At 37.6% G+C, this 72,089-nt stretch overlaps 3 protein-coding genes, 1 long non-coding RNA gene and 1 pseudogene across 6 annotated transcripts in view; 3 read left to right on the top strand and 2 right to left on the bottom strand.

Moving 5' to 3' along the window:
• The first annotated feature begins 8,649 nt into the window (after nt 1-8,649).
• On the top strand, nt 8,650-12,281 carry LOC104596186 (UDP-galactose/UDP-glucose transporter 2-like). Of its 2 annotated transcripts, XM_010257248.3 has the most exons (8): nt 8,686-8,885; nt 8,982-9,244; nt 9,638-9,666; nt 9,797-9,998; nt 10,223-10,465; nt 10,560-10,661; nt 11,374-11,481; nt 11,845-12,281. In XM_010257248.3, the coding sequence occupies exons 2-8, from the start codon at nt 9,119-9,121 to the stop codon at nt 12,127-12,129; spliced, it is 1,095 nt and encodes a 364-aa protein (XP_010255550.1). In that variant the 5' UTR covers nt 8,686-8,885; nt 8,982-9,118; the 3' UTR covers nt 12,130-12,281. The 2 variants fall into 2 exon arrangements, with proteins under 2 accessions (XP_010255549.1, XP_010255550.1); XM_010257247.3 differs by having other exon boundaries at nt 8,650-9,244.
• A 3,462-nt stretch (nt 12,282-15,743) lies between these two features.
• On the bottom strand, nt 15,744-29,883 carry LOC104596188 (uncharacterized). The gene is made up of 5 exons (XM_010257249.3): nt 28,456-29,883; nt 17,920-18,181; nt 17,580-17,776; nt 16,998-17,185; nt 15,744-16,224 (listed from the first exon to the last, which is right to left on the bottom strand). Exons 1-5 carry the CDS (start codon nt 28,548-28,550, stop codon nt 15,938-15,940), a joined length of 1,029 nt encoding a protein of 342 aa, XP_010255551.1. The 5' UTR covers nt 28,551-29,883; the 3' UTR covers nt 15,744-15,937.
• A 4,404-nt stretch (nt 29,884-34,287) lies between these two features.
• LOC104596189 (uncharacterized) lies at nt 34,288-38,786 on the bottom strand. The gene is made up of 3 exons (XR_016080808.1): nt 37,774-38,786; nt 36,933-37,001; nt 34,288-34,555 (listed from the first exon to the last, which is right to left on the bottom strand). It is a non-coding gene; the product is annotated as an uncharacterized LOC104596189 (long non-coding RNA).
• An 8,956-nt stretch (nt 38,787-47,742) lies between these two features.
• Nucleotides 47,743-48,559, top strand: LOC104596291 (pentatricopeptide repeat-containing protein At2g41080 pseudogene; annotated as a pseudogene).
• A 10,114-nt stretch (nt 48,560-58,673) lies between these two features.
• Nucleotides 58,674-72,089, top strand: part of ABCB28 (non-intrinsic ABC protein 8) — a 14,151-nt gene continuing 735 nt past the window's right edge. For both annotated transcript variants that reach the window (XR_016080809.1, XM_088895661.1), the window contains exons 1-16: nt 58,674-59,206; nt 59,430-59,617; nt 62,842-62,865; nt 67,061-67,162; nt 67,463-67,553; nt 68,320-68,420; nt 68,611-68,661; nt 68,740-68,868; nt 69,099-69,161; nt 69,234-69,513; nt 71,051-71,199; nt 71,294-71,383; nt 71,564-71,698; nt 71,784-71,840; nt 71,930-71,986; nt 72,060-72,089. The exon at nt 72,060-72,089 is cut by the window's right edge. Coding sequence is in view for 1 of the 2 variants with exons in the window: in XM_088895661.1 (XP_088751787.1) it covers nt 58,807-59,206; nt 59,430-59,617; nt 62,842-62,865; nt 67,061-67,162; nt 67,463-67,553; nt 68,320-68,420; nt 68,611-68,661; nt 68,740-68,868; nt 69,099-69,161; nt 69,234-69,513; nt 71,051-71,199; nt 71,294-71,383; nt 71,564-71,698; nt 71,784-71,840; nt 71,930-71,986; nt 72,060-72,089 (1,947 nt within the window). In the remaining variant the exon portion in view is untranslated. The remainder of the gene's footprint in view (nt 59,207-59,429; nt 59,618-62,841; nt 62,866-67,060; nt 67,163-67,462; nt 67,554-68,319; nt 68,421-68,610; nt 68,662-68,739; nt 68,869-69,098; nt 69,162-69,233; nt 69,514-71,050; nt 71,200-71,293; nt 71,384-71,563; nt 71,699-71,783; nt 71,841-71,929; nt 71,987-72,059) is intronic.

A 72,089-nucleotide genomic window follows, 5' to 3' on the forward strand; every position in this document is an offset into this window, starting at 1 on the left:
TAAGCCGGTCATCCCCTCTGTCCCCCGAGCTCCTAGCGGACCCAATGCCGAAAGACTTCAAGATCCCACCTCTAGATAAGTATGATGGGTCATTTGATCCCAACGATCACATGGATTCCTTTCAATCTCAAATGCACCTAGCTGGGGTTGACGAAACCTGCATGTGTGTGGCCTTCTCCACCACATTCAGGGGAGTAGTTTGGACCTGGTATAGAAACCTCGCACCAGGCTCCATCAAGAGCTGGGCGCAGTTTGCCGACCTGTTCACTGCGCACTTCATCACCAGTAAGAACTGCCCGAAGTCACAGGAGAGCCTTCTGAATGTGGTCCAAAAGGAGGGAGAATCAATCAGAATCTACATCAGGCGCTTCAACGACACATGTCTGTAGATACCGGACCTCGATCCAGCTGTATGTCTCACTGTAGCAAAGAAGGGAATCACCCATGGAGAGTTCAAGTGGCATGTGGTAGCCAACAAACCAAAAAATATCACCGAGTTCCTTTAATTGGCCGACCAGTTCATTGGTACCGAGGAGGAGATTAACCAAAAGATTGATAATCCACCGACTAAAAAGAGGAAGAGAGAGGAAGAAGGGACGAGCAACAGTGGGCAAAAAAGAAAGAAAACTAAGTCCCCGAGTAGGAGAAGAAGCAAGTCAAGAAGCAGGTACCCCTCGCGCAGCCACAAGCCAGGTCGGCATTCCAAGAACTCACTAGTAGAGAGAACGAACTATACCCCTCTGAATGCTAAGCGAGGAGAGATCTTAATGGCCATAAAGGACTCGTCCTTTGTCAAATGGCTACCCAGGCTAAGGGGAGACCCGACAAGGGGATCATCAGGGGGACCAAAAGAGGAATGCCCTCGAGACTAGAAAGTAGAACGAGCAGCCACCTCGGAAACTACTAGAGGAGAGGCCAGTTCGCGGATGATCATTATGATCACCGGTGGGTCCATCATTGTAGGATGTACATCTGCCCTCGAGACTAGCAGGCATAACGAGTAGCCACCTCGGCAACTACCATAGGAGAGGCCAATTCGTGGAGTGATCAATATGATCACCGGCGGGTCCATCATAACAGGATGTACATCAGCAACCGGGAGAACCTCAATCCGTGAGTTGAAACACGAGGAAGAGAATCTACTAAAGCGACCTCGGTTCGAAGAACCTATCTACTTCACCGAAGAAGATGCATGCGGGATCCATTACCCGCATGATGATGCTTTATTAGTGAAGCTAAGGATCAACGACTTCGAGGTGAGACGGATCTAAGTGGACTCAGGCAGCTCAGCAGACATACTCTTCAATGAGTTCTTCAACAAATTGCAATTGCAGCAGAGCGACCTGAAGCCAGCAGATACACCCTTGGTAGGGTTCAGCGGTGAAGAGGTCAGGCCTCTTGGTCGAGTCAAAGCAATTGAAATTTCTATGGATGATATATCATATCCACAAAGCAATTGAAATTTCTTATTTAATAACTATTTTTTGAATATATTATATAATGTTTATTTATTTTTTATAATTTTTGGTAATAAATAATAAATAATTATTAATTATATTTTCACTTAGAAGTTGTGCCAATGCATGTTTTATGGTTGGATAGGAGATTTGGGTTTTTCCCATCCCATAAAACATTAAAACTTAAGAATTATAATTTATAAATTATAGTTAAGCATAGGATTTTTAATGAAATTATAATTAACTACAATATATTTTTTCATAAAACCATTAAAATATATTAATTTAATGTATATACACCTAATTGAGGTCTTATATATAGTGTCATTGATGTATTTTTATGATTTATTAAAGTATTTATAGTGTTTCCAAGCGTATCTATGTGTATCTTAGTTTTTTTCTGATACGCATGCTTACCCAAGGCGTATCCCGATACATCTCTTAAAATTGCCTTTCCAGTACACTTGGTGTTTCCGATACTTTGAACCTTGGATGGGACCCAAGCTGTGCAAGCATATCCTATGGCTGTTTGTCTAGAAGGGCATTGAGAAATCTTATGAGGTATTCATCCCAATACCTCCTATAAGGTGGGTAAAGTCTAACATCTATACTTCTGGTTGGATGAATGGTGAGATTAGAGGCCTTTGAAATCCATCTCCCAAATTTATCTGCAACTGCTGTTGACAAGGACTGCTCTGTGGTGTGAGGCTATGAAACTGTGTATCATAGTTGTATGGTACCCTCAGTTCCAAAGGAATTTGTATCATTGGTAGGTTGTGGAAGTTGTGGCACTACTGGACTTTAGGGTTGTCAATGGACTCCAAAAATCTGAAATCCACTCTGACCATCTTGGATTCGAATGATCCATTTACATAATCAGATTGGATGCAGATTTAAAAAAAGCAGTGGGGCTAGTCTATGCATGGATATTAGGTTTTAGTTTGTTTGAAAATATACATTTTAGTGTAAATTACTGACAATCACCTTGTACTTGGGGGGAATAAGGCTATACTGACTAAGGTTGCCTTCTTCACTTGGACATTGTTGAAAGCCAAAGTTGGAGTTGACAGTGATTTGCATCAACTGGGAATTCCTTTAGCATCAAGGTGCACCTGTTGTAGAGACCCGAAGATTGAGACTGCAGATCGTCTCTTTGTTCAAAGTCGTTTGGCCCAGAAAGTTTGGTTACTTCAGCACATTATTGGGGATAGACTTTCTCCAGCATGAACCCATTCAGGTCTTGTTGCATAGGTGGCTGACAATGGGCTCTAATATACAAAGCCATTTATCCCGTGGGAGATCTGAAAGGAGCGATGTAGGAAAAAGATGGAGGGTGACTTTAAATGCTCACAGCAAATTATCTTCAAGTTAGAAAAGTGGATGCAGGAGATTAATCCTCTACTCAAGATTTCATCACATTCGGAAGCTTGGCAACTTCAAGCTATCCTTCGTATGGGAATTCAGATTATCCCCCCAGTGGAGAAGCTTAAGATAGTCCATGTTCAGTCGGTTCCAGCTGGGTTTTTTAAATTGAATGTGGATGGATTCGCTAGGGGTAACCTGGGTCCAAGTGGTGGTGGGGGAGTTATAAGAGATGGAAGAAATAATATTGTCTCGACTTTTCATAGAGCTTGTGGTTCTACTACAAACCTGATGGCCGAAGCAAATGCTCTGTTGGATGGCTTAGAACTGGCTAGGTCTATGAGCATTATGAAACTAGTAGTGGAGATAGACTCTCAGATTTTGTTCGAGATCCTCCAAGGTAATTATGCTCTCTCCTGGAAACTTTGGTACTGGAAAGCAAACTTGGACAATTTTTTTATGACTATGGAGATCGTGCTTGTACATATTTATAGGGAGGCTGATCAAGTGGCTGATTGGTTCTCCAAACAGGCAAGCGAATTGCTTTCACATGTTATATATAATTCTTATGAGGAATTACCGTTGGAGGTGCATCATTTACTTAGAGATGATGGATCAGGCATAGCTTTCTTATGAGTTACCTAGTTTATTTTCAAGATCCACCTTTTTTTATTTTATTTTCTATATGTAGTTACTATCTAGTTCGAGTGCATCTTGGTGAATTTCGCTTTTCTAGAGGGGTGGTCCAAGAAAAGAGGCAAGCGATACCAATCAGTTTGGGGCTCCTCGTCCCCAACAGCGGTGTCGGTAGGCTGATTGGTCTCCATGTGGTCGACGGCAGCATCGGCAGCATCACCTCCCTCTTCCCCTTCCGCAGTCTCTTTGCCGAGGAGGTCGTCGCTCTCCTCCTCGGAGTCGAGGTCATTGGCTGCCTCGATGGCCATCTCCTCGGTGATCCTTGATGTCGTGATAGCGCTAAGGTCGAGGTGAGGAAACTCATGCTGGGTCAACCACTTGCTGAGCTTGAAGCCTTTGCGGTAGCCCGCAGTCCCAGTCTCAAAAAGCAGTTCGTGTTGTTCCACCAAAGACTTGTACTCGTCGACGGCCTTGATCTTTGCCTCCTCCATCAAACGAAGAAGGATGTCAGTCTGCTCCTTCACTAGCTCCTCAAGGCTCTGGACTTCTCTCTCAAGGGTCATCTCGCGCTGCATCAGTTCCTTCTTCTCCACCATAAGAACAGTCAACAATTCATTGTGAGCTCGCACATCCTTCAATAGTTTGTTGTTTTCGTTGTGAGCCAAGTTCAATTCGGCGTGAGCTCTAGGGGAAGACTCCTCGGCCTCAAGAGCTCTCTTCAAGTTTGTCTCAGACTGGTAGACCAGGGCATGGAACGAAGAGTTCACTTGACAAAAGAAGAAATGAAACATAAGTATTGGGGAAAAATCTAAGTATAAAGTGATCGAAGATTGAGTACATACCACCATGCAATGCGTCGCTGCTCTTCCCTCGAGCTGAGCGACCGGTAGTTTGGCCCACCGAGTAAACTCTTCGGCAAAGACCATATCTTTTCTCTTGAGGAGAGCAAGCTTCAGACTCAAGACGCTTCGAGCTGGGATGTCGTCGCCCGATAGGGTAGCCACCTGAGCTCACTAGGCCTCAGAAGATGTAGTTTCCTTAGGCAAATCAAGTGGAGAAGCCCTATCCTAGTCCTCCTCGACTAGGTCGATTACTAGTGTCTGTTCGGCGTTGGCTAGGGGCTTGGAGGTGGTGGCATTGACGTTCGAGGTGGGAACCTCGTAATGAATGCAGGCCTTCTTGGAGGCCCTCTTCTTCTTATTTCCCTTCTGCATGCCTTTAAAGAGCTCGTCGGCGGAGAAGTCAGCCATGGTAACTGGCAACGGATTGAGTCAAATGCAACATCAAAGTAAAATAAAATAAGGAAAAAGTAAGATGGATGGTGACCTACCAAGAGGGCTTAGGCCAGCTTGCATGAGATTCTCCTCGGTCACGAAGTCCTCAAATTTCAGGCCAAGCCTGGACTTCCTCCCGCACTTGTTTATCCAGCCTAACGTCGGGGTCCTGGATGGCAGGCCTCCAGTGAGTTGGAAAAGGCCACCCCTCCACGTTACATACCACGAAGTAACATCTCTTCCAAGCTGGGACTTTGTTGGGGAGCTCATGTAACAACTTGTACCCGGGGCGAGGAGACATGTAATAGTTTCGTCTGTGCTCGAGTAGAACACAGGCCGAATTCTTTTTGATAGAAAGGATCGAGGAAAAAATGGCAAGGTCAAGAGGTCGGTTATAGTTATGGAAGAGGGAGATGGTACCTACAATGTTGCGGATGGAGTTTGGGTGGAGCTAGTCTATGGCGATGCCAAAGAATTTGATGATCTCGACTATAAAGGGATGAAGTGGGAAGCATAGCCCGGCTATGAGCTGCTCCTCGAAGACCACGATCTCGTTAAGACCGTGCTCCCAAGGAAAGTTGCCTAAGGTGATACTATACACTAGGATGTCGAGTAACCTGTACCGAGCTATCAACGACAAGAGCCTATCTGGTATCATCAAGGACGGGCCAAAGCTATCTGGTTGACGACCTCGGCATGGAGTGGATGCTAACCTACCAGAAACCACGCGCTCTTGTCGAGGTGACTCTGGCTCGGATGGGTTGGAGTCCACCTCCTACCCCAAGGTACCCACCTCGGCTGGATGAAACTCCATGGCCCGAGCCGAGGTGCCCACTTCAGCCCCAGCTGACTCACCACCCCCGTCCAAAAGGCTATCTAAACTAAGGCTAGATATAATGAATTAAAAGGGAACAAAAAACATGAAGTAAAAAAAGGGGGCAGGACAAGGCGAACTCACCGAAAAACGAAAGAGGAAGCGAACTACCCTGGATACAAGACGCGAGCTGAAGAACGGATGTGCGACCTCATCTCTCGAATGCACTTTGAAGGACGAAGGAAAGGGGACCTGGGTCCCCCCTATTTATAGCCACTATACCCGGGGACTGACAGTTCAAATCGACGCGATCCTATGGCTTTCGTGAAAACAGGCTACACTCCCCTCGAGGAAGATTTTGGTTGAGTGTGATTTTTGGCATTCACGGAGTTAATAACCTGCATCGAGTTCGCGCAACCCGACATGCGATCTAGTTTTTTCGATTGAGCCACATGGGTTACATTGGTCCGACCATAAAATCGGGAGGTGAACCAAGAAGAAATCGGGCCAACTTGCTTGCACTGACCGTGAACTCCCTGCACCGGGATTACGACCCCTGGCACGGGGAGTGGGGGGCGATTGATGAGGGGTGATTTGGCCCAACCTAGCGACCGAGGTACATGTGGCTGCGATTAGCCAAAAGGATGACAACTCAACAAGGGAAGCCTTGTTAGGAGCTCGGGAGCTCGGGAACTTGAGCACCTCGGCATAGTCATCTCGGCATAAAGGCACCTTGGCACCCAATTTAGTTCAGGGCCAAAGAACCGAAGTGCCACATAATCAACTCTAGAAGCTTCCCCAACGGACTTTGAATCTCTTGGGATCACGACGTCTAATAACAAAGCTCATCTTCACTCCACCCGAATAGGAGGGAAGTGATAAACCTTATCAACTGGCGCATTGCTCTCCTTCGGAAACAGAACGGATCTTATCTATGCAGCCCAGAGATCCTGGAGCCTTTTTCGTAGGATTCACAGCTACCCAAATATATAAGGGCATTGATTCTCAAGGCGAAGGTACGCGCGATTACTTGCACTCAAGCTCTCTAGCATTCATACTTAGCTCGCAAATACAACAGAGTACTGACTTAAGCATTGAAGCGACTTCATTGGGTCTTCCACCCCAGTCTCTCTGAGCCCTTTGCAGATTGATCCAGCTCGCCACATGAGTATGTCCAGGCACTTCTCCAGCTAAGAGCTTCCAGATCGCACACCATCAGTAATTATTTCTACTAATCTACTAATCTATTGATATGCTAATTTACTAATCTACTAATCTACTAATTAGTCATTCTTTCCACTAATCTACTTGCACCATGTATGACACGGTAAACAACTAGGTTGCAAACGGGTCGATGTCGACCAATTATCTAAACTAGGTCGAAGTCGACCCGCTATACAATTTTCAAAAACGAATTGATTTTCATCGTCTTCCTCACCCGACTGTAAAGAACGGGTTTCTAAAAGATTTTCTTCCCTTTCTTTTGGATTTTTTGCCTAATTTTTTCTTTCTAAATACACATATAGTCTTCGCACTATACAATGAACTTAAAAAGATGGAGAAAAAGTACCTATATCCAAGAGTAAAAGCTACTATTCACGCCTAAAAAACATATTTTTCTCCACTAAAATAATGTGTTTCTGCTCCTAGTTTTAGGGAAAAAGGGAAATATATTTAACATTAATTGGTAATAGAGAAAGAACAACGGAGATGGGAAAGAGGACTTGACCTCTTTGGGCGATGAAACAGAGAGTTCTGCCCCTATTACTTTCTTACAATGTAGTTCCACCTCCTCTTGGTCCAAAATGCCTCTGTTTTTCATGAAAGATATGTGAAATCTGCCACCTCTCCTTTTAGAGGGTGTTTGGTTCCGTTTATGTTAATTCAGTAAATGTTTATTGATGGTGCCACATAGGCACTACTTCAGCATTTTCTCTCTCTTGATCTTTTATATTTATTAAAAATGAAAAAAGTTAACTTTGATTTTTGTGCATGTCAGCCATTTGTAGAAGTTATTTTTTAAAGCTTCCATAAACAATCAAGCGTTTTTTCACTGTTACGCTAATGTGGAGTCCGATGGCACCTAGTAGCGCCTAATTGTCATAAACGATTGTAATTATTGCACTTCTCGATTTTACCAGCAAATAAAATACAAACATTTATTCAATAAACATAAATGGAACCAAATACATAGTTGGTCCAAAATGCTGCCAAGAATATTTGAGTTGCGAAGATGGTGAGAAACTGAGTATATGGCAATTTTACATCTTCTGGTTTACTCCAAAAGCAATAAAGAATGGTGGAAGTTCTAGTTGCACACGATTTAGGAGGTTTGACGTGATGAAGATCTTCAAATCGTAATCAAACATGAGTCTAAGAAAGCGATGGGACGTGACCAAAACAAATTAAGTCGAGGAAGGTGATTCATTGGAATCAAAATAGCGTGGAGAGAGAGCGATAAATAGATATATATAGATACATAGATACATAAATAGATAAATAAATAGAATTTTCATAAATTATTTGTATACAATAGCAAATTCATTTTAAATCCGATGGATAAGATTTAACTCGTATATTAATGAATTAAATTTGGATTTGGATTTAGATATGTCCGATCCGTGTGCAGCCTAGTTAGAATTTAGAAGGTACTGGGTTCAAATTCAACAATAGGGAATAGGGATGGGATGGGAAATATAAAGCCTGGTTGGGTTCGGGCAACCCGGCCCATGTAACACCAGCATCCGTTAAATAAATGGTCTGCCCCACTTACACGTCAGAGTAATCAGAAAGCTGCGACCTCGCCAGTCGCCATGCAAAGTGCGGCGAGGACACATGGCTCTAAAACGAACCAACTCACGATCGTGGCCTATGATTCAATTATAATCACAAGAGATATCTCGTAAAGAGTGCGTTGAATTGCGATTGGAAGAATTCGTACATGGTCTCTACACACAAATGATGGGACCTACATCTTCAACAGTGCCAGATGAAGACAGAAGACTCTGGTGGGGTACGACGTACAAACAGGATGATGTGTCAAAAAACAAGGAGGGAATATCTGGTGGGAAAGGCAATAAAATCGTGACCCTCCTTCCCAAAGCTCTAAGTTCTAACCGCTGAGGCTGAAACATGCCCCCGAGAGCCGAGAACCGACATCTCTTTCCTTAATTCCTGTTTCTTTCGAATTTCACTTCTTTAATCTTTCCTTTTCTCGACCCCAGCAAAGGAAACAGAACTAGAATCTGCGCCCTCTCTCTCTCTCTCTAGTGTCTAGTCTCTGTATAAATATCTGTCTCAGTCTAATCCAAGCTAACCGAAGCAATTCACTAGTCTGTAAAGGTGAAGTTTTCTTTTTCATTGTTCTGTGTGGGATACTTTCCTTGCGCCTGCCTCCTGGAACCAAACGGTCCCTTTTGTTGTTTGATCAACATGCAGCAGCAGCAGAAGCCATGCACCTTCAATCTTCATTTCAATGTTTGTAACATCTGAATCTTCTATATCGTTGATCAAAGTTCCGCTTCTTCGGTGTCTGGCTTAACCGGACGCTCTGTGGCGACGAGTGTGGAGAAGAGATGAAGAACGAAGAACAAGCTCGCTCTCTGTTTGGGATTTCCCTATCCGACCGACCCAAGTGGCAACAACTTCTAATTTGCTCTTCTGGTTTCTTTTTCGGTTACCTCGTCAATGGCATCTGCGAGGTCCTCATTTTCTTCCTTGCAAAATTTTCGGAATCGCAATCCTGAGATTTTTTTTTGTTCCGACTTTTTTTACTCTGTTTTCATTTAAAGCTATGCAGGAAAATAGTTTTTTCTCGTGTTTCTTGTTCATGCGGATTCACATTTTTATTCCTCGCTGTCCTATTTGGAGTAATCACTCTTCATACTTTTTAAATAAACTAGTCGAAAGAATTTTGGGATAGGGATCATTGATTTTTTTTCCTATTCTTTTTTACTGCTCTGTTTTCTTCATCCATAAGACCAGTTTTTTCTTTTTTATGAAGCCACATTCATAAGATCACTTATGCTTTCTGAATGATGCTCTTACATCAGGGGCTGCCATTTTGTTTTTACTGATTTCTTGTCTTGTTTCAGGAGTATGTGTACAATCGCCTCCACTTCAGGTCTTTTCATATTCTTCTCTATCTAAATATTGAATTCTATGTTGTTTCTCCTTTTTTTTAATTAAACCATGTTTGTTTGCTTTAAATTCCAAATTAGGATAAGTGATATTGAACTTTGTTGTTCTTCCAGCTATGGTTGGTACTTCACCTTTGTTCAAGGGTTTGTATATTTGGCGCTCATATATTTCCAAGGCTTCACCACTAAGCAGACGGTGAACCCATGGAAGACCTACGTCAAGCTCTCTGCAGTTCTGATGGGATCTCATGGACTAACCAAAGGGTCTTTAGCTTTTCTTAACTACCCTGCTCAACTCATGTTCAAATCCACTAAGGTATTTCCTGCATTTTGTTTATTTATTTTGATCACACGCTTAGCTTTATTGTTGGTAAAGCTTTACTCCTAGAGCAGAAAACGGGTAGTGTTTATTGCTTAATGTCATCTCCATTGAAGTTAACTGAAGTTTTAAGAACTGCCCAATTAAAATTTGAGAAGTTTAGGTAAGAAAATCTCTCTATCTACTTTTGATTCTTATGTTTTAATGATTCTGGAGTTCAGGTACTGCCGGTGATGGTAATGGGTGCCTTCATTCCAGGCCTGAGACGGAAATATCCAGTCCATGAATACGTTTCAGCTTTGCTTCTCGTAGTGGGTCTCATCCTTTTTACCTTGGCGGATTCTCAGACATCTCCCAATTTCAGCGTTATCGGCGTCGTGATGGTAACAGGTGCTCTTGTCATGGACTCCTTCCTGGGTAATCTGCAAGAGGCAATCTTCACCATGAATCCCGAGACCACGCAGGTATGATCATCTCCATTTCATGATTTCATCTCGTCTCAGGTTTATTGTTAAACACTTGTTGTCTGGTTTTGATCTAGTAATCCTTTTGACGCAGATGGAGATGCTGTTTTGCTCAACAGTAGTCGGGCTGCCATTCTTGATCCCGCCCATGCTCTTAACGGGGGAGCTGTTCAAGGCTTGGAATTCATGCTCTCAGGTGTCCATTTGGTCTCTGCAACAGAATTTTCTAAATTTAGTGAACAAATTCTTGGGAGATTTTTATGCCATATTAAGTGGAGAAATAATCAAATAAATTAGATGTGAGTAAATATAACGTTGGGCTAAATGGGTGAAAGAAAGAAATCCGATTCGAGATCTGTATATTCTGTCATATCACTATATGTGATTTTACTGTGGAGGGGACACCACAAAAGTAATCAATTAATTAATCAATGATAAATGTGTTGTAGCCTGTAGCCTGTAGCCTGTAGCCTGTGCTTAGTATATATATAAGACCCAAGTCACCAGGTAGGTAGAGAAATAAAATATAATATAAGGTGGGCCCTAAGTCACAAGGCCTGAAGGAGACCGGATCTGCTCTTTCCACCCGGCGCCTCACACGCACATCCTATCGAATCTCCCGTAGTTATTTATTATTATTCACGGGAGATGTTCCCAATGCACGATGATAGATGTGCATGTGAGGCGACCAATGGTGAGGACGTCACAGCCCGAAGGAGCTAGCTAGCGAGCTGGTTTGCTGGCGAAGTCTTCTCCTTAACATGAGGACCCACAACCCCAACCCGTTTACGGTCTCAACGACGTCAGTTTCACTGATAACTGGTTGCTCTGCTCTGTATTTGTTAGTACATGAGACTATGTTGGGATTTGGTTGATATATGTTAAATTGGGTTTTGATTTGAGTGCAGCATCTTTACGTCTACGGCGTCTTAGTGTTCGAAGCAATGGCCACTTTTGTAGGACAAGTCTCCGTTCTGTCTCTCATCGCCATTTTTGGGGCTGCTACCACGGCCATGGTATGTAGATCTAATGTTGAATATGGACATCTCTCCACTCTCTCTCTCTCTGGCTCTCTTTCATAGTTTTGTACAGACCCGGTGGCCGAATCGGTCAGGGGTCCAGTTATCGGGTCGAATGGTTCGATCGTTCAAACCGAATGCTTGGTTCGTTCTGACAAAAAATAAAAAATGGTCAAAATCGTTCCAACAGTTAATTACCCGGTTCAGAAGTTCATTGACCAAAATCAACAGTTTTGAGGGAAATCTGGTTTTTAGGGAAAACGAAACCAATCATCTGACCGGTTCTCAAATTTTTTTGGTCCGATCGTCCAGTCCGGTCTGATTTTGAAAACTTTGTTGACGAATAATGAATGCATGCAGGTGACAACAGCTAGAAAGGCAGTGACATTACTGCTGTCTTACTTGATATTCACGAAGCCCTTAACGGAACAGCATGGGACAGGACTCTTGCTCATAGCCATGGGCATCATACTGAAGCTTTTGCCCGAAAGCAACCCCACCAGGGCCACTACCTCCTCTGCCGTTGCCAGGAATGCCAAAGCAAAATCCTCTTTTAAACATGACAAGACTCCCACTACTACTACGACTACTCTTCATCAATCAGAAAATGCCCAAGATGACGAAGAAAAGAGGAATTTGATATGAATGCAAATTAAATAATCTAATAGAAGAAGATAGAAGAAGAAGAAGAAGAAGAAGAAGCGTGTTGTTATTGTAATTTCCTGTTACCACTCCACTTGCTAATAATAGTTTGATTATGCAAGAAAAATAAGAAAAGAGACGGAATGTTTCATGTTTGGGTAGTTGAGCAATATGTCACGATCGAGTCCTGCAACATTGCACCAGACTGAAAGAAATTCAGGGCTGTGGGTGGGACTTGGGAGTCGGACCACATTTTGGAGAAAAAGAGCGACCGATGTTGGAAAGTCAAAGTTGTGATGATAATACAAGTTTCTCCGAGAATGTACCGGCCGGGAAATACACTTCACTACCATCTCATAGTATGTTAATGTTTTACCATTACCAGTAGCAGAGAAAAGAAAAACCATGGAAATGTCTGTCCACTTGGTGAATTAGGATTCTCAATTCGACCTTGGAAACCGAACTTGTTTTTCTGGGATAAAAATAAAAACTGCTTTTAATGTAACAAAACAATAACCAGCAAGTGTAAAGGCGATAGGTCATGGCATGTGCATTAAGAGGCATACAGTCCGTAGTTTTAGGGAGCCCCACAGCCACAGGCCACGGCATGGAGACTGGTGCAGTGTCGCGTACACATAAAACTATGAACTGTAAGGCCGGTCTCAAAGCGGTGGAGACGGAGTTGCAGCTCCCACCAAAACTAAATCTGGCTCAACTACACATATGGAACCTGCCGTGTGGCATTGCTGCATGGCCTTGTGTCCTGTGAAACAACTAGAGACTTGCCTTCAAGTGGACACACACATGGAACCTGCCATTCTGCTAATTTTACACCCAAGGGTGGAAAATAAATGCATGGAGGATCCATTCATCCTTTCCAGCTCTAAAGTAAAAGCTATCACAGTTTCCTTCTTTTTCGATATGTTTGGTTTGAAGGAAAAAGTAAGGAAAGAATGAGAAAGGTTTAGGAAAACCTTTACAAACCTGGTTCCCATATGATCTACGCTCCAAATTCAAACTTTGTAAATTGACATTTGGAGGTATGCCATTGCTGCCGAGTTGCTAAGCCAAGCCTTATTCTCATCAATTTCATCAGTTTCAAGGGGACGAAGTCTTCTAAATAAAAAATTCGATCAATAGGGCAAAGAAAACAAAGATCCGAAAACTAAGGGAAGAAGACAGAGGATCCTGCTCGATCTCCTCCGTGATGGACACGGCACATGGATCATGGACTACTCCACTAAGTAACCCCTCTGGCCCTCTGTTCCAATTTCCAAATGGATTGAGAGTCCAACTAACCAACCATGTACTTTCCTTTCGAAGCTCTCAACCTCTTCTCCTCTCATATCATAGCCTTTCTGTCCATGTGCTAATTAGACCGAATTTCTTCCAATCCGATCTGGATCAATATGAGCCCAAACCAATCCAATAAATACTTTAGATCATTTTGGACCAATCCAATTCAACGTCTGAACAGCCCAATCTGTTTAAATTGGTTCTAATCCAAACCTGGCCCATTGACACTTGTACTCTTATCTTTTATCAATGAACTGGATATTGGTTCAATCTGACCCAATCCAATATAAATACATTACAGATGGACCAGTAGGTCCAATCTAATACAGTAAATACTTTGAACCATCAAGTCTGGGCTGATCCAATTCAATATGTCTTATTGGACCATCTAATACATCCAACTTGATTTTGATTTGGATGGAGTTCAACCCAAAACTGGTCCATTAACATCCCAGCAATGCATGAGCATGACATTTGCAATTTATGGTCATCGATTATGCAGTTAGATAAGCCAGGTTTTTTTAAGGTGAAGGCCCTCAGGCCGTAATTCATTATAGACAGAGGGTTACAAATAAGACTCCAACACCAATCCAGAAATACAAGTTGGTGGATCATCATACCATTAGAAAGAACGTGAGCTACCCTATTCCCACCCCTACCAATGAAACTAACTTCAGCGCTTGAGAAAAATCGAAGGAGATCCCTGCAGGCACCAATGAGATTAAAGATCCACCAATGAGAATAATGAACATCCTTTAATAGAGATTACACCAAAATCTGCAAATCTCCTTCGAGAATAATACTTTGAAATTTTAACTTTACAGCTGCTCTCAATCCTTCAACAAAGGCTATCGCTTCATCTTACAAGGGAGAGCACGACAGGATCTTCTTTGTTATAGCATACCTTAAAGTCATCCATCAAAGTCCCGAATAACCACACCAATTGCTGAGCTTTCAACACGATAACTAATGTTTCTATGGTTCTACTTTGCATCAAGTGACCAATTCTTAATGATGGCATCTCTCCATTACTATAAATGTTTCGAAAAATCTATAATGCATTCTATAGAAATTGTAGCAATATAATTCAAACAAACGATGATAAGCAATTTGTCACAATAACATTTAATGTTGTTAAATTATTTAATGATTAATATACCTTGTGAAATATAAACTAATGAAAATAAACCATGATAAAAAAAAAATTCGAAATGCACCATAGTTCTCAAAAACGGAAACCCAAAATGTACAGTTGGGTGATATCGATCTTTTAACATCTATTATTTTTTTTCTTGTACACATTGCAAAACCATTTCGAACTCAAAACGACTCCAAATTCCCGTCCCCACATTCAACTCAAAAAAGCCTTGCCATGAATTCAAAATAAGCTCCTTTTATTAAGAGGGTATTTTGGAAGTCTTCCCTTGGGTTCTTTTGTGATATTCAAAACTTGGAAGACCAAATTTTAGTCTTTCCCATTTTGGCAATAAAAGATGAAAAGCCAAGAAGGGCCCACTCCCTTAAAAATTCGCAGAAGCCCAAAACAGCAGAATATCGAAAAGCTTCAAATGAAACTTTGGTCTTTCAAAACCTAAGATATCCTTCTACTCCGTTTTTAACAGCCTGATTGACCAGGGTACTTCTCTAACAGTCTTGGACTTGAAAACAAACATCAAAAAGCTCGACATGCCTTTTAGTCAGCTTATTATCAAAAGATCTACATAAAAAGACTTACCAAACAGCCCCTAAACTGAAATTTTAAATGACTAAAACATTATAGCCAATACAAGATGTTCATATGGCTGATATAGGTTCTGGAGTTCATTGAACATGTAGCCAACCAAGTAGGTCCCATATATTAAAGGACAGTCTAAATCACGCATAATTTTTTCTTTATGGCAGAAACAGGTGGATTCATGTGGGTATATACTAGTTGACTTGCACATGTAAATGCACATACAAGAAACAGACAAATATAGTGGGGAGAGCAGAAGACATGCACTAAAATTTTGAGACGTGAGGCCAAAGGCAAGTATTGGCATTACACAGTAAAGATAAATGTGATTTTAGCAACTCAATTTAGCCTTAATCTCAACTATATGAAGTTGGCAACACGAATTCTGCTATGTAATTGTGCTCTATTAAGGTGGAGTTTGGGAGTGTTTATTTGAAAAGTAAGTGTGGAGGCACCGATGTGGCAATGTTTTAAGACTACTCTCTGAATTCCAACCATTTAGGCTATCTTTTCGATATAGATCCCACATTTGATGGTAAAATTTTTTGAAATCATTCCCATTAAAAGGAAAACGCAGAAACAATGATGAAATGGGATCTATTTTCAATTAAGGAAAAAAAAAATCAATCATAAAACCCTCATTAGTAATCCTTTGACACATGAAATTTTATACAAACCTTTTTGGAGGAAAGAAAGGAACAATACATTTTCAATTAATACAACAGTGGGTGGATAATAGTTAGCATAATATGATGATTGCATCAAAAGGATCAATATGACCTACTTTACCTTCTTAACAAGATTCAAAGTCCTGAACTCTGCATCATCTTTGATGAAGCTCCACGAGAGGTAGCTTAAAGGAATGGTGGCAGCATGTTGGAGAGCATGAACATCCACAAATCCCCGGTGTGGAGGAAAATCATATACCCCCAAGAGCATAGCAAGGCCTCCACCCATGACAACTATCCACAATTTCAACCGTGATGGATGGTGAGCCAGAACAGCCCAGACAGCCCACAGGAGAAGCTGAGCTATTCCAATGATAAGACACACTTTCATGTTCAAACCTACATAATTCCAAAAACAGTCAGAGAATTGTTCATATAGATATAAGAGAAAGGTGCAATCTTTTCCAGCAGCCCCACCCACTGCAACACATGCCCAGGAAATTCCATTCCATGATGAATGCAGATACTTTATCATCAACACATACACCTAACAGCATGATGACCAATAAAAACACAATGTGACTATTATGTCATTTCCTTTTTTAAAGACAAACATAGAGACACAGATTAGGCCAGAGTTAGAGATGTCCGATTGATGCAATGTTCTTGTCTCCTAAAACCTTGATTGGTCCAAGTAGACTCTGGGCACTAGGGGTGTCAATGGACCGGTTTTGGGTTGGACTCCATCCAAATCAAAATCTATTTGGACGGACCAATAAGACATTGAATTTGGACAGATTGGACAAACCAATATGACATATTGGATTGGACCTGGTCCATCCATAATGAATTTATATTGGATTGAGCCAATATCTGATCCATTGATAGAAGATAAGAACATAGGTGTCAATGGACCAGGTTTAAGTTGAAACCAATCTAAATTAACAGGAATTTGAACAGATTGGACAGTCTCTGGACCGGTCCAAAATATTCATTGAACTGGATTGGACCAGGTCCATTTGTAATGGATTCACATTGGACTGGACCGGATTGGACCAAATCCAGTCCAATTGACACCTGTACTGGGCACCACATGATAAACATGCCATAAGTAGTGCAGTGGTCTCTAAGTTGAATGGGAAGAAACCTTATGTGGATTGATGAAGGCTTACCATAGTCAAGTTTATAGAAGTTGAGATATAAGATATGGGTTGTCACAAATGCAATCAATGGGGCCGCAACCAGGACTCTAGCAGCTTCATCCCTCACATTAAACGTTCTTAGTATGGCCAGAATAAGGGTATAAACAAGGAATGCCACAGCTGAAGAGTAGTGTAGCTTCTCTGTTAGACCCACATCTCTGAGGATAATTCAACAAAACAAAATTAAACAAAGAAAAATTAGGAAATGTTCTTAGCCCTAACCAATTTCTCAAATAACTTAACAGAAGAAGTTGCCAGTAATCTAAATACACACACACACACCAACACATACATACATGCACATCACAATACAATGAAGCATTATGGACATCTAAAAGGATAGGGAACATTTTCAAAACATTGTAATCAAAACTTTTCATTCACTTATAGACTCCACATTGACAATGAACTATGCATATTTTGGATCAAAGTGTAGATATAATTGTAGAGAACTCTAACCCACTGCCTCTGCCATCTTTAAGAAAAATGCCAATGTTATCCTGAAAGGAGGAGCAGGCCAGACAAAAGAGAAGGAAAGAAACCAAATCTTACCGTGTGTGAAAAACAGCACTCCAGAACCAGGAATTCATTGATAAGAGCCCATAGATATGAAACAAGCCAGTGTACTCGTAAAATGTTTTTTTATTTGGCCTCAGAGGCAATTTGTAGTACAGCAAAATGAAAAAAGACAGCCATCCATGGAACTGTATTGCAAGGTTTAATGCAGAAAGCGCCACAGAAACAGGCTCCTGAAACATGAATAATAATTTTTCTTTTTCTTTTACTTTGCTCTTCTCATTTCCTTTGAGGCAGGTAAAGCAGATAATCAATTACGAAAATATCAATTCCAAACAAAGTAGCATCATAATAAACAAGTATTAGGACAACAAACCTGAATTCCAAAGACATGCTGGAAAGGCCACTTTCCATGATATTTGACAGGCCTATTCCCCAGTTTCTCTCTTTCCCTCTCTCTGTCAAGCATGCAGTGGTACCGACAGTCACTCTGACAATCCCACTGTTTCCACCTCAAATAAAGTGGTTCCTGCATGTACCATGGACCATCAATAGGGACACCATCAGATGAGAATCTGCAGTGCTGAAAACACAAGTCCCTAACACAACCAGTCTTCTCACACTGCTCTAAACAAGCCCTGGAATCAAAAGAATTGTTATAACATCACATTATAATCCTGAAAAATAATCCACACATTGCAGCTATATTTCAGGCTGGTTTGTAAAACTAAAGGAAGAGTGTAAAAATGCTAGCTTTTTAATTTTATTAAGTCAATAACTAAACTTTCAACTATGTGAAATTTCTCAAGAATCAATATATATGGCTTTCTTTTACTTATGAAACCAGTTAGGGATAGAGCACTTGCTTATTGAAGGGGACTCTCAGGTGGTGGTGGGATGGCTGCTGAATCCGGACTCTGTGATTTGGGGCTATAGAGACCTCTTTAAAAAAAATCAAATGGCTAACAAGAAATATGACAGTCAGAGTCCAGTGGGTAGGCAGATCAGCAAACTCTATGGCTGATTCACTTGCTAAACAAGGGGTTTCTCGGGACTCTTTATTTTGGGCTACCTTGTAATCATGTTCATCTGATCTTGTAATGCTGTAATCAATCTTAAAGGAAAGGTCACATCTCGTGCCTTTCCTTGGGTCACCTGTAACTCTTATTTTCTGGATTACTTATCCATTGATCTCTCTCTCTCTCTCTCTCTCTCTATATATATATATATATATATCTGTTGGAATATATATATACTCCAACAGATTAAAAAACCAAGCGATTGCAAAAATACAATTATTTAATCTCATTTTACATGACAAATTATAAAATCAGACTAACAGTCTCTGACAATTTAGTTCCAAAGTTTTGGCTCATGCTTTGTGAACAATGCTTCTTTCATGGTTAGTTCTGTCCTATTTGTAATTGTGTGGTCAGCTTTTAGCTGTTTTTGTATTTTCACTGCTGCCTACCATAGACAGTTTTTGGTCCTTTTCCCTTTTTTTGACAAAAGGTAATGAAGATTGTTAGTGGTGTTAGTGAAGGGGTATTTCGGTCTTTGTACTTGTTGAGAATGTTGATGTGTACTGTTATGTTAGTTCGAGTGCCTCTTACTTAAAGAAGGGCACTTAAGTCTTTTCCAATAAGTTAATAATATAATAACAGGTCTGGCCGAATCTAGGGATTACTTTTTTCTCTAATTCGAACCAGCCTTTCTCTCTTCCCTCTCTTTTCTCTCTTCTTCTTTCCTCTCCTACTTCTTGCTGTTTACTTTACTTTACAGTCAACGAACAAGACAGAATTCTAGGGCAGGTCAAACTTCAACATGGTATCAGAGCGAGGTTCAACAAATCAGACTTGCTAGAATTCTGTCTTCTACGCATTCGAATTAGGGTTTCTCTTGGGTTTCTCAGCTGTGAGTTAGAGACTGGGAAAAGGGCTGGAAAGGAGTGATCGCCCTCTTCCCTAGGAGGTTCCTATGCCTCCGATTGTGTCGTTGGTGATTGGTTGCTGTGGTTTCTAAGCCCTAGTTAGGGCTGGTACGTGTGGTGCAGTGGTGTCTCAGCCCTTCGTGTGGTTGGCCTTCAGGCGATGAGGTAAAGTTTTTTTATGCATATTTTCTGTTATGGAATACATGAGAGGTGTAGTACAGTTCGCATGATGGGTTTTCAGATTGCAGTATGCTAGGGTTTATTCTGGTTTGTGTGTGATTCGAAGGGCAATAGTGTCTACTTAACGGTGAAACTTCCTGTAGTTGTGGATTAGGGTTGGTGGTGTTACAAGTGTGGTTTTCAGCATTTGATATCACTGAAATCAGTGTGTAGACTTCGGTGAGTAGGGGTTGTGGTGTTGCAGTTTTCAGCATTTAGTATTGCTGAAATCAGTGTGCAGATTTCGGTGAGTAGGGTTTGTGGTGTTGCAGTTCTTAGCATTTATTACTGTTGAAATCAGTGTGCAGATTTCGGTGAAGTGTCTGTGTGTAGTGTGCAGTGTGTAGTGCTCATAATTCAGTGCTCAGAATTCAGTGATAAGGGAGTTCGACAATGGCAGATAACAGTGATAGTAAACCTAGTGTCATGATATCTACTAACTACCTGAATGTCCAAATGACCTCCATTAAACTGAATGGAGAGAATTATGTCCCTTGGGCCAAGTCTGTAGAGGTTTTTCTGAAGGCGAAGAAGAAAGTGAAGCATATAAGAGAGGAGAAACCCCCCGCTAATTCTCAGGAGTATGAAGACTGGGAACAGGAAGATGCACAGATCATTACATGGTTGTGGAACAGTATGGAACCCAAAATCAGTGTGAACTTCATGTTTCTTGACACAGCCAAAGAGGTGTGGGATCATGATAAGAAACTGTATTCAGGTCAAGATAATACCACTAGGGTATATCAACTGTATCAGGAATACTTCAATCTGCATCAGGGAAATCAGAGCCTTGAGGAGTACTATGCCAGTGTGAGGAATATCCGTAATGAGTTAAATGTCTATCATCCTCTCACTTCTGATGTCAAAGTTCAACAACAACAGCGAGAGCAGCTTGATGTGACACGGTTTCTGGTGGGGCTGAAGTCTGAGTATGAACCAGTACGAGCCCAGATACTAGGGGGATCTGCTCTTCCATCTTTAGAGGAGGTGTTTGCTCGTCTTCGGAGGGCTTCCATTGGATCTATGGACTCTAATGTCTCCGATAAATCAGCATTTGCAGTGTCAAGAGGTCGAGGTGGCAGAAGTGGGGCTCGAGGAGCCCAGCCTGGCAGGAGTGGTAGTGGTGGATCTACACATATCCGTGGTGGTGGTCGTACTGGAGGCAGAGATTCAGGGGGAGCTCGTGGTAGAGGACGTGGCTCGGGTCCACGGAAGTGTACTCATTGTGGTTTGGATGGACATACCATTAACTACTACTATGACTTACATGGTCCTCCCTCGACGTGGGCCAACCATGCCATGACTAGTGACACCAGTTTCAGCTCTAGATAGGAGAACCGGTCAACTGACCCGATGCCTTCTACTCCCTTAGATGGTCCAGGCAAGGAGATGGTGAGTGTTCCTCGGGATGAGTATGAGAGGTTTGTTCAATCCAAGTCACAACAGAACACAGTTTCCTTTGCACACTCAGGTATGGCTTGTTTGGCATCCACACCCATCCCCTGGATTATTGACTCTGGAGCCTCCGATCACATGACGGGAGCTCCAGGTGTGTTTTCATCTCTCACTCATTGCTCAACATCACAATCTGTTACCCTTGCTAATGGCTCCACATCATCTATCCGTGGTGTTGGTAATGTTGACCTAGACCCTGTATCCCTATCCTCTGTTTTATATGTACCTAAGCTTCCATTTAATCTTATGTCTGTTAGTAAGCTGACCAAGTCCCTTAAGTGCAGGTTCTATGTCTGATAGACGATCTACCACAGGCTATTGCACCTTTCTGGGGGGTAACCTGGTAACGTGGAAAAGTAAGAAGCAAACAGTTGTGGCAAGAAGCAGTGCAGAAGCAGAATATAGGGCCATGGCACATACTGCTTGTGAATTAATGTGGCTGAGGAACCTTCTACAGGAGATAGGATATGACATCAGTACTCCAATGAAACTCTATTGTGACAATCAGGCAGCGGTTCATATCTCTTCCAATCAGGTGTTTCATGAAAGAACCAAGCACATCGAAGTTGACTATCATTTTGTGAGAGAGAAGGTGCTGAATGGGGTGATAGAAACTGCATATGTTAGTACGGGAAACCAATGGGCAGACTTGTTTACAAAAGGTTTGAGTCGGGGGAGAGTGGACTACATATGTAACAAGCTGGGATTATATGATATATACTCACCAGCTTGAGGGGGAGTGTTAGTGGTGTTAGTGAAGGGGTATTTCGGTCTTTGTACTTGTTGAGAATGTTGATGTGTACTGTTATGTTAGTTCGAGTGCCTCTTACTTAAAGAAGGGCACTTAGTCTTTTCCAATAAGTTAATAATATAATAACAGGTCTGGCCGAATCTAGGGATTACTTTTTTCTCTAATTCGAACCAGCCTTTCTCTCTTCCCTCTCTTTTCTCTCTTCTTCTTTCCTCTCCTACTTCTTGCTGTTTACTTTACCTTACAGTCAACGAACAAGACAGAATTCTAGGGCAGGTCAAACTTCAACAAAGATTTCAGCTTCCAATACAATTCTGTTATTTATCAAAAAATTAGAAAAAAAAAGGTTGGTGGCTCGGTGAATGCAAGGAGAAAAAAAGGTTGGTGGCTCGGTGAATGCAAGGAGTGGCAGTTTGCCAAACCCAGTGATTTAAAAGGCACGCCTCAAGCATGTGCCTTTTTGAAGCGAGACGCAAATTTTTCAAAAATTTCTAAAAGAAAGTATAAAAATGCAAAAAAAAAATCAGAAAATTTGCAAAAATAATATTAATTAAAAATGCAAGCATGTGAAAGGTGAAACTTCCAATCTCTTTATTTGTTTCCTAATTGCATTACTCTAGTTCTACAAGCCACTTTATATCGATACCCTTGAGGCAAGCCCGGACAAGCCCATGTTAGGGTCTTAAATTCTTAGACCTTGTTCAGCAATACTTTGTGCTTTGTACTATTGATAGTATGAAAGTACAAAGCACATGTAACACTTCTACTTTCATACTTTTACTTTGAAAACCATTTGGATGAAAATTTTTCAGAAACATACTTTTCAAAGTAAAAGTAAATAAAGGCATTTGGATACAACAAGATGTTGTACACGAGTGAATGCCACATGGCATCCATTTATGCTGCCATGCAGCATCTATATATGCTGCCAAATGGAACAAACATGTCATTAACCACATTCAAATGCCATATGGCATCCATATATATTGCCACATGGCACAAACTTGTTATTGATTATATCCAAATGTCACATGAAATCCATATATGCTGCCACGTGTAGCATGCACTTGTCACTGATTACCTTCAAATGCCACATATCACCCAAAAATGCCACCATATGGCATAGACATGTCATTGAATGTGTTCAAATTCTATACACGTCATGGCACAAACTTGTTATTGATTATATCCAAATGTCACATGAAATCCATATATGCTGCCACGTGTAGCATGCACTTGTCACTGATTACCTTCAAATGCCACATATAACCCAAAAATGCCACCATATGGCATAGACATGTCATTGAATGTGTTCAAATTCTATACACGTCATTGAATACATTGATGTACCTATGCTTCCACATGGCACCCATATATGTTGCCATGTTGTAGAATGTACAAGTATCACAGGTGTGGTTGGTGCACACGTTTTATAAAGTATAAAATACATGAACGGGCCAAAAAGATGGAGTATTGAAAACTGACTTCATGCTTTTCTTTTATTTCATGTTTTTTAAAAGTAAAAAACACGTCAAACAAATGCAAAGTGGTGTTTTTTGTACTTTCATACTTTCAAAAAGTCTTGCCAAGAAAGGCCTTAACTTAAATATAAAAAAAGGTTTTATATAGGTTAAGAATTTAAGACCCTAACATGAGCTTGTTCAGGCCTGCCTCGAGGGGCTTGTTGGGGGTCTGGGGACAAATTCCCTAGCCACCATGCTTAAAAAAACACAAAAAGCACAAAAATTAAAAGAGCGCACGCCTGGGCTGAGGTGCAAGGCATGCACCTTTATAAAGGGGTTGTGCTTGGTCCTAGGTGAGGTGCAGGCCATGAAATTCACCTTGCCTGTATGCCTAGGCTTGCCTTTTTAATAACTGGCCAAGCCACATCCAAACCATTCTTCTCAGGCGGGGGTATTCCAAACAATCTGACCACCCCCAGTCTCATAGCAGTCACTCTAGCAAATTTGTCTACTGCCGTTGCAAATATACTAGGATAAGATGCACAAAGAGGGGATTCACCACACAATGGGTACTTCCAGAAATAGGTATTATAACCACTTTCTGGTTATGACGAGATGAATTGAAAGAACTGGTCCCTAAACTTCATTATGCCTCTCCATAGACCTACACTATACAGCTCGTTGATATGATTTAATTCCCAGCCAAGGCCAGCATCCCCCTATTTACAGCAAATAACCTTGCACTAAAGCCCCTCTTTTTCAAAACCAAAGCACAATAGTCATTTACATCAAAGAACCTGATTCATTAGCTTTAGGGGTCAGACACCTACTCCACCATCCTGTTTCAATTGGCACACTTCCATGCAACTAGACAAAACTTCTTTTCATCCTCTTTTCCATCCCAAAGAAATCCATTAAGAGTTCCTTTTAGCCAAAATGTGGCAAATGGTATGAAAATCTAATAAAAATTTTCATGTGTAGTGCATGCCAACTTGGTAAAACATTTGCATCAGATAGCATCACAAATGCCCTCTTTACTAGAAAAAAATTCAATAGCTTTTGAATAGACTACGTCCACTAGAGAATAATCCTTCTAAATGTAGTGAAAAATCAACAAAGCGGAGAGGCAAGCAGGTAACAAGCTGCAATTGACAATGTTGTAATAATTATAGGGGATCTATTATCAGAAAGAAACAGGTTTAAGATTATGAAAATGATATGGCATTCATGTCATTTGTATAATTAAGTACACGGCATTTATACTAGGTGCCTGGAAGGGTCCCATGCATTGAGCACAGTTGTGTGGTCTCTGCTTTTGGATTTGTAGTTAAGAGTTCTGTTTCAATTGTTGTGGGTTAGAAATTACCTTGTTGGCAGTCTATTTGGGTTCCTACAGTGCGAGAGCCTGAGGGGTAGGTCTCTCTTTGCAGCCCAGTGAGCCCTCTTTTATTTACTTTTCTGCTGGCCTTGTCATGCACTCCCCAAACCCCACATCGTATGTGGCTCTTCTTTTGTGTATTTTTATTGGGAGGGAGTGTTGGGGGGCTACTTCATTGTGATAAAACAAAGAAGACAGGATTGTGGTATCAAGACATGTCATGAATTCCAAAGGCATTTTTGATACAATGGATACACAAGTCAAGTCTACATATAATTTTTCTTTGAAAACCTATTTTTTTAAATACATTTCTGCATGTACAAGCACACTGTATAGGCATCTTTTCAGTAAACAAAACCATTATTTCCTTGGAAAAACTAAAACAAATAAAAAGGCTAAAAAGCACAAGATGAAGGCCAAATTTTATATTAGCTTGAGTTATTTTGCTTATGTTTGTAGAGAAAACCACTCTTGCTTGTCTTGCACAGTCCAATTTCCTGTATATTTACGATTGAACAGTACAACATGACTACATGAGACAAAATAAGAAACCATATCATCATCATCCAAGCCTTATCCCAACTATATGGGGCCACTACATGAATCCTGTTTCGCCATTCTGGTCTATTTAAAGCCATATACACTGTTAAATTATGGGCACTTAAATCATTTCTAACTATTTCAACCCATATCCGTTTTGGTTTACCCCTAACCCTTCTATCCCCTTTAACTTACAACAAATTGATATTTCTTACAACTGCTGTTGGTGGTCTTCCATGCACGTAACCAAACCATGTTAGTCTATTTTCTCTCATTTCATCACCTAGTAGAGATACTCCTAGGTTCTTTTGAATGACTTTATTTCTGACCCTATCCTTTTTAGTTTTCCTATTAACCCATCTAAGCATACACATTTCTACCACTCTCAAACACTCCATGCAACATAGCAGGCAACTATTATATAGAATTTTCCTTCCAATATAAGTGGTATTCGTCTATCACATAAGACTCCGGATGTGCCCCTCCATTTTGCCCATCCCACTCTAATTCTGTGGACGACAGGACGACATCCTCCTCAATCTCTCCCTTGTCATAAATTATCAAACCAAGGTACTGGTAAAGGTCACATTGTGTTATCTTCTAATCTCCAATCGTAAGTGTATCCTCATTTGCATTACACTCCTATTATTATTAAATTGGCATATCATATAATCTGTTTTAGTTCTTATTTTAAAACAACTTGTTCCTAAGTCATGGAAATGCCGAACCTGCCTGTTACAGACATATGAGCCAAGGTATTTGGCTTTAAAGGTTTTCATTCCCCTTTTAGGATTCCTTTTATATCAATATTAGGATTCTTCTAATTACTTAACCAAAAAAAGCACCAGAATCAGTTACTGTGAACCATAAAGTAATAGAGTAGATAGCAGATCCCCATTAAAATTGATCTAGATGTTAGTTGAACCACACAAAAATGTCACTAGCAAAAGGAATTCCTCAAATCCATTTCCACTGTATTAATTCATTAGATGTCTGCAGGTCATCAGTCACATGAGCTGGAACTGGTAGATCATTTAGAGGATGTCTGAACAATTGTGTTTCATGGGCATTCAGTTTCACATTAATCAGGAACACAACAGTCCTGATCATGCATCTTTCTTTTGAATAACCTGTTTGATATAGGCACATGCTGACTAGGTGTTTAAGCCCCTGTTTGGTATCACTTATTTTAAGTACTTATTTGAATGAGTACTTAAAAGAAGTGGTGGGACCACAAAATAAGTGGCAAATAAGCACTTATTCACGTTTAGTGAAAAAGAAGCAAATAAGTGCTTATTTTCAAAATAAGTACTTAAAAATAAAAAGAAAAAAAAGGCAACCTAGGGGCTGCTTATTTTAAGAACTTATTCCAATTTTTAGGACAAAACTGTCCCCATCATTTTTTCAAAACCCAAGGGCTGCTTATTTTGAGCTCCAACATGAACCAGTGGTGGCAACAGGTGACTCTAGGCTGAGAAATCATTCCAAGTATGTCATTTCCTCTCTTTTACTCCATTTTGGGCAACTCTTCATGGCTATAATTGTCATTTCCAATAAGTATAAGTACTTATTGGTTAAGCGGCTCACCAAACACTGTAACCCAAATAAGTACTTAAAATAAATGCAAGTGGTTTGGGAAAGGACCTCCCAAACACCAATAAGTACTTATTGCTTAAACCACTTATTCGCCAAACATGGCCTAGAGCATTTAACTTAATTACTTAAAACATTCAATATCACCCCCCCCCACAAAACTCAAAGCACAAATATCAGCGCAGCATTTCTCCAAAAAATGGTCCACCAAATATGGTTTTGTGGCATTTCTGTTTTTTTCCCTTGGTATGGCAAGTTGGTGAAAAAGAACAACTGTGAAACACATTGGTTCCAAATATCATCTTAATTGTCACTCCTAGTACCAGGGGGCAGCAAGAATTTATTACGAAGATAACCAATTATTTTATGATGTTCACAGAGAAATCATGACATTGTCATATAAACCAAAAAGGGAATCATCTTTTTGAGTGGCGTCAGAGAAATAGAGAAGTGAAAACCATGAATTGACCTCTTTGTATATTAAAAAGACAAATCCAAAATGAATAAAACCAAAGTGAAATCCATGAATTGACCTCTTTGTATGCAACATGGACATTCAACCTTTGTTTTAATAACCTATTCTTATGAAATTCCTTGATCCATCTAACTGTACAGACTACAGAGTAATAAGATGGCAGTGTTGCATCCAAATGTACCTCTATAGAAACTTTATGGAGCTATGAAATAGATGCAACACTGTAGCCAGACATATGCATCTCAGAAAGCAGAAGCAATCTCAACATCACAGTACTTATCAGAAAATATCTCAAAGTTACAATCTAACTCGGATCCTTACCAAGTTTTAAATAGCAAGGCAAAGATTGAAACAGGAAAACTAACTGAATAGATGTAATGGATTATATGTCTACAAAAAGAAATTTTGATTAGCCACCTCAAAAATCTTCATGGAAATCACTATAGGCTGAACTGTTTAATCAATCGAGCTATACAGGACAAATATCTCAGTTTGAGCATATATACAAGCAATACTGATTTAAGCCTGGGTGATGGTTGTTTATCTGAAAAATGGATTGACTTCGAGCTTCAACTACAACTCCCTAGAAAAAAAAAAAGGTTATAAATTTTTCTAGAAATAGATGATCTTTTAGACCAGGAAAAATCAGCTTCAACGTGCTTGTTTATGGGGAATAAACAACGATATGATGGCACGGATTAAAGAAGCTTCACGATTCTTATCCTTGTCCACTCTCCCTACTGAATGGCCATTTGTCAAATATCGAGAAGAATTGTTACTGTGCTTTCCAACCCATGTACCTAGTGTTCTTCCTTCTCGCTCAAGGCCACCTAGAAATGAGAAAGGTCATCAAGTTTGCTGGGTTATCTCCCTCTCTTCCAAAATGTTGAGTATTTCGTTTCTTTTCCTTTTTTTTCTTAGTTGGATCCAGTTTACACATCTGAATTTCAATCCATTTCTTTAAAAGAAAATGAAACACATTTATCCAATGCATATTCGAACTCGTTCAATTGAACGAATAACTAGAAAAAAAAAATAGCCATATTGAGTTCATAAAGAGATTAAATAAAGTAAAACAACAATTAAAAGAGAAGATCAGTAAACATACTTGTAAAGTGGATCGGAGTCCCCAGCACTGGCGTTGAGAACTCCAAACAGACACGAAAGTGCCGCCAAAAAAGCAATCCAACAACGATCTGCCATCTAGTTCAAAACAGTTGCCTCGAAATAAAAAATAAAGCTCCGGAGATCTCCAAAACCATATCAACAGCAAGAAGATATTCTATTAGATGAAGACTGATTGTCTTCTATTTGCAGTAGGTTTGAGACTTTGAGTCAGCTCAAATCGTCCCTGATTCTTCTATATAAACACAATTTATTTATGAAATGAAAAGGAATAACTGTAGAACTCTGGAAGAATAAGAAGCTATTCGAAACCCTAAAACACAGTCTCGGAGAAGGAAACCTGAACCAAGTACAAGATTGTCTTATTAATATCTTTTTCCTTTGGCGAATCGCAAGTTCGACGGAGTTCTGGGTTTCAGAAATGAACTCTGAAAGCAAGACAATCCGACTCGTGGAGATCCTTAAAGTTTTCTTTCCCGTGGGCCAGGTAGAAATGAACAAGTTGATTGGTCTTCTTTATTGCTGGATTTACCGTCAAGAGTCAAGACCAAATATTCAACGATCAACATGAACGGATGATTCTCAAGCTCAGCCCTCGTACTTCATCCCTTCTAACGGTGGAGATGACGGGATGCTATCGTCTCTTTTCCCTCTCTGTACTGCCTTAATATTTTCCCCGAGTGCGAGAGAGAAACATCCGTCCCTAAGCACGAGCCCCCGATCCCGTGTAAGCGTGCGAAGATTCCACCTCCGTCTCCATTTTCAACATTTAGAAAATATAAATAAATTCAAGACCCACCCTTCTCTCTCTCCCCCTCTCTCCATTGCCTGCAACCGCCGAAACCCTTATCCTGCCGGCAACTCTCTCTGTCAAACACTTTCTCTTCTCAATCCCTGTTAATTCATTATCTCTCTTCCCTTCTCTTCTCTTTTAGATAATATGGCAATGATCTGGTTTTCTTGGTTCGTGATTGTATTCTTACATTAATTCAGGTATTCGATTTCGTAGAGTCGAGAAGACCATCATTGCCAATTCTTTCACTCCCAACTCCCAAGAGCATCCCAGTAGAAATGGAAGCGGCGACAACTTGTACTGTTCCTTCACCTTGGAGTGAACACTTTCATTCATGGACTCTGACTCTGGAAGTCGGTCGGCATGAGAAGCCTTTCTATATTTAACCCAATGGGGATGGATGTGCTGCTTCTAATGCGAAAATCACTCTGATAATACTCGACGAAACAGCGTGAATGGAATGGCTTCTACCTATGGCCGCCCTCCCAATACACAGAACATTCTGCCAAGAGTAGTCCAATACAAATGGACACAGTGATGTCATCCTAGAACTCGTTGATGCAGAAAACCCTGGAGGTGTAGATAGGGTTGTATAACCAAAGAAGGTTTTGAAAGGCCGAAAAAAAAATATTTATTCTCTGAGGCGAATTTCTTAAACTACCCTTAACGTTTAAGAAATTAATTAATTCTACCCTTACTGTTTTTAGAAGGATTAAAATGACCGTTTAACCTTTAAGTCAAATTAAAAGTTCCTTAATCGGGTCTTCACCGCCAAAATCCAGACTAAGGAGGGAGTGTCGCTGCTCCGTCACTGCGTCGAGATTGGGAGGGTACAGAGCGCCGGAGCAAATCAAGAGAACACGGGTAGGATCCAGAGCGCCGCTGGGAGTGCCCCTGATTTGACTTGAAATAGATCGGTGGCCATCTCTTCGTGGAGACGGGTAGCGGTCGTTAGCGGCTAACTCTTCCAGCTTTTCTCTTCCAAGAGGGATTTCAGGGCTGCAGTGATGCAGAGAAAAGCGAGGATGATGAGCCATATCTCCATAGGCTGACTACCATTTTCTGATTAATTTTCTGTTGAAATTGAGGAAATGCAGTGCAAACCAACCCAGAATTGAGGACGTCAATGATTAGATGAGATTTCCGCAAGGCGAAAAGGTTGAATCCAAACTCGTCACAGAGAAAACCCGTGAAAAGTTATTCGATTTTCTTCGTCTTCGACATCTCTAATTTGTAAGTGGAACAAGTTTCATTTCATTTCTTTATTATTTTAAAATTGATGAGGGTTAATTTGGGCAGACCCATCAACAATCGAACACGTGAAAGCGATCTGGTGACCTATGATAATTCAGTATTTCCTGCCACCTCAGCAACAGGCCAGGTCAGCTTAAGTACCTTATAACTTCGTCCAAAACCGAAATCTGAGTAGCTTGTGATTATCCGATGACACTAATAGAAACTAACAGCTGCCTCCGATCTCTTTGGGATTACGTCGTACGTCTGCAAACCTCATCATCATCTCGCCTGGATTGTGAGTTGTGAAGTTGGGATTTGCAGGTGTTAACCGATTTACAGTGCTACGGCGTGTCATCCGTGTAGGACAATGCTGCAATCGAGCTTCTGCTTGCAGCCCCCTGGCAATCGACCTTCGACGGGATACTTGTCGGGTGCATATTGACAAAATCGCAAATGATAGCTACTGCAGTTACCTCTGCTACACCGGCGAAAGAACTAGGGGAAGGGATTGATGGAGAAGAAGAGGGATAAATCTGACGAAGCTTCCTTTCTGCAAAAAGAGGGACAAATCTGACGAAGAAGAATAAGGAAAATAAAAACCGAGCTCCTTTTCTCTTCTATGACCGACGTCGAAGAGATTTCCACCTCTCTCTCATTCTCTCCCCGAAGGGATAAGAGATCCATCCTATGGACGCCCAAAGATTGCGGAATAAGGGGCGAATTTCAAAAATTTTATCTCTCCCTTCAAGTGGGAATCGTATTCTCTATTTAGAAAATCATATTTTCAAGGATCAATCTTGAACCATAAACTGAACCAGATCTGAACCAAAAGGAGTGGGAGATGATTATACCTGATACGGAGAAATACTATCTCCCAATGGAGGTGTTCACGCCCAAGGAATGATCCAAAATCTGCTCCCACTGAAGATGGCGCAGTGAAGGATGGAGCAGAATCAGCAATGTTTTTCAAAAGAACTTGACCCTTCGCAAGAATCAACTGGACGGCTTGTGAGTACAGCTCCAATCAATCTTTTCCCAAAAGATTGAAATCAAGATCCAATCTTGATTGCTCCCAAGAACTGGAGATCGAACTGAAGGAATGGCAATGGCAGGAAGGTGGCGGCAGGAGAGAATTCGCAGTATGCAGGAAATCTCTCAATCTCTCTTTCTTTAAGAGAAGAATGTTGTTGATCATGTAAAAGGCTGCCGCCCCCTTCCCCTTTTATAATCTCAAAGGGATCAGCTCCTAATCAGATTAGGAGTTGCTAATCCAAATCATATTTGGGTTAGAAGTCCCTTAGTGATAAGGGATAACCCTTATCATATCTGCAGATAAGATCAGCTGTCTCCTAATCTAATTAGGAGGTTTCCAGATCTAAATCTTATTTAGATCATGGACTCTCTGAGTGGATAGGGTCTAAGCCCAATCCTTTTAGCTGACCCACTTCAGAATTCGCCCCCTTTAAATGACTGATCAAATCAGCCTAGTTCGAAATGGGCTTAAGGCCCATTTAAGGTTATGTACTCAAAAGGCTTCCAAATTGCTGCCCAGTTGGGCTTCCTTGTATGGCGTGGGACCCAAGCATTGATCTACACATCAGCCACATGGGTTCGGCCCAGCCTTTGCTACAAGGCCTAGCCGAATACACTGTTAATGACAGTGCACCCCCTGAAACCCATCAAATGGGCTCTATGGGCCCAACACTTACACTAAGTGGTCCCTGGGCCAAGCCACCTTGTAACACCCAGGGACTGTGGGCAGATGCAAGATTAACCCATCAGGTGTTATCCTCAATGGTCTTACACTTAACCTCTCAGCCCATAATGATCATACACTGCCCGACAAGAGAGGACCTCTCCCTCGGCTGCAAGGAACAGTGTTGCACTCTCCACTTATATGGATCCCGGGAATTAAAACCTTCTTGCAAAACAATTTAGAAACCATACATACATACTTTTATATCTCATATAAAATATATTTTGCAAAACAAATCTCAACGGTTGAAATCGGCTGCCGGCAGTCTTGGTTTCCATCAGTGAGAGTGCATCCCCGATCATTACCTTTGTCCGACAAAGGGGCAGATCCTGTCACTATGATCACCCACTCAGATGAATTCTCGGACTGTCCCAACATACCTAGGTTTTGACCCCCGCTAAGGATCTCACTGATTGGTACATCAAAGACAGCCCAATCCGACACCTAGTGTAGTATCATAATCGAGTCTAGGGGTCGGGTGTAACTTTCCAGTTTTGCCCATCAATCTCCAAGGTCCAGGGCAATACTGGAAATCTGGTCCAGTTCAAAGATTCAATTAATCCTACACTGTATGTGCCTAGGGTCTCACCCTGGCAGCTGAGACAAGCCACCCCAACCGACTTGGTGGCACTACAGTGTCAGCCTTGTCAGGATAGGTCTCCCCAGACCGACCCACTGGCTGTGAACATTCTAAACTAACACGAGTCTCATTAAGTGTCCAGTTTAAGGGTATTACACAGAAACATACCAAGGGAACATGAATCAAATATGTATCTTTATTCATTTACAATAAACTCATAAAGTACATCATTCTGATTGAAGCTAAGGGCATACAAAACTGTCTAACACTCCCCGCCTCCGCTCTCCCCTGTTCCACCATCCACCAGCGATGGTTGTGCCGCTGGTGCATGCATACTGCCTCCCTCTCTATCGACTTGTACTTTCTCCCCACAAAGTTTAAAAGCAAAAAAAATCAGACCCCCAATCATATCTCAAACTCTCGACATTTTTATTTTTGAAATGGCCATTAGATTGAAATATTCGGTTTTACTCCCTCGTGCTTGAGAGCTGCAGTCAGGTGAAGGGTGAGTAATTAAATAAATTTTGATGGGTTTGTTTTGTTGAGAGAATCGATTATAGATGAGGATCTGTTGATTGTATCAGGTTGTGCTTTGGTAGCACTAGTAGTCATTGGAGAGTTAGAAGGTGTCACTGGAAGTTCGCTCATCACCTACGATCGGAGAACAGGGAACTCACAGTGGTGGTAGTAAGGGGCTATCCCTTACTTCTCACAGTGGTGGTAGTCAGCAGGGAAAAACGAGGAGAGGGAGAGAGAACGAAAGGGAAGAGATTGTAAGGGGCTATCCCTTACAAGCTGAGGTGGAGGGGGCTATCCCCGCAACTAGTTAAGGACTCCGTTTGCCGTTGCTACTAGGAAGAGATTATAAGGGTAAAATGGTGGATTTAGTCAATTGTTAGAAAGTAGGGGTAGAGTTAGTCAATTTTTTAAACTTTAAGGGTAATTTAAAAAATTTTCTTTTTATCTATTCATATGAATCAATATCCAAACCCTTTCAATCTCTTTTTTTTTAAATTGATTCTTTTTCTCTACTGAAAAAATTTATTTATTTTTCAAGTTTGCCCTTTTTATTTGTTTTTGTCATTTATAAAGTTTGTATTGTTTCTTAAACCAGCCTTAGTAGTAATTATATGGATATTTTCATGCATTTTTTAGAAGATTATATCACAAGGGTTTAATTGTAATTATATCATAAAGTTTAGGGGAGGTGATTACAATTATTAAACTTTAAAAAATATTTTAGCAATAGTCAAAAACTTTAAGGAAGGTTTTGCAATTTACCCAAAAACCAAAAAGAAAACAAAGTGTCTAAATCTCCTACCAACAAAAGACATTCCACCACCCTATCTGGCGGAACCCTTTTTTATTTTTTTTCGAGTCATGTGAGATGTATAATGTTATATCAGACTAGCGGGGTACCTCTACTTCACAAGGGCTAATGAGAGGATAATGATCTCTTGAATATAAATACTTAGAATTAATTTTGTCAATGAGTTTATAGTCAAATAAGGCAAGAGATGCAAGAAATCAAAATGAAAATGTATTGGTGTTTGTCCTATAATAATTGAATGAAGGAATACTGTATTCCCTTCCATTACAACCAGCCTAAAATGCCTGTATAATTTTAAGTTTTCCACTGTTGAATCTTCACAAAAAAGATTGGCTTGTAGAATTGAACCCATTTTTGTTTCATAACTATACTTTTCAAACCATGCCACCTGCAGCCATCACAAAATTAGCTGAATTAGTAAAAGCACAAAACCGAAGGAGAGCAAAACTCCCCATTAGTAGAAACTTTCCAATATAAATAAGGACTCCAATTATTATCTCTATCCCCCCATTACTTCTTACTTGATTGTATCAAACTCAAAACCAGAAATATGATGATAAGTTTCTCAAGAAACCGAAAATGTGCACCAAAAGAGGAAAGATCAAGTGGACATGCTAAGTGGAACCATAAAATAGCCCATTTAGTTTAATTGTTAGGGAGGATTTCAGATAAATCAAAATGAAAAGAGGCAATTTTTAACAAGATAACCACATTCTTATCCATTTATGAAATTATGAACTACCGGTCATGGTTCCACGTGAGAATATCTTCTGCTAGAAGCCAATGCCCCTCTTGCACAAAAATGGTCCATACAGTGAGTTTAAGAAATGAAAAAAAAAATTGGTAAATTAGAAAATAAAACCTAGAGTTCAAAAAAAAGGACTTAGTATGGTTTCATTGCAATCATATAAAGCAATAAAACCAAAGACAAACCTATCAAATAAATAAATAAAACTAAAGACGAAGGTGCCAATTTATCAAGTTGCTAAATTCTAGTATCAGTTATCAATTGGCTACAAAAATAAAGAGTAGTAGCAGCATCATTGTAGAAGGGAGAAAATATTTGAAAATTAGCATATAATAAAGAGGAGCTCACCATGGCCCCATGATGATCCTTAATCATACCATGTGTTCCCACATAAGTGGTATGAACAAAATCAATCAATCAATCAATTTAACACAAAGTAGTATAAATCTACCCTAAGACAATTCACTATGTTATTAAATGGAAATACCACCAATGATAGGAAATTGCTAATTAAGGCCAAAATATTAAGAAAAAAGGTTGTAAATTAACAAAAAAGAAAGCTAAAAATATTAAGTAATTGTAATAGGTATACGATCTCCATGTTTAATTTTGTGCATGTGCAAAATGCGAAACCAAATCAAATCATTGGTTAGATCTGATGAATAAACCAACCAATTTCAAGAAAAAGAAAAACAAAGTTAACATTCATAAACAGACATGATACTCCCAAGGGTAGAAATCAACATAGCAACATTCAGCTATTGAAGATTTAAGAATCTACTTAATGATGTATTAGTTAGGACCAAAAAAGGTCAAAATTGGTGAAGAATATAAAGGATTTTAGCAGCGAGCAAGGAAGGAGAAGGTAGCATAAATAACAAACTCTGTCAACAAATTCTCCAAACCTAAATCCAAGCAATGAAAAACCATCATCACCTATCCTTCCAAACAAATCTTCCATCAAGGTCACTCACTTACCTTTTTCATTTATTCTGGTTAAGATTCTATTCTTTCTTTAATCCTTCTGAAAAAACCATGTCCTGGCCAAATATAAACATGTCTCTTTTGGTACCATAACTTGGCATTCTCCCAAAAACTGCTATCAAACCCTCTCTACTCTTGATTGTGATGATACCACCCAACCTCTTTTGGTCCACTCAATAAAAAGGTCATCAACCAATGTTGATCACAGCTATCTGTGGCCTTGGGAGGGACAATTCTATTCTCTTAATTCTTGGTCATTACTGTTTTAAATCCATGTGCATCATAAAGATGGCTGATTGAGTCAGTTGGATAGAAAAGGTGATGCCTCCTCCAAAAAGAAGCCACCAAAATGTGCAACTGTTAGTGTAGCAAGACAATGGCAAGAAATAGTAAAAAGGATATTGGCCCTACAAACAACAATAAAATGAACAAAAGAAAAATAACTAATATAGGTCATAACTCATAAGTACAAATGCCAAAGAAGAAAATAGAAAGAAAATGAAAAAAAAAAAATCATCAAAAGTGCTCCCTAGAACCAACATACAGGCCTAATCAATATCAGAATTTGAATGATTATATGTCTCACATGCAAACAAGAAATTAAAAGAAGCACACAAAGTTATATAAGTGGGAAAGTAAAAGAGATTTTTCTAAATGAGGTTAGTTGTATTTTTAGTGGTGTATAAAAGATATTGTTATAAGCAATTATTGTTCTAGTGGTTCTGGTTTGGCACTATTATGTAGTTTAATATTGTATAAATATGTTGAGATGATTATTATTGCCCTCAAATAGTGGGAGGAGTTAAGTTTCTATACTCTTTTTATTGCATGTCTCCCCTTGTATTCATTTTCTGTATAATTTCTTTCTAAACCAAAGGTGTGCATCATGTTTTATCTACCCAACTTCCAAGTTTCTTCTCAACCATGTCAATCAGCCTTGGGAAAAGGTAATTACACAAACTTGTTAGTTAATGAATATCTAAACTATAAATTGGTAATGGTGGAAATATACTGTAAATGGAAAGCAATTTACCCCTAATCCACATATTTCTCTTTAGCTTAGGATAATCCACATATTTCTTGAAGCTTGTAGCTTTAACCCCTACATTTCATAGATAAAAAAAGAAGGCAGTATAAGGACTCTAAAGCAATTAAAAGGGACCGCAAATGAGAGTAATCAAGTATAGGAAGACCCCTAGGAAAGGTCTAGAATGAACCTTATACTGAGAAATAAGGTAATTGTGGCTTGTTTATGCTTTTCCTATTTATAACATTTTTTATCAATATTTTCTTGATTATAACATTTTTTATCAATATTTTCTTGATTATAACATCCATGGATGAAGATGGGTTCCATAAAGGAATATTCCTTAAACACATTGAAATCTCAAAAGTTAGAGATCCATAAGCAAAAGTAGTCATACTCCTTTCTTCATTTGGAACAAAAAAAAAAAGCTTTTCCAAAGCCACTTAATCAGATCCAATGGTAGACCTTAAAATAGGACAGGAATTAAGGATATGACAAAGATATGAAGATATCCCTTTGGAGATCATTAGTCAAAGCCCAAGGTTAGTGCTACGGGCCATCTAATAGTCAAGATGTTTGGAGGTAAATTGCACAGCAACAACTTGAATCGTAGATGCTTCATTTAACATGAAATCACTCTACTATTAAATGAAAAAGTCAGATAAATTGAAGTATTTAGATGTGAAATCACTCATTGGTTAGAAATTAAATACTCAAAAGAGGAAAGAAGCAAATAAATTGACAATGAATTTATAAAATGAAAAAAGAAAAATTGACAAATAGAGAATAAAGAGCAATGAAAATATGAGACAATAAAACAATTGCAATTGCTAATTGCAAACCTTACCTCATCAATTTTTGTTTTGTATAGTACACCAATAGTAGGAACCTTAAAACGTATAAACACACAAACAAAATGGAACCTACATGCACAAAACCAAGGGAATACAATAAATAAATGTAACAAGATGCACAATAAGGACAGAAATATATTACCTCATCAATTCTTGTTTGAATTAAAAATGAAAACTTTCAACCAAACCCAAAAAGACATGAATGATTCAATCCCAAAAAGTAAGTAAAGAAATACATTCTTTTAGAATAATTCTGGTAGCAAGTAGCACAAAGAAACACAAAGCGCCACCAAAAGGAAAAAAGAAAAACAAATTGACTAAACAAATTAGTCGTGGATTGAGCTCTCTCAATCCCGCTCATTCTTTGGCCCCATACATAGCGCTAGATTTGGCTCCATACATATTCAATCTTGCCATGCGAGAGTGAAACATTGGAAGTGGAAGGAAATCAATAAAGGAGAGAAAAGTCAAGCAAAATATCAGAGATAAATCGAGAAGAAACTCATATAATAAAAAATGAAAATAGAAATCCTATCAGAGACAACCTATCTGAAAATCAAAAACAGGAAAAAAAAAGGGATTAAAGGTTGAAACCCTATCTGAGATCGAAACCCATATGATTAAAACCAATGCAAAAGAGGAGAAGATAGGGTGGCAAAGCAAAGAAATAGATGGAGAGAAAGAAAGGTTAACGGTAAGCTGGGGCCATTAGGAGTCTGATGAGAGAGATGGAAGAGGTTAGTGTTAGAGTTCCCTTGCGATAAGTTAAGTAGAGAGAGAGAGGGGGGGTTTCTAGAAGAGAGACAGGGTGGGAGAGGTAGGAAAAGAAGCCAGGCCGAGAGAGAAAGAAGGGTAAAGTCATACATTGGGATAGGGTATCACGTGTGTAAACAATGATTGACCTCGCACGCACACTTTAGGCTTAGTTTGGAATTGCCAAATAGATCTCTTGGACGAGGGAAACAGGGAAATCTCATGGAGTTTTAGGATCTTAGTGAGACAGGCACAAATCCTAGGCAATAGTTGAATAGCTGATCCAAGTGGGTGCCTAGGAATACAAATGTTTTGGCTGACACCTTAGTGAAAGTAGGGGCTATAAGGGAAAGTCTTGTTTGGGGATTACCTGAGTTGGGGATGAACTTGGAACTTCTCTAAGTTGGGAAAGAAATGGTATAAACTATTTGATGTGTTTATTCTCTTTCTTTACATCCATCTGCTTATATTATTTGTTTATCTCCTTTATTGGATAGTAAACTGTTTGATGTGTTTATTCTCTTTCTTTATACCCATCTACTTATATTCTTTGTTTCTCTACTTTATTGGATAATCACCTATAACAATAGTAGGACACTTGCAGCATTGTTTCTTTGTTCTCATATTCATCTGTGACATGTTCAACAAAGAGAAACTTATAGCACAAATCTAGAAACAATGGGTTTCATTTACTGAAAGGAGTGAAATCTGCAGCAATGCATTATTAGACCTTGAAACTCCTATTATAATTGTTGAACAAACAATATTTTAATGGTGGAAACACTGGGAACACTAATGATAGTGTTGTTTCATGTTTTTAGCATGTTGATAACACACTTGCAAGCACTAATTTCTTGTCTTTTTGCATGCTTGGTGTATGATGCAGAAAATAAAAATGATTCAATAATATTTTAGTAAAAAAGAAAATGAGATATAATAGTAATAGGAAAATTGGATTGTACAAATGGCATGGGACACCAAAATATGAAAATACAAAGAGGAATCCATTCAAGTGTCATTAATAGGCTAGAGACTTTTTTGTTTTATAGGCCACAACCATGTATGTTGCCTATGTCCTTATTTACTAATAAAAAATACAATAATCATCAATTTTTCCATCAAGCATTTCATCAAAGAAAAAAAAAGATACAAGGATGAGGGAAAATATAATAAAAATAGTATATGTAACAGAAGTCAAAAGGGAAACTTTATTAGCATTTAGACTTATACTGTTTACACAGTTAGTTAATCAGGGGTAAAATTAGTAGTTTGAGGTTGTTGATGAGCATGAGAATCTAAATATGCCATTTAGGCTCTGTTTGGTTAAAATAATAGAGAGTAGCAAGAAATTGAGGAGAGAAAGTTGTTAAAAAGTTTATCTTTTATTTTCTATCAAACCCAACATTTCTTTGTTTAGCTACCTTATCCACAGCACACATTAACATTTTTGTCAAACCATAGGGGGGGCCAACCCCTAGTTCCTCCCCTACTTCCTCCCACCTCCATACTCTTTTATATAAATTGGTAGATCATTATTTACTTCTTAGGCTCATTTTGGAATTGCCAAATAGTAATCTCTTGGATGAGGGAAACAGGGAAATCTCATGGAGTTTCAGGATCTTAGTGAGACAAGCACAAATCCTAGGTAGTAGTTGAATAGCTGATCTAAGTGGGTGCCTGGGAATGCAAATGTTTTGGCTGACACCTTAGCGAAAGCAGGGGCTATAAGGGAAAGTCTTGTCTAGGGATTACCTAAGATGGGGATAAACTTGTAATTTCTCTAAGTTGGGAAAGGAATGATATAAATTGTTTGATGTGTTTATTCTCTTTCTTTATATTCATCTGCTTATATTCTTTGTTTCTCTCCTTTATTGGATAGTAAACTGTTTGATGTGTTTATTCTCTTTTTTTATATCCATCTGCTTATATTCTTTATTTCTCTCCTTTATTGGATGGTCACCTATAACTTATTCAATAGTCGGACACTTGCAGCATTGTTTCTTTGTTCTCATAGTCATCTGTTTATATTCTGGTCATCTAGCAAAATTTACAAGCCTGAATTTCACTCATTTTAGAAGATAATTGGAACCCATCTTATGCAATTCACAGGAACCATTTTGTACCAATTTATGATTTAGCTTTAGACTCATTGTTCGTGTAATGATTATGCATACAAGACATAGCCCACTACAAGAATTTTTTATTATATGGGCATTACTTGAACATAATTTAGAGGAATTTTATGAATGCCTCATAGTGACAGATCATGTCTGATCATAACCAGATACTATCAAGCAGTGGGGCACACTACATCGAAGTCCCAAGTGGAAAAGCAATTTCATGGAAAATAGAAACTCCCAAAAACTAATTCTTACACATCTCCAAAGCTTATGCCCAATAGAAAAACATCAGTAGACAGAATATCTAAGACAACTAAAATCCTACAATCAAGTTCACAATATGGCACTAAAAATGCAATAGAGAAGTAATGAAAATGATGTTTGAACTAAATTGGAAAATCATTGCTCATATTTTCACCAAAAATGGCTCAACTTATATATAAGTAGATTTAATATAAATTACATGCAAGCACATAAATTCATTATGATAAGAGTTCTATTTACTTATTTATGGTTTCTTCCAAAACATTGGCCTCTTCTCTTTTTCTTCTCACATGTTATCCTTATTCGACAATGAAACTTCTTGAAGCTTGTATTCCTAAGATTCTCTTCAAGAAAATTATTCTATTGGTCAGGTATGAAAATTGTTGCTACTAAAGTTATGCTTTATATAAAAGAAAATTACATAATTCTTCTGAAAGTTAGTTTCACACATGAAAAACACTAGTAGCCTGTTTTATTACTCTTACTCTAGAGACTCTTCAATGAAAAACCATGTTAATGTGCACGGAAGTGTCAATTCCAAGTAGAGATAATAAACATCGTATCTTTACTCCAATTAGTGAGAATGGACACTATACCTTTACATAAATAGGAAATTAGCAAATTATAGCTTGTTGCATGCATGGAGAGAGTTATAGCAATATCAGAATGTTGTAAAGTTAGTTGTACTTATATGGCTTCATAAGACATATAACAGATTTGAACGAATATATTTACCTATGAACTCTTCAACAGAGATGCTATTACTATTTAATATTAACAACTATCAGAAGTACCTTAAATTATAAAAAAACCCTTTTAATCAACAATTAAAGAATGCTTTTCAACTGTTACTTTTAAAAACTTATATCTACTTCAATAGTCGCAGGGAAGTTTTCATATAGCCATTGATAATTTACTAATATTATTTCTACATCTAATTAACTATCATACAAAGGAATAATCTATTGCTAATTAGGAACAAACATCAAGTTAATGTTTTATTGACAGATGAGAAAAACTCTTAATACCATCCATAACTACAATGGGCCTCAATAATATTCCAGTAAAAAAAGAAAATGGGATATAATAGTAATAGGAAAATTGGATTGTACAAATGGCATGGGACACAAAAATATGAAAATACAAAGAAGAATCCATTCAACTGTCATTAATAGGTTGGAAACTTTTTTGTTTTACAGTCCACAACCATGCATGTTGTCTATGTATGGCGATTGCCACTAGAAAGATGGAGTTTTAGCGGCAGCCCACTCTCTCTCGCCCGCTAAAAATACCCATGCTTCTCCCGCCCTCTCTTTCTCTCTCTCAATCATCCCTCTCTCTCTCTCTCTGTTTCTCACTCAGTCGTCTCTCTCCTTTTCTCTCTCTCAGTCATTCGTTCCTCTCTCGCTCTCCCTCGCTCTCAGTCATTCCTCTCTCTTAGTATGGTAATAGGTTTAATGATTCTTCTGGGAAGTTAGATTTCTCCGCTTAGTTCAAGCCCATCAAATTTTGATTGAGACATAAAAACATTTTTACCATATACTCCAAGTAAGTCGAAACGAAAAAACACCAATTGTTTAGTTTATCCTATTTTGGGAACTAAACAAGGTTGTTTTCTTCATCCCAGATTAACCTCACTAATCCTCTATTTTCTCCTTTTTGTTTGTCTGATTATCTTATAATTAATGAAAGAAGAATCTATTTGGTTACACTGTTGTTCAAAAGCTTTGTTCGAGAGCTCAAGGAGATGAGGGACAAGATTTCATGCAAGTCGAGGAGAGGAAGAGAAGGAAAGGATGTGGGTAGCCACAAGATATCGCATATTAGCCCTAATGTGTCAAGTTCCAAACGGATTTGATTAAACAGGGCACGTGGACTAACCTACCTCCGGAGTTACTTATGGATGTGATCCAGAGAGTGGAGGATAACAAAACATTGTGGCCTGCGAGGAGAAGCGCCGTTGTTTGTGCGTTTGTTTGTAGTTCGTGGAGAGAGATTGCAAAAGAGATTTCAAGACTCCTGAGCAATGTGGAAAGATTACCTTCCCTATCTCATTAAAGTAGGTTTTTACGCCTCTCTCTCTCTCTAGATAATATTCTTTTGTTCTCTATTTTCTCTACTACTTTTCTTTTTTTTTTTGTTGTCATTGCTTCAACTTTGAATAGCCTAAGTCCCATGATTCGCCCATTCAGTGCTTTATAAGGAGGGACAAATCAACTTCTACTTATTGGCTCTATCTTGGTCTTTGCCCTGGTATATGCTTTATTTTGCAAATTTCTTCATCTCTTAAGACATTATTTTTATTGTCGTATTATATTTATTTTACTGGTCATTGTTTGAAACTTTGAATTGCTTATCCAACAAAAATTTCAACTTAATTAATTCAATATTGCTTGGGTGATTATTTCTACAGCTTTAGTGCACCCACGCTTGCCTTGCTCATGTGCCAATTAGGTGTCTGGTTCCATTTTCCCCTTGTTTGTTAGACTAGAAAAATAAAATATCAAGACAATCTTTGTTTTGTTTTTAGAGCCCTAATTTATATGTTTGGGGGTGAAAAAAATATGAATTCAGCATAATTTGATTCTCTTAGAGGTGAATATTTGGGCATAAAAGCAAAAAACCAATGTTCATTCATATAACATTTTTTCCCTTTCTAAGAAATTAAAAAGTTCTTGTCTTGAATACTTGATCTTTTGTTGCTTCTATGTTTTTGATGAATGGTAGCAATGAATGCCACAGTGCAACACACACTGAATTGAGTTCCCAAAGACATGCTGAGACCCATTAAAAAAACAGTTTTCTTTTGCCCTCTGACTAAGGATGTGCCTTCATCAGACCCCTAAAATAGTTATTATTAATCAAACTTGATTATTTCTAAAATATAAATTAGAATCTAGATCATTTAGAGATCAATAGAACCTAATCATAAATAGCTTGTTTTGACCACCATTAAACTATAATTTTGAATTTAGCTTGATACTATCTTAGTGATCTGTGAAAACTAACAAATCTAACTTGATAGAATAGTTACTGGTTAAGTTGGATCTTAAAATTGGTTACAAGACAACAACTCTTAATTTTCCTTAAGTTGTAGATACCTTCATTTTGTAAGTAAAAGAAAAAAGCTCTAAAGCAAAATTTGCATTTGTTGCTATGATACTTGGATATCTGTACAAGGGAGCCACATCGTATTAGATACTTAAACTTTAAATGATATTTGTATCCAATACCATATACATCCATGTCCTCACCGAATCTGAGTAACATAACCTTGTTGGCCATAACAAATAGTCCTATATACTAGTGCCTCACAAACTCCAAAATGAATATGGTAGCTTAATTTTGCTTTGAAGATTGCCTAAAAGTCTACATTTACAAACACAAGAAGTATGTAGGTGGAGTCTAATTAGGCTGATATGATTCATTTAAGATTTACTATGTTAGCATTGCTACTTTCCCATTAGTTCCAGAGATTTCTTATTGGGATCCAATTGTTTTTTGTGTAGGGATCCAAAATGTTAGCATTTCTTATTGGAAAGAAATATCTTGATGTGTATGACACCTAGATATTATACCTCTATAAAAATATATGCACATGGTAGAAATTTAATTAAATATGACAAGACATAAGTGTTAGAGACAATTAGCTTCAAAAACTAGATATAAACACAAGATATAAGCATATAATGTGGGATACATATACTCATTTTTGTGTTTAGAACTTTTTGGAAATGGAGAATTGTATCCCTATTTCCGATATCCACATTTGTATCTAAGCACCATAGGTTTCAATGTGCTTTTTGTGTAAGGCAAGTTAAGGTGACATGCACTTCTGGATTCTTAAACTCTATAGTTAGACGTTTAGTGTTTCTAACATAAAGTTGAAGGTTTAATAAAAAATATGGAAGAGAAACAAGGCAATGCATGCTCGGCAATCTGACAAGGCAAGATAGAGAAACAATGACTTTCTAACATTATTGTAGGAAAAATGACATTCATTGTATAAATTAACTATTAACCTATGTAAAATAAGGAGAAAAAGAAAATGTCATAGAAATTTTCTCCAATAATCAATGGAGTGTCTGAGTTTGACACATGTCCTCTATGGACACTTCATTCATTTAAGAGAGTCCATGCAACATTGATTTTGGCACAAGCTTCATGAGACTGAAGTTTGTGGTGTTTGGATTGGTGGTAATAGGGAACCTAGGTGGTTAAATCCAAATATGATTGAAGATTTTGTGTGGTAACAATAGGCTGAAACTTAGTCACTAGATTAGAAAGAAGATAGAAAGCAAAAAGCATTAGTGTTATTTTTTTGTTTATTAGGAAAGTTTGAGTCAAATAATAGTTGATTACTATGATTCAAAGTTTCAAACATAGTCTAATAGTTAATCAGTCAAAAATCTCCTTTTTGGTTTGAGAATTATATAAAATGGATATCTGGATTTTAGGAAATGAAGAGTCATTTCCCTATTTCTCATTTTTGTGTTGGTTTTAGTATCTAGGAATCATAGATCAGCCATCTTTCCTTGTAAAATTTTTTATCATCCTCGACTTTGGGTGGGTTTGGAACTAGTCATGCTCCCTTGCTTGCTAGATGCATTTTCAAGTTTTCTATTCTTATTAAGTTGTTGATTGACTATTGCAAATAATCCCCTTTTAGATAGAACTAGCCTTAGTGGTAAGCACAATTCTATCTGCGCTAGAGATTGTTATAAAAAATATCTGGCCTACATCAACCATAAATGCAAACTGAAAGATTGAGTAGTGGTTGTGGATCATGTCCACTTGATGGCTAGGATAGGGTTAAAAATTAAAGAGTCTGATTGTGGGCCATAGGCATTTGAAAGTAATTATGGACCATTAATTCACTATTAGACTCGTTATTTATTTGGCAAAAGAGAACCACTAGAGAAACATTAGGATACATAATCACGCCCGTCTTACATGTGTCAAAATGTCTCAAAAGTCAGTCACTTCCATGTGAGTGAAGACTTTAGAATTATTGGTATGGTTGCCGAAAGTCATTTATGATTGGGAATTGGACTGTAGTCAAATTTGTTAGTAACTACAGAGTTGGTATGACTTTGTTAATGTTATTTTTCTCATCACTAACAGAGCAACCATTTGTATATGGATAAGGTTTGTTGTTAACATTAGCAAAGCTGAGAAGAATAATATGGAGCAAGAGAAGAATTTTTCTTTTTAGGATATGAAACCTTTCATGAGACTATAGTACAAATAATTGGTGGTGGAGAGATGTTTAAGCATGGCAATCTTTTCAAACAACATTGAGCATGTCAAGAGAAGAATTTTTTAAGATCTTTCACTGTCTATATTAAAATATGATTTTGAAGAAGGGGTGGAATTAAAAGCAGAGGGTTATTGTCGTCTATGATTACTGATAACTGAAGTAGGTTCTTTTAGAGCTGAGGATGAAAATCCTCAGAATATCCACTCACTTGAAACTCACTGCTTATATTGCTACTTGTCAGTTCTTTTGAATTTTGAAAATATGGAATTATCAATAATGTGGTATATGCCACCCTAATATTCAAACTTGACATAAATAGTATTAAATTACCACATTAATAATCTGAATCTGGAAATTGAATTCATGTTAGTCTACTCTTCTAAAGAAGAAGTTGTGCTTCTTTTCAATGTTAATTAGTGTTTCTTATCAATAACAAGACTGAAGGAGTTCATTATTATAGGGAATGTACCTAGGTTCATCTAGATTCTCAGAGGCAGATCTAGACTGGAAACTTAAAACTAGAGGTTAGCAAAAACATGGAATTATCAATAATAAAGTATGGTGATCAAAATAATCCTCCTTCCCCTTGGGTGTTGCCCCTAGAGGAACTCATCCTTCTCTACTCCTTTCCTAGCCATCTTATCTGTACAGAAATGGCTTATTGAGTGGTCCATTGGTATAAGATACTCTCTTTGGAAGCCAAAGATCTAACCTCTGAGAAAATGATGTTGAGTTGACATGGGCACCTGCAATGCTTCCAACTTATTATTTAATGAAACTGGTAAGTGTGTTATTTTATTATTTTTATTGATAACATTGATTATGGTTCATTGATAATGTAGGGGTTTTCTATGATTGGGCAACAGAGTGCACTGATATATCTCACAAATGACATTGCATAGAGTGATTTCTATCTCAATAATAGTCATGTTTCTGTTGCTAGGAGCTATCAATTTGGTCAAGTATCCACTAAAAAAGTGATTATTATATTGTATAATCACTGCTCTTTTGTTTTTTTTTTATTTATATAATGTTTAGATATTGCATAGTTTTTTTTTCCCTTGATTCTTCTAAAACACACTCCATCACCACCTCATGAATGAAACCTCACTTGATAATTTTGTTTAGGTAATTTTTATGCTATCAATTTGTTAATATATATCATTTTACTTAAAATATTTTATGATATACATTTCTAATCTACGATTTTCCCCATTGATTTGTAGATTATATAGATGGAAGACCAATTTTATTCATGAAGGATGTGAGTGAGTAAGAAATAATCTTCTTCTTCTTCTTCTTCTTCTTCTTTTTGATGTGAACCTTGTTTTAATTTAGTATTTTGATGAAGGGTCCCTAATTGCAACATTCTCTTGAATATATTTGACTACCAGGGAAGGCTCATAAAGTGCATAAGCAAGCCTTTACTAAGATTCCTCTGCTTATTTTCCCAACATAATAAAGGTCCATGCATCACAATTTGTCACTTTCGTCCACAGACACTTCTAAAAGTATTGTCAAGTCTAGAGATGAATTCATAGACCTTACTTGCAATGGAATGTTGAATGAGGTTTGAAAAATTCAATGTGATGCCTAGGAAGAACATCATGACATCAAACATTTTGATTAGTGGGTTTATACAAAGTGGTGATTTGGAAACTGTTTGGAAGTTGTTTGAAGAAATGCCTAAAAGAAAACCTCATGACATGGAATGCAATGATTACTGGACTCTTATAGTTTGAATTCAACAAAGAGGCATTGGGTTTGTTATCTCAAATGCATGAGATTGGATTTTGACTTGATGAGTTTACTCTAGGTAGTATTCTTAGAGGTTGCGCTGATCTAAAAGCACTTATTCCTGGAAAGCAGATCCATTGCTACATAATGAAGTCTGGGTTTAATGGCAATTTGGTTATTGGAAGTTCTCTGGCTCATATGTACATGAAATGTGGGTTTGTGGAAGAAGGGGAAAGAGTTATAAAGAGAATGCATGTTCATAATGTTGTTGCCTACAATACCCTCATAACTGGCAGGGCACAAAATGGGTGCTCCGAGGAAGCCATGGATCAGTATAATCTTATTAAAATTGCAGGATTCAGGCCAGACAAAATTATCTTTGTTAGTGTTATCAGTTCATGTTCAGAATTGGCAACACTTGGACAAGGGCAGTAGATTCATGCTAAAGCTATTAAGTCTGGAGATGTTTTGGTAGTATCCATCTTCAGTTCATTGATTAACATGTACTCAAGGTGTGGGTGTTTGGAAGACTCTATAAGGGCCTTTTAGGAATGTGAAGATGTAGATGTTGTTTTGTGGAGTAGTTCATTATTTGTAATTGAAATATTCAAGTCTAATTATGTATTTGTGATTCAAATATTTTGAATAGAGAATATTTTTTTAAATTTTATTTGTAATTGATGTTTATTTATTTTTGTATTTTATTTCTATTTAAATGAATATAGAGAAAAGAATAGGAAATTTGAAGAAAATTAGAAAACAAGGTTATTTGAAATATATATATACTTTTAGCAGCAGTCGCGACTACCGCTAAAAAGACTTCTAGCAGCCGCGAAAACTGCTGCTAGAATGCTTTAGCAACAGTTGTTTTAGTGGCAGTTTGTCGACTGTCAATAAAGTCTCTAGCAGCAGTTTTAAGGACTTTTGGCGAAAATACAATAATCATCAATTTTCCATCAAGCATTTCATCAAAGAAAAAAGATACGAGGATGAGGGAAAATATAAAACAAAAATTAGTATATGTAACAGAAGGCCAAAGGGAAACTTTATTATCACTTAGATTTATATTGTTTACACAGTTAATCAGGGATAAAATTATTAGTTTGAGGTTGTTGATGAGCATGAGAATCCAAATATGCCATTTAGGCTCTATTTGGTTAAAATAATAGAGAGTAGTAGAAAATTGAGGAGAGAAAGTTGTTAAAGGTTTCTCTTTCATTTTCTATCAAACCCAACATTTCTTTGTTTAGCTACCTTATCTTGATATTTTTCCACACCTGTATTGACTTGAAGTCATGGTGCAACTTGTTTTTTTCCTCACAATCAGTACCTAAGTTTTATCATATATACATAACATGGAAGATATACATTAATATCTTCCACTAGTGGACACAAATCACCAATGAAGAAAGTAAATAGATTGGGGGATTCTCCCTAGCTAGCCCTTTTCTAAAAATTATGAAAATGTAGAAAATAAAAATGATGCAATAACGAGAAGAACCTGGAGTAAAAGGTAGAAGAACCCAGGCAACAACAAAAAGAACCTGGCACAAAAAAATAAACAAGTCAACACATAGTTCAATATCAGTACAAAAAAAAAACTTGGTTTGAAGTAAATAAAGCAAAAGAACAAACATACAAACACCAGGCAAGAACAAAAAACAATAGAAAATAAAATGAGAAGAACACCCAAGTGACAAGAAGCAATATATATATATATATATATAAAGATCAACATGCCAATACATCTGCCCAAGAGAAGAAGTGATTATGGATGTCGAAGAGAAGAAATGATTATGAGTAGAAATATCTAGCCACAATCGAGCATGCAAGTGACAAAGAGAAACAATCAAACACAATCGAGTGCTATTAGAAACATTGACGAAGAGACAGATTAATCCCAGTAGCAGGCAAGTGATGGATTAACCCCAGTCGAGCAATGACGGGAGATCTACGAGGCAGCATGCATTACACGTGTAATGCATGTTGCCTCGGATTTCTTTTGGGTTGTCAAATTTTGTCATTCGTTTTATCGTGCAAGGTAGCTTTCCTTCGAGTCATCAGATTTCTTCCTCGAATGGCAAAATAGAGCCATCCTTGAATGGCAAAACATGGATAAAGAGACCTTCTTCCTTGAAGGTCGTCGGAAACAACAAGGAAACTTGAAGCTTGTCGTTCTCCCGTTCTCCCTTTCTCCCTTGAAGTTTATTGGACTCTCTTGGAGGGCAAAAGACACCTTCCTTGAAGGTTGGCATTTTCCCATTCTTCCCTTGAAGGTTGCCATTCTTCTTGAACTCGAAGGTCGTTTCACAGACTCGAAGGTTGCTCATGAACCCTTACCCTTGGACGAAAGTCAGGGCCGAAAGTCTCTCTATATGCTCTGTTTTACACGTACAAAACATTTGCACGTGAGATGTGAAATCTATTCGCATAAGTAGATTCTGTTTTCTGAATAGGGAATGCACCCATTCCATAATATATATATATATATATATATTGAGAGAGAGAGAGATTAATAGGGTGTTGGAATGTATTTTAGGAGATAAAATTAGATATTATACTTTGAGCATCATACATTTCTCCTAACAAAAAATAGTTAAGTTTCAGAAATGATAAGAATATAAGTTGAACGATCATATACTAAATTAAAATATTAAAATGATAAAAGTCCAAATGTGCATAAAATAGAAATTTATTAATGGCAATTTTAGATTTTTTATTTTGAGTATTAAATAAAAGGGAAAATTGCATTTTAGTACCAAGTACTTTGGGTTTAGTCTCACTTTGGCCCCCAAACTTCAAAACATGCCAATTCAATACCTAAACTTCCAAAGCATGCCAATTTAGTACAAAAGTGTTACTTGTTGTTAAGTGACATGTGAAAAGAAACAAATGTCCTTTGGGTGTCATCTAATTTTCTTTACCAACCATCCAAATGCCCAAATAGCCAATAGAGAAAAGTAATTTGTCAAAAATCAATCTATTGTTTTGGTTCAATCTTGATTCCTAATGAGGAAGATGACGAACAATGTCAAAGGGTAATTTTGACATTTTCATAAGTTTTAAGTCACACATGTCATCACATGATAGAGAAAACTCGCACATTGCTAGCAGTAGGGACTAAATTGGCGCATTTTTTAAGTTTAGGTACTAGATTTGCACATTTTGACGTTTGAGAACCAAAGTGAGGCTAGGTCCAAAGTACAAGGTACTATTTGCAATTCTCCCTAAATAAAATAATAACTATTCAGCTAACAATTATAAACCTTTTAAATTAGAAGTTTCAAAATTCAAAGTTAAGAAATTATTCAAACAACCAATCATAATGTTTTAGATTAAAAAATGCTGTTAGATTATTCAAACAAGAGCAGGCTCTCTTCATGAAATTTTATTGTTGATAGAGTGAAGCCAAAACTGAAAGGGTGAAAAGCCGGTGTCCTCTCTCATATTGGTAAATCTACACTTATAAAGTCCATCATCAGCTCTTTACCTCTACATCACATGTATATTCCACTATCAATTTGCAAAGAGATCAATGCCATTTGTAGAGACTTTTGGTGGGGAAAGAAGAAAGGTTCAAGTAAAATCTATTTAAAGGTATAGAATTCATTGCTTAAGCCTCTAGAGAATGGTGTAATCTTGGTTCCTAATGCCCAGCATTAGTTAATAAAGCCCTTACAATGAAACTAGAATGGCAATTTTTAAAGGAAAATACTACATTATGGGCCCTAGTTTTGAGAGATAAATACACACAAAAAAGATCTTTTTGGTGCCAACAACATAAACCCACTCATTCTCCTCTCTAGACATGTCTTCTTGATTGCAAATATGGCTGGTATCTAATGAATATTGATATCTTCAAAGATCCTTGGGTAGTTGGACAACTCATTGAAAACCCCATAAATTGGTTACTTCATTGTTGTAGAATGAGTTTATTAATTAACCATGATTCCTACTGTTGGAACCTTTCTTTACTTGAACATTTTGTTGACTTGAAGATCCTCAATTCCATTAAGAGTATTAGATTTCCACTGCAAGCTAATGATAGGTTAACCTGGACATTGACCCCTCATGGTCATGGCCAATACACATGTAATTTTGTGTACAAAATACTTTGTCTCAACAAAGTTGAGTCCAGATCTTCTTTTTGGGTGTCTAATAGTTTATCATGGAAGTAGTTTTGGATAATTAAGCTATTCATCCCTTGTGTGAAATTGTTCTTATGGAGGAGCTATATGGGAGCTTTACCTCTCTATATGGAATTATCCAAGCGGTCCAGTCGGGTTGATCCAGTTTGTGTACTTTGCCATGAAGAAGCGAAATTAGTATGTATTGATGATTTAAGTGGGATTGATTTCCCATTACCAATGCTAGTGAGAGGTATCACTGTTATATGATTTATATGGAAGGCAAGAAACATGATAGTGTTGGTCAGTTTGAAAATGATGCTAAGAGGTGATGCAAATTCTTTCTTTTGACCTCAAAGCCCCATGGAGAATCCACTCAATGATTCAAGATTATAGGAGTTTATTCACACAGTTCCCTATTGCTGAATTTCATCATAGCTCATACATCCCATTGTTGTAATCAAGTGGCCCATGTGCTCTCTCAATATGCCATTAGGCATAACCATTCCATGACTTGGTCCTCCACTCCTACGTTCCTAAGGTCATTAATACAAAATGAGATGTAATCCAATTGCTTGGTGAATGAATTATGCCAGATTATTAACAATTATTTATAGCCAAAATTGTTATCACAAATGCGACCATATATATGATGAATCATTTATATAATTGTACGGTCACCCAACAATTTAAAAGAAAGGCAATGACTTAATTGATTTGATTTATGCAAAAATGTAATCAATAAAAAAATAAATCCATTAAGAAGATGAATGAGAAAGATAAGCAAACTTGGGATCTTGGATTTATAAGAAGAAGAAGAGTCTCACTTGATCTAATCAAAAGAAACTAAGAGAACTTGGTTTTCCCTATTGTCTTTTCATTTTTACTCTTTTTATTTGGCTTACCATCAATATTTTGAATTGTAAAAATATAAAAGGTATATAAAAAGTACATATTAAATGTTGTCTCTTTGAAATGTCATTGATTCTTAAGATTGACGCCCTTTTACACCTCTGCTTCACACCTAAATTTGGAGCACTTTAAAATAGTGTTCCAAAGATATAGTTTTACGAATTAAATGCACCAAACATGAAATCGCATCTCCTACATTTAGATCAACTTATTGCCACCCTCCAATAAACACAAAAGTGGATCAAACTGATCAAAGGAAAATTAAAAAATAAATAAATAAATAAGCATACTTTTTGTGGATTGGTTAAATGAAATAAATAAAAATTGACATTCAAATCTAGTTGGAATCTCATGCTAATAAAACACATTCCAACACCCTATCAACATGATATAACACCATACATCTCACCATGAGACTCACCATAAAGGTGGGACCCACATTGTATGAGATGTGTGGTGTTAAATCATGTTGATTCATATTGACTAGATGGTTGAACCATTGACATCTCACCCAAATGGAAAAGTAATTCCATTCCTATCTCAAGTTATAAAATATTAGTTCAAATCATGGAAAGGGCCATCTATAGTAAAGTGAAAACCATCATGAAAATACTTTGAATAAAATGAGAATTAGGAAAAAAGGAGGAGACATCTACCACAAAGGTGAGATCTACAAAGACATTTGACCTCGGAAATGTGGTAGTATGTTTAAGTTTCTAGTAAATGTTCATGTGCTTTTTTATGTGGCAATTTTAGACAACAATGATAGTGATAATAATAATGTGTTACAACTCTTTTTATATTTCAATGCATATAAAAATAACTCTTATTTATTATACTTATTTTACATTTAATATGATGAACATATAATAGTAGAGATGTGTCCAAATGTTTTCTACAAAAATTATGTATTTTTATGAATTTATCTTTTTAGTTTTTATTATTTAATTATAACACCATCGGTTGACCTATATTTGGCCTGTAATGCCAATACTTGCTTTGGCATTAGCATATATTACATTAATACCACAACCATTCCAAAATTTTATAAGGTATTATTGTAAGACAATCATTATTTTAAAGTAGGCCCCAATATTTTTCTACAAGTCAAATGACACACTATTTGGAGTTGCATTGTTTAAAATATAACCACTTCATAGGCCATAAAATACTATCTATGTGTGTTATCGTTCAAAATGCCAACAGGGTGTTTGTATCATGGTATAAGTGTTTTGTTTCTATTTGATTTGTGCATTTGAAATCATCAGAAGAGTGGATTATTTTGCATGATTTGCAATGCCTAATTTTTATCATTGTTTGTGAAAGAGCAACACCAATAGTTGTCACAAATTAGTTTGTGGGCCTTAAAAATAAAAAATATGCTTGAGCTCAAATATGTGAGTAAGTTTGTTTGGCTACTTGACCCGTGAATAGATATAATCCTAGTTCTATGTGGGTTGGGCTAGTCATCTGGATTTGGCATAAGTTAATGAAATTAACATTTTTTTAATTTAAAGTTTAAACATATTTTTATAATCAATACCGCACAAAAGATACTCATAAAATTTTGTTACACATATTATAATGTCTACATAAAGTCAATACATCAAGGTTTGGCGTTATAAAAAAAGTAAAGATCTAGTTTGTGAATCTTAACATGGTTTACAAAAGGTTGGGAAATGGCCATCCATCAAGAAAATTAGGGGTGGTGAGATCCATGCCAATAGAAATTGAGAGAGAAGGGACACAAAGTCTTGTGTCAATATAAAGGGTAAGGTTGTTACACTCTCAAGAAATCATGGAAAAGGGAAAATCGATAGAAAGTTTATAAGAATATTATGAAAAATTTCAATAACTATTTTGCAAGTTATTGTTTCTCAATTATAACAGTTGTTTTTGTTTTTCAAAGTAAAACCAACCATATTATTGAACAGCCCCAATATGGTTGGTTTTGTTTTTTGAAAATAAAAAATAGCTGCCACATCAACAAAAACCAATACAATTTTGTTGATATAGGGGTTGATTTTATTTTTAAGGCCCACTAAAGGGGTATTCAACAAAATATATGGTTCATTTTGTTTTAAAAAAAACTAGTACAACATAAAAAACAATATAATTTTGTTGATGTGGCAAATGTTTTTATTTTCAAAAACAAAGCCAACCATATTGCCCAACTCCCCCTCAGAGCCCATATTGATAATCATTACAATCAAATTGTTGTTCACATTTTCCTTGGGCATTGTTCTATATTTGTACTATGAGTTTCTTGGGTAGGGCCTTTATTTGTTAGTTTGCGTTTTGAAACTATGCAAATAAGTGCAAATGCAAATATGTAGAGTGTAAAGTGGTTCATATAAATTGCAAAGTTGAGTTAGTTTTGCACCGACAAATTTACCTTCTTACTAAACAGACTTTTAGTTGTAATGGATGCAAACACGAATTCCAATAAAGCATATGCCTTTTTTTATCAAAAAGCCCACTTGAATGCAAATTTACTTTTTTTTTGTAGATGTACTTTTACATTTTATTATCAATGTAAATATGCATTGGAAAATGTATTTTCTATCATTTGTCAATGCATAAATGTAGTGTTGCCAAACCCAGGCAAAAGTGAACCAAAGTTCAAATTTTACCCTGAACAAGGATTTACACTCCATTTACATCATTTCCAAATGCAGCCTTAGGTTCTATTTTCCTGATTGTGTTAAAAAAGACAAAAAATGGAATCATTTGATCACTAAAAGGGGGAAAACTTGTGGAGATATTGGATTGATCTCATAGCTTACAACACTTTTTTAGGTACTCGTTTTTTCCCTTGAAACCAGTTAATAAAGTATGGGATATAGCTTAGGGGGATGACCTTTTTTTGCTGATTTGCGTTGTGTTTAATGTTGCTAAAATGTTTTTTTCTTAATCCAAGCATTAGACAAATTAACCCTTTTCATATATTTATTAGGGAGAATGACCGATACCCCTAATGTTAGAACTTGTAGGTTTAATGCACGGTCGGGGTAGGTGTCAGCTCGGAATTGATGCCAATTCACGAGCGGGCATGGGTGCATAGAGTGTGGGTATCGGTCCATTTGAATGTTTATAGGCCTACAGTGTAAATTAGAAATCTGCATTGGGAAAATCCATACTTTTCCGTATTTGTTATTTATAAAATTCTGATTATGCCTAATTTAATTATATAGTTCATTTAACTTATTTTGTAGATAATGTTATTCACCAAACAAGTTAAAAGCTCACTACTATCGGCCAAATTAAATGGCTTTTTTTAAGAGAAAGCTTAATAAAATACACCCAAAATGTTTTTTCCTTAGTAAACCAAATAAGCAAATTTAATGGTAATGTTTCCTAACACCGGATGATTGTTCTTAGCTGGTCTTGTTCCATCCTACAAGCAAAATCAAGCAAAATTAATCATTAAAAGTAAATAAGAATCTGTATTATCAATGTAGTAATTTATATAATTTTGCCCATTCGGAGAAAATTTCTCTAATTTCAAATGGCAGCTAATGAAAATATTTTTTTTATAAATTGATATTTTGTTCATTTACAAAAACTATGTGGAACTTGTAATTTGGGTGGACATGAATTAAGCTTTGTATGAGTTATTTGAGTTCGACTTATAAAAAGCACAATTTGGTTCAGCCTAAATCAAGCTCGAGCTCAATAAACCTTGGTTCGGGGAAGCTAATGAGCTTAATCAAGTTTGGGCCAAGTTGAGCCAAGCTCGAACATATGAGCCTTTTGAATCAAGCTAAATTTGAGCTCAATTCTCTAGCTCAAATTGAGCTTGAGATTAAACTCGAGACTCATGTTTTTTTACCGAGCCAAGCACAAATAACCTGATGTTCAATTATTGGCTTGAATCCAACCTTGTAAATTGTAATAAAGTTGAGTATCGAGTGCAAGTCCATTTGTGATTTCTTTACTGCTTTTTTAATTCATTTTATTTTATTTGTATTATTTTTCACATCAACCAAATAGACCCTAAAGAAAGCATCATTCAATTCAAGAGTTTTTATGTGTTTACCTTGAGTGCTCTCTCCAACAAAATATATTCCAACACCCTTCCAACATCATTCAACACCACACATCTCATACATGATACATGGCAGGACTTAGTTTTATGGTGGGTCCAGTCTCATGGTGAGATGTGTTATGTCAGATCATGTGTGGAATGTGTTGTGTTGGCAGGAGATCCCAACTTGCTTAAGGGTATGGTTTATGGTGAATTCATATCCCCTACCAAAAAAATGTTGCACATCTCATGTATGGTGGTCCCAGTCTTAGTCTAAATTTCCTTCTCATATAATGGCCTCACACCCACTTCACATCACTTTGTAGCTGTGCATTTGGAACATCTTTCCATGAATGAAAACATATAAGTATGGGGGTATGAGTTCAGATATACTCGCCCTCCTCACACCAATCTCATAGCACATCAAGGTGGTACATTAGTAACACTTCCCATACCTGCATGCTGTGAGGAGCGATTTTGTGATGAGTAAATCCAAAATTGGAAAATATTATTTGATGTGCAACTTCATCATGCTGTGAGGTGGGTGTGAGACATTGGGATTCTCCGCAAGCAAAAATTCTACAAACACCATTAAACCATGAGAATCCCACCACATATTGAGGACATTAATTTCCCCATGAATTTAACATAAATGCATAGAAGATATTCCCAATGTATAGATAAATGCTATGAAAGCAAAGCTTTTCCTTGCAGTACATCGGGACTCATGTATGTCCAAGGATTATTATGTGAGGAATAAATTCAAACTCACTCTTATATATAACTAGTAGGGCCCGTGCAATGCATGAAAAAATTACAATAATTAATTAATTTTATTAATTGATAATTTGAAACATGTCAAGGGTTTTTTTAAGAGGTCAAATCATAAGGCTTAAAATTGTGTGCTTCATGGGGCTAACCCATAAAACCCCCAACTCTAGTACAACCAGCGATTTAGGATCTTAGAAATAAAAAATAGAAAGAAAAACTTGAATATCTGGAAAATCCTTAATAGATATGAATAAAATCCCGAAAGGCGAAATATATCTATGAATGAAAACCTGAACTCGGTATTATATATAGACGAAAAAAATCTATGATACAAGATATAATATGAAAAAAATTTTGATCAATCAAAATCCATTCATAAATTTTGATAAATAACACCTGATAGGTTACCACATTTATGATTTTAGGCATTTTCCGAGATATCTATCTTTTTCATAAGGTGGGATCTGTTCCTCACAAATGGGCGCCTCACAGGCACATCCACCGTGCATTGGGAACATCTCCCGTGATAATAACTAATAAGTACCAGAGATGTTCCCAATACATGGTAGAATGTGCGTGTAAATTGCTTGTGAGGCGCCAGGTGTGAGGAGCAGATCCGGTCTCCTTTCCCATATCATGGTAACTTTGTTGGAAGAGATCCCAACTCCCTGGTGGGTGTTCTCAACGGAGTTCGTTGGTTGAAAAAATGGTAGATCCAATTCCAATAACTCTATGAATCGGACGGCTAAGATACCAAAAAAGCACGATATCTTTACAAACTGATAGCCCATCAACCGGTATCATCAAGATTGACGGAGGGTTATGATTGGTCAGACTTTTTCCGGTATCAAACCTTCCAGCATCATACAAGTTGCCTTTGTTTAATCGGATAACCGACTTATTAGTGGCTATGAAGGGTGTTCCGACAAGATGGAGTGGAAAACACGCTCTTTTCAGCCCATCCAAAAACTCGGAAGAAACAAAACAAATGAACTCAGTAACTGTACTCAGGCCGGGAGCCGCTTCTCTTACCAGAAGTTCATAAAAAAGCAGCCATGGCGTCTGCAGCGGCTCTTCATTTCCCTACTCTCAGTCGCTTCAACCTCCCAAAACACCATTCACGGAGGAACACCAGAACCGAACTGTTTCCGTGGCCTCTAAGCATTTCCCAACAACCGTTGAAGCTCTTCCCGCCACATTTTTCTGGGACCCAGAGAAGATTAAACGGCATTCGCTCTGCTGCATACGTATCTGCTCCAGCTTTTGATCCGAATATTAGCGGTGAAAATCCCAAGGTTGAGGATTCGAATCCAATAATTACTGCTCAATCACCAACCGCGATAAACTGGGGTGTCATTTGGAGCCTATTGCTTCGGCACAAGTTAAGACTTGTAGTTTCAGTTGTTACACTCGTGGGTTGCACGACCTGCACTCTTTCCATGCCTATATTTTCAGGTAAGACATGGTTTGATGTTGAGAATTAAATACTTTTCGGTGCGGTTTCCCTGTTTTCCAGTTAAAGCAATTCACTAGAAATTCTTAAATCATGGAAATAACAAATCTGCAAAAGAGAACAGCATCTCATCTTGATAATTACATAAACGTGATATAAATATTTCCCTAATCACTGATTATATGACGCTTCTTTTATTTATTTTTAGTACTCCACGTATTGCAGGGCGATTTTTTGAAGTACTTATAGGGGCAAGACCAGAGCCCTTATGGGAATTGCTCAGCAAGGTTGGAATTTTGTACATAATGGAGCCAATTTTCACGATTATTTTCGTTATAAACATGAATATGATCTGGGAGAAGGTGATGGCAGCCCTAAGAGCCCAGGTTTTTAGAAGGATATTGATTCAGAAGGTATTTAACCAATTCTCTATTTTGTGAAGAATTGTAAAAGAATTTTTTTTCCTTCGCCATGTTGCCTTGCCACCGATTCTCTCTTCCACTCCGTGCAGATGATATCCTAATTTCTATATATCTTTTTCCAGTCTTGTCAGTTCGATGAGTTAATGACTAGTTGTTTTGGCCTTCATAGGCAATAATATGTACGAATTTAATATAAAGATGCAATCTTGTATATTAGTTAATGAAGTCTGCAAGTCTTCCCCACCCCCCCCCCCAAAAAAAAAATAATAATAATAATAATAAAGGATATTGCATAGAACATTTAGTATATGGCTGCAGTGTTAAGCACCCATTGGTCTGAAAGAAATAGGCAGTTGTTCCAGAATGCCTCCAATGATTTGGATGTTTTAATTGCTTTTTCTTTTGGCAGGCTGGTATCTTGGGTTTCGGTTGCAAAAGGGCTTCAATCCTCTGGCCTAGGGGCAAGGAGCTTATTTGAATTGTAACTTTGTATGGGGGAGCGGGGTGTGGGGGACTGATTCCTGCCCTTGGGCCTTGGTGGTGGGGGGTATTGTACTTCTGCTCATTCTAGAGTTTAATAAAATTACATTACCTTTTCTCAAGAAAAAAAAAGCATCTGATGTCTCCCCTTGTTATAGCAACTCTTAGCCCACTACAGGTAGGAAAAAAGACTTAAAAAGAAACCCACCGCCATTTCTCTTTCCTTCTAGGTCCTGCTTATCAATTAGAAATGTTTTAAGCAATTCAAGTGCATAACAATTTAAAGAGCTCTGCAATACTATTTTAAAGCTAAAGATAAACACACAACTAAAAGTTTAAAATAGTGAATTTATAGTCAACCAGGCAAAGTAGTTGTTAGTCAACCTAGTTGATCCTTAGTTGCCCTAGGAAACCATACCATTGGCATTGGTTGACTAGTTAGTCATGCATATAGCCCTTAACTGATTAGTCAATTGACTAATTGTTGGCTAGTCAATGTTTTGATAATGGTCTTTATCACTTCTACTGGTTGACGTTGATAACATTTAGTAACATACTAACTTCTGTGGCTAGATAAAGTAGAGTGTAACTAAACATTTGCAAATGCATATGCCAGATGCTAGGTTAGAAGAATGGGCCCATGGCATTCATGGTAGTAGTATTGTCTAATGGGGTTTACAAAAACAAGTTTTTGAGACTTGGTTAAATAAACATAGCATGAGCACATACTATTCATTGTAATAATGTTTTACAATGGGGTTCAAAGAAACTTGTTCTCGGGCTAGATTAAACTATAAAACAGCAATGATAAGCATTTATGTGTCCTGGTGGTGAGTAGTGATACTTCCACCAAAAATTAAACAAAGGTAGTAATACCGTATGATCCAGGTTTTTGAAACATTTGAGGATCATCCTCTACAGCTAAACTTCTAAAGACATCTGAATATTTTGGGTGTATTGAAATCACAACTTGCCCTAAAATTACTTGAACAATCTTATCCACTTGTCATCATGAAAAAAATGTTTCCTTTCTAAATGGCTTGTGTGTGGGTGGGTGGGTGAATTTCTATACCCTTTAATTAAATGCAGTAAACATGAGATAATTATACTCTTCACTCTTCTAAACATGAGATAATTACTTGAACAATCTTATCCACTTGTCATCATGTAAAAAATGTTTCCTTTCTAAATGGCTTGTGTGTGGGTAGGTGGGTGAATTTCTATACCCTTTAATTAAATGCAGTAAACATGAGATAATTATACTCTTCACTCTTCTATATCTAGTATGACAAATTTCCAGGCAAGAATGATATAATGGTAGGCCCTGATGCTCAAAACAAGGGATAGGTGGCAATTGGCAAGTTATGGGGGGTTGAATTTGTCTCCAAACCTGAGGTTTATACATAAAAGTAGACTAAAATGAAAAGTGCAATGTACATACACTAGTAGGTATTGCGGTAGTTTTGTTAATCAACAATAGGTGTGATTCAAAAGTTCAGTAAGGGTAATTTTGTCTTTTGCACTTAATTGCACACACCCACTCTTGTATTTTCATGCCAACACAAACTCTATTTTGAGCTTTAGCCAAATTTCAAAATTTTCTCCACTTTTGAGGCACTTTTCTTTCCTAGTGTTCTGCTTAAATCCCACATGGGATAATTACAGGAAAGTTTTGAACTTTTTACTAGGAGTTGGCCTTTGCCATCTCTTGGCTTGGGTGGTGGTTCATGGTTGGGAATCCTTTATCACACACATGTTCCGAACCGGGCTGGGTCGGGTCAGGTGTGGGTGTGGATTATTTGCCCACATATCTTTTATGACATGTCATTTTAAACTTCAACCATTTGTGACTTTTCCTTTTTACTTCAAACCAAATGACTTTTTGAATTTAAAACAAACGACTTTTCATTTCCACTTCAAACTAAAATCTGCATCTCTTCTTTCCATGGTTTCTCTTAGAAGAGTCACCTCCTTTCTCACTTGTAGAAATGTTTCTGTTTATACCAATGCTCGAGTCAGTCACTGCACACACATCATTCTCTTATCACACACCTGCTTTTATTGCCAAGTTGAAGATTGTTATTGTTCATGTAACTCAGTATTCCGAGTGCACGGTCACTGAGCGCCTTCCAAGGCTGTTGAATCCTAGAGCAGAATGCTAGTTTTCCTGTACTGCACTGGACTTGATCCAGAGGAGGCAGAATTCTGCTTAAAGGACAGTGTTTTAGACATGCATAATCCAATAAGTCCTCTAACTCCTGAGTCCTGCATTTACTGTTCTACCCTCTTGCACATTCATAGTAGCATCCTATTGCACCTATAACAGGTATAACATAGATCATGATATTGTTATGTTTAGATATTTTTATGAAGCCATTTTGATGTTGAAATGGAACCTTTGTTTCTTTAATCAGCTACAAGTTTCTTGGATTTCCTGTGGAGCAAGGAATTGTTTTAAAATACCTTTGTTGAGTAAAATTACTGCAGAAAAACACTTCTTTTCCTTCTTTTAGCAATTCTTATTTACTTGGTGAAGAAAGAAGATGCCTAAACTTCATGCATAATAGGTCCACAACATTACTTTCTTAAGTAAATTCTTGGCTACTGGCAATCAAAAACTTCTTTCATTTCTGCGAGTAGAAATCATTTTCTTGTGATTGATAAAAAAATCATTTTCTTATGCTAGTATTTTAGTTGGTTGCTCTGAAATGTGACTTTTTTATCCCTTACTGCAGGTGGAGTTTTTTGATCGATACAAGGTATGAACTTAATATCTGCATTTCCTTGTGTTCTTTTAAGCTATTTTGGAGCCAACTACAAGTAAAGATGTGATATTTGGGCATTTTCCAATTTTGATAAAGGTGGCAAACCTCTAATCATTAGTCAAGCAATACTTGCTTTAAAAACAAAAAGGTACTCTTATAATATTTGTCACCACAAACAAGGGTATCTTTTACCTTTTCACCAGGAATGTACCTCATTTGTTAAAAATAGATATTCTCATATCAGTAACCAAAGTAAAATAACTTCACGTATCGAGATAATGTGATAAAGTGATCTACTTTGTAAATTTATAATTAGGTCCAAGGAGTAAGTCATTGCATAAGAGATGGCTGACTTATGTGGTGAAAAAGGCTATTGATCAGTACAAAAGGTCTAGAAGGGAGGAGCTAGAAAAAATGGTTGCCTGGGGAATTTCTGAAGGAGGGGAAGAGGGGGATAGGAGATTAGTAGGTTTGGTGGAAGAGGAATAGAAGGGCTGTTAGAGGGGGCAGGGGAGGTGAGGAAAGTGAATCTTTTATCATGGAGTGTGACGGGATTGAGAGATGGGAAGAGGAGAGAAGTGGTTAAAAATCTTTTGAGAAAATACAGCCCAGATGTTGTACTACTGCAAGATACAAAGTTGGAGTCTTTCGATCTAAGGTTAGAGAATGAGATTTGGGGGTCAAATAGAGGAGAGTGGGCCGAGCTGGTGCAGTTTATTTTGTTAGGAGGTATGGAACTGTATCCCATCTGCAATTTTCTGGAACATTTGGAAGGAGAGTAGCAGTAGGACTTTTGAAGACAAAGCCTGCAGCCTGGACAAGATGGTCGCGGCTGAGGGCAGATCAGTGTTAGAATGGTTGCTGAGTCTTCAAGAATTCAGTCAGCTAGAAAAGGAGGATTCTGGAAATAGTTTAGGAGAGTTCCTGGATTATCAGATTCGTAAGTGGAGCTTGTTCTTTATTCTGGAAGTTGGTCTATGTATTCGGGTGATGATTTGTCACCCTCTTTTGTAACTTCTTTATCTTTAATTAAATTTTTATTTTACTTATAAAAAAATGCGTACAAATGCTGCCTGGTTGTGGACTTCAACAGAGTGCAACTTCTCAAAACAGTTTTGCCTAATCTTTGGGTACAGATGTTCTATCATAAGGATAGTTTTAAGAAAAATAAGAGTTTCTCAAACTAGTTTTTATCAGTAGAGTTATACTCCATTTTCCTCGATTGTGGATTGATTCTCACCCTAGTTCTTGTCACAAGTGGTCGGGACATCATGGACAGAGAAATAGAAAGCTTTTTGAAAATGAATACAGCACAGAAGAAAATACATTGAAAGGTTTATAGGGAAGATTGTATTCATGGGTAGGGGCTCACAATTATTTCAGAAATGGGGCGTATAGCCTTTTTTTTTTTATTTCAATACACCATTTGTATCTATGCATACAGAAAGGATGATGGTCTGTGCAATGTCTTGTTATGCAGGGCAGGTATATGTTTTGAAGTAATGAATACAATACCTTACCTTCTTTTTCTAAAAAAAAAAAGTCACAGGGCTAAGCTGCAGCTAGGGTTGCATTCGAATCGAGCTCTAATCGAATAGTGCAGGCTCAAGTTCGAATCTTGAGCTAAGCTCAATTAGTTTTGAACTCAAGCTCGACTAATAAAAAGTTCAGCTTGAAAGCTCATGAGCCTAGCTCAATTAGCATTTACATACATATATTATAGAATATAAAACATATTTTATAATATATTACGAAAATAATTTTTATGTAAACTATATTTTTATATTCTATACATATAATAATATACTATATATTATAATATGTATAATATATAAAAATATATTCATTTTTGAGCTTTTGAGCCAAACTTGAGCTCATTGAATATTTAATCAAACTCAAACTTGAACTCAAAGTTTAATAGTGTTTTAATCAAGCCGAGCCAAGACATATACAAGTTTGGATCATCTTGACTAGATTGCACCCCTAGTTGCAACTGCCTCTGCTTGATATTGTTGGGGTCTCACAACAACCACCCATAATATAAAATCACAAGGTATTTGAAATAGCAACCACGAGAAATCTAATAGCAGCAAAAATGATGAAATCCAAGCAAAGATAAATAAAAAACAAGCACCACAAAGAACACAAAGATTTACGTGGTTCAGCCTTACCGCCTATGTCCACGGGAGAGACGAAACCTGTTATTCACTATGAAAGAAATTGAGAAACAATACAAGTACCTTGTGGCTTGCAGCTCGAAGCAACCCTTAACCCTTGTACACCCGTTCTCCCTTTTCTCTCAATCCAAAGAACAAAATCAAGAGAAAAAACCCACTTTCATATCAAGAGCACTCTGTATTTTTCTCTCACATCTTCTCTCCAAAAGCCTTAACCCTACATACAAAAGAAAGCTTTTATATGTAAAACCTCTTTAACTTAAAGAGGGACCACACCAACTGTTAGATTAAAATTAATCCAACGGTTGTAAAATAAGACACAATCCCAACAATCTCCACCTTGACTTATTTTCCAACCACCTTAGAGATATACTATTTGCAAATATCACAAGCCTGCATTGGCCTTGTAAAATACCACCAACTACACATAACATGAACCACTCGGCCCTGATTCCACCTGATTCAAACAAAACGGCCAATGTACTTGTGTAACTGTACCCAAGCTAACAATCCTAGTTAATTTCAGAGAGGGACCTCAGTCCTTCTCTTCCAACAAGAGTCTTCCTCTCACCATCATCTATACCTTGGAAACTTGCAGCACTTGTCTCCACTCTATTTGCAAAAGAGACCCTCCATGTGGCCACACTACCTTGCGCATTCTGTTTCTAATATCCCATCGAGGTCTTGGGAACCACTGTACTCCCAAATAGATGATACAAATCCTTGCATTTTTCTCCCTTCATTAGGACCATATTGCCACGTGTGATTTTCATGGCTCCACCTACAGCAAAAACCTTGCATCCCTTGGATTCTAACCGGCTAAGTGATATTAGATCCTACACATTTTTGGGACATACGCCATACCACCCAAAGTGCAAACCACTCCATCAAACATTTTGATTTTCATTGTTCCAACACCTGTGATGTTACACATAGATCCATCACCCAAGGAGACCACTTGTCTTCCTCTCTTGGAACGTGTCAAAATATTCCTTCCTAGTGCAAATATGCATAGAACATCTATATTCCTTCCTCTCTGATACCACTTTGTTGGGGCCTCACAACAACCACCCACAGTATAAAATTACAAGGTATTTGAAATAGCAACCATGAGAAATCTAATAGCAACAAAAATGATGAAGTCCAAGCAAAGACAAATAAAAACAAGCACCACAAAGAACACAAAGATTTACGTGGTTCGGCCTTACCGCCTACGTCCACGGGAAAGACGAAACTTGTTCTTCACTATGAAAGAAACTGAGAAACAATACAAGTACCTTGTGGCTTGCAGCCTGAACCAACCCTTAACCCTTGTACACCCGTTCTCCCATTTCTCTCAACCCGAAAAACAAAAACAAGAGAAAAAAACCCACTCTCACACCAAGAGCACTCTGTATTTTTCTCACACGTTCTCTCCAAAAAGCCTTAACCCTACATACAAAAGAAAGCTTTTATATGTAAAACCTCTTCAACCTAAAGAGGGACCACACCAACTGTTAGATTAAAATTAATCTAGTGGTTGTAAAATAAGACACAATCCCAACATATATTTGCTTGCGTTGGTGAACATGGATATTTCATTATTCTTGTGTTTGACAAAAAGATCTAAGATATCCACTTGTAATTGTGTATGTTTAGATGAAAGGAAACATTTGCAATTAAAAAAGGGCCTTTTTAAGCACATCTTTTACATGAGTTGAACTTTTTGTGGCAGTGACCTAGAACATTGATACTGTATACTTAGTCATTAGAAGTCGTGCTGCTTATATTTCTTACTGCTAACAAACAAAAATCTTTCATCAATAACTTGACTATTCTCATATTAACTTCTGAGTTTCACTTTGTCAACTATTAAGGTCTTTCTTGGTCTCTTGGCATGATTGCAAATGTAATTTGTGAACTTCTTTTGTTCCTTCTTTATCTTCTTTCCCCAGTGAAGTCACTATTGTTTTATGGTAGGTATGCCATGTCATCAGGTTCAGTTACTTTTACTTTGTTTTGGTTTCAATCAGGTTGGTGAACTGAATGGTTTGTTGACATCTGATTTGGGATCTCTTAAAGATGTTGTGAGCGAAAACATCGCAAGGGATCGTGGGTTTAGAGCACTTTCTGAGGCAAGTAACTCTAAACTATGAAAGGCAATCTTTGTGTTGCCATGATTCCGTACATATATTGATTGTTAAAATGACATAACTTGGACATGTTTTAACTAAAAAGTCACAAATGATGGTCAGTCTTCTAAACCTCATCGTTTATATTGCGTAATTATGTTGCTAGTTGACAACTAACTTCTGTTAGGAGTTCTGAAACACATCTACTGTATCATCTATAGGAGTTTCAGATTTGTTCTATCACGGTCTTTTGATCTCATCAGTTTAAAATTTTGTAATGTGACCGTTGATTCATTCTTGCAGGTTGTGGGAACCATATGCATACTGTTTGCACTATCTCCCCAGCTTGCTCCAATTCTGGGACTACTGATGCTTTCTGTGTCTGTTTTAGTTGGTAATTCTTTCTCTTTGAAATTATTGTTGTAAAGTGTCTATTGCTTCATGTAGCTTTAATAAGTTGGTGTATACATGTACATATAGCATGTATACATGTATTAGTATAACACACCTTTCTATTTTATTGTTTATATAACTCTAACTTGGGGATTCTCTAAGTGGCACTTCATTTGGGAGCCTAAAGGTCACATGCATTTTCAACACCTTAAACCCATGGGGCACATTTCAGGACAAGAACTCTTGCCACATGTCCAAACCAAGATCATTTATCTTGGGCTATTGTTTGTTGAAAAGAAAGTATCTCAATGGTTAACAACTTGATATAAATTGATGAAAACCATGATCCCAATGGTTAATAACTTGATATCAAACAATAAAAACTCCAATAAATTAAGAGGTACAAGGATAGTGATTGGGAAAAAAGGATTGCCCATCACTTTAACTGTATAATGATGAAGTCTAAATGTCCTAGGAATCTTCCATGTGATACAGGGCCACATGCATTCCCATCAATACACTCCATCCAAGGGACAAGTTTTGGGTGAAAATTACTTGGCAAGTCATGGTTTATTTTTCCATTTGATAAATTTCACAAAGTTTGGGGTTGGCTATTGCTAAATGTATGTGCTACTTTTATTGATCCTGTTCTCTTTCAACAATGAAGTTGACTATAGCTATTTAATTTTGGAAATACATTAATCGCTCTTGGTTCAACTATTCATGTTTAATTTCTGCTGATTTTAACTATACCTTAAACACATAAGCTGTATACAAGCGCTCAACTGTACCTGTATTCAAAGCATATGGGATGGCCCAAGCATCCATATCTGATTGTGCAACTGAAACGTTTTCAGCCATCCGTACTGTAAGTTCTCAAAATTCTATAATTAAATGTTTTTTTCTACTTTTGGTGGATTTATGATATCCCTTTGTCAAGGAATATCTGTTACTTGCATATGTCATCAGACCAGAGAAAATATCTTATTGGGCGTGGGTGATAAAGCTGTATTTTTCTACATTTTTACGATTAACTCTAGTAATGATATTTGCTGCAGGTGAGATCTTTTGGTGGTGAAAAGCGTCAAATGTCAATGTTTGGTAAGCAGGTAAGGTTTGTTTCTTTATAGAGGTCGTGGATGTACAAATATTCTTGGGAACCATTAAGTTCCATTTTGTGCTTGCAGATTCGTGCTTACCAGAGCAGTGGCATGAAGCTTGGAACTTTCAAATCTTCTAATGAGTCTCTGACTAGAGTAGTTGTTTATATTTCTTTGATGGCCCTGTACTGTCTTGGAGGGAGCAAAGTAAAGGCAGTAAGCACTTCTACTTGATAAGTTCTTATCTTAACCTTATCTTCTTTTCATTGATATACCATATCTTACCTTTTCATTGAACATGTTTCCATTCCCCGAGGCAGGATTATAAGGCTTTAAATGGTTCTGTCTGATCATATAGTCCAGGTTTTGCTGTTGCTAAATTAATATTTGCTACTCATACCTAATCTATTATAATTGTTTAAGATGTTTGACTGCTCTGCTTGCAGGGTGAACTTTCTGTTGGAACTGTGGCTTCATTTATTGGATACACTTTCACATTGACTTTTGCTGTAAGTTATTCTGCATTTTGGTCATACCATTTCCATCCTATGGTGTACTATCTGATCTAATAAGTGGTCCAGGTTCAAGGATTTGTTAACACACTTGGTGATCTTCGTGGCAGTCTTGCTGCTATTGAGAGGATTAATTCTGTTTTATCTGGGACTGAAATTGATGAATCCCTTGCTTATGGTTTAGAAAGAGAACTCAACAAAAATGAAGTGGATGATGACAATCTCCGATTATTCTATGCCAATGGTTCCACTGAGAACAATCAAGCTCTAAATACTCATTACATGACAGCTTTAAAATCAATTAATAGTGGGTGTGCTCTAGCTTGGTCTGGCGACATTTGTCTTGAAGGTATTAAAACCTAGTTTTAAATGTCTGAGATTTCAATTTTGAATTTCCTTTTTTTATTTTTGCGAAAGGAAATAAAAAACACATCTTCCTTACTCATTATGTTTTTCTTTTGGTTATGGGGATCATTACTTGGTATAATGGTAAAATCTTGGGCCAGAAAGTGTTCTAATGGGGTTCAAGCCTGAAAGCGGCCACTTTGTGCAATTTTTTTTTTTTAACGCAAAGGTTAGGACTGTATCCAGTCTACCCCTCCCAAGGCACCAGATAGCTGAGACCAGAGTTGGGTAATGACATTTTTGTTATCTTTCTTTTTTTTTTTTTTTTGTGTGTGTGTGTGGATGTCATTTTGGGTGCATTACGATTAAAGAATGCCTTTTGGATGTATCTTTTTCGTCATTTCTCCTTTACTCAACATTTGACCATGTTGTTAATCCTGGAAAATGAAGGAAAAGAATGTGGGTAATTTTTAACTAGGGCTATTCATTGGCCGAAATCCCTGGTTTCTTTCAACTCTTTCTCCTTTGATGATATCTGGAGAAATTGGGCTGCAATTGCACACACTTCAGTTAGGAAAAACAGAACTGCAACAGGCTAGGTAACTCCATCGGAAGGGGTTATTAAATCGAATTTTGATGGAAGTAGTCAAGGTAATCCGGGACTGTCTGGCATAGGAGGAATCCTGAGGAATGAGAATGGCAACATCATCTCTTTTTTTTTTTTTCAGGCCCGGTGGGGATAGGGGATTCCACCAGAGCTGAGATGTTGGCCGCAGTACAAGGATTCAGATTGCCAAACAATTAGGAGTGGAGAACTTGCTAATTGAAGGGGATTCTAAAGTGATAGTGGGCACTGGGCTGGTTGTCAAATCCAGACTCAGTGGTTTGGAGTTATAGGGATCTCATAAAAAAAAAAAGTGAAATGCTTAACAACACACATGATGTGTAGATTCCAGTGGGTAGGTAGGGAGGCAAATGCCTTGGCTGATTTTCTTGCTAACAGGGGTCCTCTAGGGATCAGTTATTTTGGGCAGCTTTGTAATCTTTATTTCTGATCACTTGTAATGCTTAGGGGAGGCTGCATCTTGTGCCTCTCCAAGGGATGCTTGTAAAGTTTTATTCTTCTTGGTTAATAAAATTAATTCTCAATTATCAAAAAAAAAGAACTCCTTTCCATGAAGGTGCCATGGCTTGGCTGAGTCATTGTTGGTTGATGATTCACCCAGCAAAGGACTTGGCCATGGATTTTTTAAACTAGCTCAACTGACCTCTGTCTTGATACAACTGGAAACTGACCTGCTTCAGTGATGTTCATTTTTGACTTGCAACTTCTAACCATTCTTTCTGTAGTCCTGGTGTATATGGGTGAGAAGGTTGGTTTAATATTTTGAATATTGTATCTAATTAGCACTGCATTGCCTTTGGTGCCACAATTGTATTTTCTTTGGTCAGTCCAGTATTCCCTAGGATGTTGTGATAATATACAGGGATCTTAATTTACTCACAGTTTTCCGACTAATACCTCTCAATTTCTTTCACAGATGTGTACTTCTCTTATCCTTTGAGGCCCGATGTGGAAATATTAAATGGTCTTAATTTAAAGCTAAAATGTGGAACTATAACAGCTCTAGTTGGTCCTAGTGGTGCAGGAAAAAGTACAATTGTGCAGCTACTGGCACGTTTCTATGAGGTGTAGTTTCTTTTTCCATATAAATCCACTTTTTTCCTCATCTGGTGACTTGAGAGTTGATAGAATTCTAATATGTACTACCTGGCATTTTTAGCCAACAAGAGGTCGCATAACAGTTGCAGGTGAGGATGTAAGAACTTTCGATAAGAGTGAATGGGCCCGAGTTGTCTCCATAGTGAATCAGGTACTTATGTACATCTTCAAACAGTTGTAATATAAACATGTGGCATACCATTTTTGTCTTCTTTGCACTTCTGAAACTACCATTTTAGTTTGAGCATACAGTAGAAGTTACTCCTAAGAGTATACCTGCTTAAAAAAAAAAAATCATGTTATTGCTCTCTCTCCAAAACAATGGATGCAGGAACCTGTTCTGTTCTCTATGTCTGTTGGAGAAAATATTGCATATGGGCTGCCAGATGATAATGTCTCAAAAGATGATGTGATTAAGGCGGCCAAAGCTGCAAATGCTCATGAATTCATAATTTCTCTTCCACAGGTTTGTTACCCTTGAAATATGTTTCAGGTGGATCATACAGTTGTACCTTTTAGAAAATTTCTCATTTTTTTTGCTTGGCTTGAAGGGTTATGACACTCTTGTTGGTGAACGCGGAAGCCTGTTGAGTGGTGGACAGAGGCAGGTAATAGAGCTAAGTTTCAGGGATGCCTGACATCAGTGAAAAGAGATTTGAAATAATTGTATAAGGTATTCCACTCTTCCTATTTGCAGAGAATTGCCATTGCCAGGGCTCTGCTCAAGAATGCTCCTATTCTGATTCTTGATGAGGTATGCTTTCAGACATCTCCTCTGTCTACATGTGTTCTCTGAAATTGTTAAATTTTATGTTACTCTGCTGCAGGCAACAAGTGCTTTAGACACAGTTAGTGAG

Source organism: Nelumbo nucifera, chromosome 1 (assembly GCF_055504915.1).
Source record: "Nelumbo nucifera cultivar China Antique chromosome 1, China Antique-T2T, whole genome shotgun sequence".
NCBI classification, from domain to species: domain Eukaryota; kingdom Viridiplantae; phylum Streptophyta; class Magnoliopsida; order Proteales; family Nelumbonaceae; genus Nelumbo; species Nelumbo nucifera.

Bases quoted from the DNA above. Each gene is read 5' to 3' on its own strand.
- LOC104596188 (XM_010257249.3), bottom strand. From the start codon at position 28,550: ATGGCAGATCGTTGTTGGATTGCTTTTTTGGCGGCACTTTCGTGTCTG. The intron at 18,182-28,455 runs GTATGTTTACTG...TTTTGATTCCAG, and splicing joins GACTCCGATCCACTTTACAA to GGCTTGTTTAGAGCAGTGTG. The intron at 17,777-17,919 runs GTTTGTTGTCCT...TTCATGTTTCAG, and splicing joins AGCATGTCTTTGGAATTCAG to GAGCCTGTTTCTGTGGCGCT.
- LOC104596186 (XM_010257247.3), top strand. From the start codon at position 9,119: ATGAAGAACGAAGAACAAGCTCGCTCTCTGTTTGGGATTTCCCTATCC. The intron at 9,245-9,637 runs GTCCTCATTTTC...GTCTTGTTTCAG, and splicing joins TCGTCAATGGCATCTGCGAG to GAGTATGTGTACAATCGCCT. The intron at 10,466-10,559 runs GTATGATCATCT...CTTTTGACGCAG, and splicing joins TGAATCCCGAGACCACGCAG to ATGGAGATGCTGTTTTGCTC.